Raw genomic sequence first — 72,089 nt, 5'->3', positions numbered from 1 at the left:
TAAAAAAGTATGCCATTTGAATGCTTTCTTCTCTCTTTTGCGATGCTGAACGATATAAAGGAAAAGATATGAAGTCTCCTCGTCAATATAAACTACATTTCTTATGAAAACCTCTATGCATTTGTCCAATTAAAAGCACATTGGTCTCCAAATATGTTCATTTGTTATTCTTCTAGATTGCATTGACATATATGCTTCTACATTTTTCTAAATTATATATCTGCATCGTTGTTTGGTACTGGATCTATATCATTATGTGTAGTTTGCCCTTCAAACCTTATATTATTCTTGTAACAACCTTTCCTTGAAGATATTTTCCATGGAATTGTTTCACTATCACATTCATAAAGCCGATTCATATTTATTTGCTTCTTCCTACTCGTAACAACTTGATAATCTTGCGGCTTGTATAGAGCCTTCAATAATTCATATAAAAGTATATTGAGATGAAAAATCGGGCATTTATGTTCTAGAATATATTCTCGTTTTGTGGCATTTCTTTATTATCACCAGGTTTGTTTGATCTTTTCTGAGGTCATGAAGCACGTGTGGAATTATATTTATATGTGCCTGCAAGGCTGCAACATTAGCCCCCTCACATTCATCAAAAGAGAAGATTTTCCAAGGGTTAGAGGACAGAAGTGTTTTAATTCTAATTGAGATCAGAAACATCTGTAACCCTTTTGGCAAAAAAAAAAAAAAGGGGGGGGGGGGGGGGGGACTTGAAATGATTTTTTTAAAAAAATTCTTGAATGTGAATTGCCCGTAGAATGATGTGGACTGAGAGTAAAACTGACAAAAGCAAAACAGTTATTGAGCCCTCCTACGCGTGATGTATAAGGAAAAGGTTGCTTATTGAGTTTCATGGATTGCAACACTCCACTGACAAATTCATTCTGACTCAACCATCTCATACTGTTGGTACTCATATTCTTTTTTTCTTGTATGGCAAATATATACCAGTGCAGCTGTGCTAACTTGTTATGTACCTATCTGCTGGATTTGTATTTTGTCTTTGTTCATCTCATCATGTGTGTGGCGTGGCAATGTGGATATGTAATCAGGGTTGGTCGCCTTTCGGCATTAGAAAAGGATGGCATCAATGTTCAGAAAACTGATTGCCTTTTTTTTACTAACTTAGTTGTTATTATTTCTACTCCCTTTGGTCCCTTTTGTTGATACAAACTTGACACCAAAGTAGTTCTTTTTCTGTTAAAACAAAAAGGAAGTGTGCTTCTTAATCCATTTTGTTATTCTATCCATTTTTTTTCTTAAACTAACCCTTGTCTTCTTCGTTGATGGAACCTGAAAAGGGTTTTCAAATGAGTATACTAGCACACATTTACATCATGTACTATTGACAGATGGAGCCGTGAGAACATTACACTTGTTGAAGCAAGTGTTGTAGAAAGGTCAGATGCAGGAAGCTACACGGGAATGTGACATTTGATCTTCTTACATCGGTGTCTGATGGAGTAGATCCAGCAAGTTACTCCAAACAGAAAAATATAAATGAACACATGTGTAGAAGTCTAGAAAGATTATGCAAAATGTGTGTGCCAACAGCTTCATTAAATTGTAATGAATTTGGGCAAGATCGTTAGTAGAGAAGAAGATATATATGGTGTGCATTACTTCCCGTTATCAATGGTTGGAAGCAAGTATGGCCAGTTTGGTGAATTTGTACCTCCAACCAACAATTCAGATTCTGTGGTCTCTTACATACCAACCAGACAAAACAACATATATGGGGACATGGGGTTATGGACTGACAATGCTTACTGTGCAACTGCCCATAGTCTGGTCCTAGTGTAGGAGTATTAGTTTCTGACAAATTGATCCAAAGAACTAATTTGTTGATATGTTTGTTGGGCCTCTCATGTTTAAACATGTTCCTTTTTCCAGGTTACATGTAGGACAGATAAGCGCGCGCACCACACTTGCATATTCACGAGTGTGTCTCCTAACACAAGCTCTGTTTAGAGTTAGCTCTGTTTAGACTAGAGGCACATCCCTGGCACCCACACCCATTATTTATGGGTAGCTCTCATGTTTAAACTTGTATTATGGCTTGCTCTTACGAGGATCTGTGTGTAGCTCTCTCTTTCATCTGTACTGTTAACCATCTTCAAAAAGCCAAATTGTTAACTTGCAACATGAGTCCTTGCAAGAGAAGGATCACCATCCATTAATTAGATCATGTGATGGAGCTAGCTAATTAAGCTTGATTTTTCTTCTTGAATTACTGATATGCATCACAAAAGTCAAGTTCAGAGTACAACAAAGGGAAGAACTTGGCAGAGCAAGTACAGAGAAGCAGTAGCTCACAAGTTGCCCAAGGAGAAAAGAGTACCTTACTAAACATCCAGACCTCTAGTCTCTAGAAAAGTGATACACTGTTGGTACGAGATAGGAAGAGCACAAACTCAGCTTCTAATTGGATGAGCTATAATATTAGAGGGGTTCATGAAATGGTGGCTCCAAGCAGCATGCATGGGCAGTCACATTCATCAACAAAAGTGGTATTCCTCTGAAAAAAGAGAAGTGCCATTAAGTGTGGTCATATATCTATTGAAGCTTTTCAGTAGAGTAGGATAGTAATGTGATCTAAAGTGATTACAAAGATGATAGTGCACTTTGGGGGTGGCATTTGTGTTACTTGGCTTCTTAACTGTAGGAGGGCAATTAGCAAATAATGGCCTAATTGTGCAGACCTGAAACTCTCAAAATTAGTTGAACAAAAAGGTGAAGACAAAATGAAAAGATGCTCTTATATTCTGCTTTGCTCTGTATAATAAGTCATTCCTCTAAATCAGCTGATGTTCTGTACCTAAAAAATGAAACAGGTTCAGACAAACATTAATGCCGTGAGCTTTCAGAATTCTCCACAAGAAAAGGTTGCAAAAAAAATAAGCATATGGGCAGCTTTCTTGAGTACAACCTGGAGTTTGGCAACTAGTAATCAGCTACTAATGGCATGAGCATACTGTCTCAAAATTTAGTCTCTGCAGATTGTTCACACTAACAAGTCAACATAATGACAATCTGTTCTGATTTTGATGTGTCACTACCTTCTGGTGTGAGTACTTAGAAGCAAAATAATTGGTTTTGTCATATAGTTAAGCTACCAAATTGTGCATATAAGAATAATTCGATTACTCGTAGCAGTATATGTAGCATGGTGTGATGGGCCGGTCTGGTGTGCACATGGAGATTCATATTTTCAGATAGCACGTCAGACTATTCATGAATTGAATAGACAAAGGAAAAGAATATCCGTTCAAATACTGTAATGTATTCATATGGGAAGTGTCTAACTGCAATACTGTAACTGAAACCTGTTGTCATGTCAGTTTTGGGCTCTCCATCCTGATCCAATATGAACACTTGTCTTGTTTATATTTTAGAGCAAAGTATTGAAAGAAAATCCTTTCCATCCTGCAGAAAAATAAACTTCACGCCAGACTATTCTGAAAAGGTAAAATATTGTAAATTGTAAAATACATATATCTACTTAAATCAGATAATACAAAAGAATTAAGGTCTATCAATTTAAACAAGCAAATCAGAGCATCAAGATTATAACATAGACTCAGTCCAAGATCATTGCTGGAAAGAGCAACAGGTATCAGACTGATATTTAAAAAATGGAGTAGGGATTAACTCTAGACATGTAGATAGTATTTTTTTTTCCAAAAAAGATAAAAGTAGTAAACTTGGTAGAGTCTATAATAGCAAGAGCCAATGCAGAACCGGTGGCATAACGATGATTAGATGACTTGTATCACATCCAGTCTTATCGTTATTTCCTCTCTAATGGATAATTTTTCCACGACAGCATTGACATGCTGATATCAGATTCAGATCTTAGCTTGGTGAGAATTGATATTCTCTCGTACATGAAAGAAACAAAGTCGAATCAGACACCCCAACAGTTGAAAACACTATAGGCATATAGCCAATTTGACCCGTCACACACAACAAACTAGTACCAAAACATGTAGAACAAAGCTTTCGCTCTCTTGATGCAGTCATGGAAGTAGTAGAACCACCAAAATTTTTTGGAGGGTGAAATTTTTTTTGAAACGAAGAACACGACCGAGACTGTGTATAGTGTTTGAATAATTCTTCGCGAATTTGCAGGAATTGAAATGTACTACTTGAGGGTCTCGTTTAAACTCCTGTGTTCCAAACACGTGCCAATTAGATTGCTCCGATTGTTAATTTGTACTTTACACTAAAGAACAAAATTCAAAAATTTCATGTACTTGCACTACATATAGACAAAATTCTCGATTCTGCAACGATGATATCGCATTGCTCATAGGTCTATCTAGCAACAAGTCCATGGTCAATGTCACTGCGTTGGTAGCAAGTTGTTCTTGATGCAGTGTTAGTACTGTACTGTATTTGTTTCGGTTGGGTTATATTGGATCATTGCATGATTAGGAGATGGTACAACTAATACACTACTCCATGTTACACATATAATAATCCAGCCATGTTCTTTCCTCAGTGCTCAACATCCATTAATTTTATAACTAATACTAGTTAATTAAAAACCCAGGGGTGGCTTGGCTTGGATTCCATCTCCTCATTGCCGAATTTTTTTTAATACAATAGAAATGTTTTACATCCCCGGCCTCTTCCATAAGGTACACATGTCGTTGTTGGATTAATTAGGGTTTTTAAACTCTATTCTAACAAAGTAATTTTCTCCATTTTTTGCAGTTACTAACAAGGGGAGGTTGTTCGACCTGTCGTTGGTCGTTGCCCAGGACGAAGGAGGAGAGCGATTGAGCTGGCCTGAAATGTACGTTTCTTGCAAGAGTCCCCAACAACTGAACATGTCCAAGTCCAGCTCTGAACCTGTCACCAACACAAAAACCGAGTCCTGTGTGTGATCTCTCTAATTTGTATTTAGACTCCACATGTACCTAGTATCTAATTATAAGTGATCTTCAGTTAAGCTGCAGTATGATTGAGTGGTCCATGACCACCATGCTTCGCTGTTTCCAGTATATCATTGATTTCAAAACTAGTATTTGCAGGTTCAGACTTGGGTTGCAGAAAACACAATAACTAATTAATTGAACAGTAGGACACTGTTTCAAGCAAGGAGAAATAATTTATCAAAGGGCTCATTAATTTTATAAGAATTCCTTCAAAATTATTCCAATCTAAAGGAGGCTCCTAAGTGGTGGTGTGCACTATATGTTTTCACTCCTGTCACTGGGAAAACAGGACATGGTCACCCTCCATCTATTGCCGTTTTTCTCAATCATTTATCTCTTTCTAATTTTCACTATCAGAGTAAGCAGAAAAGTGAGGTTCAAGAAAATGAGTTTTACCATGACTAAAAAAAACAAACTTTTTGGTAATCATTAATTCACCTTTCTCATTGACATATGTCATATGGTGCGCTTGAGCTGTTTTCCAATCTAGTTATCCAAAATCATAACCCTAAAATAATTTTAAAAAAATGAAGGATAAAAAATGGGTGAAGATTCTTTAGCAAAGACCTATCCTAAGTGAGTGGGCATGGGCTAATCAGTTTCAGCTCATCACTCACCCTCAGTAGTACTACCTTCTCTCTCCCCCTTTTCTTCTTTCATTGTATTTTATTTTTTTGAGAAACTCTCTTTTTTCTTCTCTTCTAATCCGGTTAGTAAGAAGTAACTTTCACCTATCCATAATTGATGTCCTCCTACATGTAGAGAGATCAAAAGGCTAACTGAACTTTTTTTTTTCTTTTGCACTGTATAATCAACCCATTATTAATTAGATGGTGGTAAGTAGTTTTCCAAAGAGGAGACATCCTCCAAGAAGCAATCAACAATTCATAATCCTCACATGCTCTAACAGTGAGATCAGTGTAGTCCTGTCCTGGCAGAAAGGCAGGACAGCAACATTTGGTTGATGTTTATGTAGTAATATTCTCATTTTGACACCATTGGTTGTCAATTAGCCACACTAATCACTGGCTAATTAGTGGGGGTTGTCAAGTGGTTAATTAGGCTAATTAAGCTCAGTTGAGTAGTAGTAGTAGTAGATGAGTGTGGAGTGGATGCAAAATGCAATGAGCAGCTGCAGATGCAGTGGTGGTAGTAGAAGAAGTGAGGTGAAGGAGCTGGGTAGGAGACCAAATCCATCATCACCACCACCTGACCTCACCAAATTCCTCACACTAGCTTGTGTGGTGGTGCCTTGCCATGTCCATGTCCACCCACCTGCCCCCTTGCTTCTTCTCCCACCTCGCCTCCTCCCGCTGCGCTCTCCGATGCCGCCGCCTCGCCGCCATGGCCATGGTGGTGCCCGCCTCCTCGTGTTCTTGCTGCCGGTGCTGCTCCACCTGCGGACGGCGGCGTCGAACACCTTGTCCACCTTCGCCATGGCCAAGGCGGAGTCCACGACGATAGTGTGCGCGCTGCTGCCGTCGGCGGCGTCGCCGCTGCTCGTGGACCTCAATTGCACGGAGGCCGGCGGCGACCACGAGCGGCAGGAGACGTACCCGTCGTCGCACCCCTTCTCCGCGCTTGCCGGCGGCGACCACTTCCTCTGCGCCGTCGGCCCGTCGGCGCTCCGCGCCGGCGACGTCGCGATGCGGTGGTGGGATCTGTCCAAGAACCGGACGAACACGCCGGAGACGAACGGGACGAAGGATGGTGGCGGGAGGTCGAAGAGGGTGTATCTCGGCCCGCCGATCCAGGCGCTGTCCTCCGGTGGGTACCGTGTCTGCGGCGTGCTCTCCAGCGGCGAGCTCCACTGCTGGCGGTGGCGCGGGCTGAAGATCCCCGACGGGCTCCGGTTCGTCTCCGTCGCCGTCGGCGACTGGTTCGTGTGCGCCATCCAGGCGGCGCGGCCGGCGTCCATCCGGTGCTTCGGCAACGACACGGAGGCGGTAAGCTCGGCGCCGGAGGGCGGGAGCTTCGACGTGGTCGCCGCGCACGGCCGCCGCGCGTGCGCGCTGTCCACGTCCGGCGCGCTCTCGTGCTGGGGCCACGGCGCGCCGCTGGTGGGCGGCGGCGAGGACGAGGCCACCACCGGGTACGCGGCGCTGGCATTGGGCGCCGACGGCGTCTGCGGGCTGCGCACCAACGGCACCATCCGCTGCTTCGGCGACGGCGTGGCGCCGCCGCCGGACAGCCTCGCGGGGTTCCAGTACGTCGACGTCCAGGCGCACGGGAGCGTCTTCTGTGGCGTCCTCATGGCGAACTACTCCCTCGTCTGCTGGGGCGGGCACGAGTTCAACGCCACCAACCGCCTGGTGTTCGACCGCGTCCTCCCGGGCCCGTGCGTGACCATGTCGTCGTGCAGGTGCGGCGTCCTGCCGGGCTCGGCCAACCTCTGCGCCTCCGGCCGCTGCATCTGCGTGGACTGCGCGTTCGAGCTCAACGTCGCCACGCCCAACGCGTCGTCGCTCGGCCCTGGCCCCGGCAAGAGCAGCAGCAAGCGGAGCAGGATCATCTGGGTCGCCGTCGCCGCGGGCGCGTTCCTCGTGCTGCTCGTGGCATTGCAGTTCGCGCTGCTCATGTGGTGTCGCCGGCGGCGGCGGCGCGGCAGGGGCGGGCAGGCGGACCAAGCGGCGGCGATGTCGCTGATGCTGCCGCGGCATGGGTCGAGCAAGGGGCCGGGCAGCGTGGTGGAGCATTTCGCCCTGGAGGCGCTCCAGGCGGCGACGGACGGGTTCTCCGACGAGCGGCGGATCGGGTCGGGGAGCTTCGGGTCGGTGTACCGCGGCACGCTGACCGACGGGCGGGAGGTGGCGATCAAGCGCGCCGAGGACCAGGCGAAGTCGTCGAGCTCGGCGGCGAGGCCGGCGCGGCGGCGCGACAGGGAGACGGCGTTCAACTCGGAGCTCACCGCGCTGGCGCGCGCCAACCACAAGAACATCGTGTGCCTCCTCGGCTGCTGCGCCGACGCCGGCGAGCGCGTGCTGGTGTACGAGTACATGGCGAACGGCACCCTCCACGACCAGCTCCACGGCCGGAGCCCCATGGCGCCGCCGGTGTCGGCGTGGCGCGGCCGCCTCACCATCGCGCTCGACGCGGCGCGCGGCATCGAATACATGCACGTCTACGCCGTGCCCAACATCATCCACCGCGACATCAAGTCGGCCAACATCCTGCTCGACGACTCGTGGACGGCCAAGATCGCCGACTTCGGCCTCTCCTCCATCCTAGATCCGGCCACCGCCGCCGCCGCCGCCGGCGGCGGCGGCGGCGGCGGCGAGGGGAGCAGCTCGAGGCCGCTGTACACGGGCGGCACGGTGGGGTACATGGACCCGGAGTACTACCGGATGCAGCACCTGACGGACAAGAGCGACGTGTACAGCTTCGGGGTGGTGCTCCTGGAGCTCATGTCCGGGTGCCGCGTCGTGCAGCGCTACGCCGAGAGCGTGACGCCCAAGAACGTGGTGGAGTTCGCCGTGCCGCACATCCTCGCCGACGAGGTGCCGCGGGTGCTCGACCCGCGCCTCCCGCCGCCGACGCCGCACGAGGCCGACGCGCTCGCCTACGTCGGCTACCTCGCCGCCGACTGCGTCGGCCCCGTCGGCTGCGACCGCCCGTCCATGACCGAGGTCGTCGACGCCCTGGAGCGCGCCCTCGCCGCCTGCGCCGCCGCGTCGCTCTCCCGCTCCGGCACCGTCACCGGCGCCGGCCGCCGCGCCCTCTCCCGCTCCGGGACAGACCAGTTTGACCTCACTGACACTGACTAGCCACCCAATCCCGCGCCATTGACGCCATTGTCGCCGCCATGCCATCGCTGACGCGATGTCCCTATCGGCATTGCGTCGTCGCCATTGGAGTCGCGTGCTGCAGCTAGCTGGTCCTCGCGAAAGCAACGCCATGGGGAATCCATGGAATGGAGGAGAAGAAGAAGAAGAAACCAAAAGCGACATCGACATCTCCGATGCTTCTGCTGCTCCTGCTGCTGCTGCTGCTGCGAATTAATGGCGGGATTTCTTGGTGAGATCAATCTTCTCCATCTCCATGATCACGATGGGATTGCAGACTCGTTAACAACTTCACAGCGACATGGCACCGAATCATCCGAATGAATCGGTTGAATGGAAACGAAAAAGGCCTGGCACGATTGGGGGCAAAAAAAAAAAAAAAAAACCCATTCTTTCCTGAAAATTTCTCTTCTTTTTTGTTCTTTCTTTTTTTTTCCCTGGCAGTGTGCACGAATTGGTGCTGTGTTTGTTCTATCTTTTCGCAAAAAAAGTTTTTCTTTTTCTCTTTGGTCATAAGGATTCTTTATTGGTGTGTATAGATTAGTCACAATTTTAGTGTTAGTAGGTGAGGATTAGGGACGACAGTGTATTTATTGATGTTTTCTTCATGTGTTCAGACACTGCAAAGATGAGATTTTTAAGGCGTAAGTTGCCGGCACAAATGCAAAGTTAATGTGAAACACTCGAGTGCATCCTCGAAACTTTTTTTTCCCTCTTGCAGCTAAATTATGACGACGATTGGTATTGTTTTTTGTACACATTTGTGAGGTCAAAAAGGAGAAGGAAAAAAGAGATGAACTTTTTTTGTGTAGTGCTCATCTTTCTTGCTCACTTCCCAATGCTTCTCCATTTCATTCTGGCAGTCTAGCTACTTTGACATGTAAAGGTAGGTTGTTAAGCTTCTCGTCAGCTAACTTTCCATTGATCACATGAACTGCTGTTCCTTTCTGATGCATGCATGCCATCAAAGGCATCCTTTTATGCTTACCAAGCTAAGTAGGATTCTTTGTTTAATTAGCTACAGGATTCTGTTAACTGAATAGGTTCCTTCCCTTGTTGATTTCCTCCACCTAATTACTACTCTGGAAAAGAACAGAGAGAGCAGGTGTTCATGTAGACTGTTGTAGAAGAGAATCATTGGACTGACTTGTGTTGTAGGGGGATTATGTAAGCCTAATCATTTTAGGTTAAATGAAATTGGACTGAAGTTGCTGTGTTAGCTGAAAGGATCAGCATCTCTTTCCAACAAGGCATGTGGCTTGACCTTGAAGTGGTAGGTAGGACGATTAGCAGAGCAGATGGAATGTAGTGGCGCGTGCCTTCCAGGGGTACATTCATGTTGTCTTTGCACTTGTTTTATTGGCTACCACAGCTACAGCGGTTTCCACCTTTTTTTTTATTTTACAGCAATGCCATCACTGCAATTAGTGGCGGAGCCAGCAACATCTTAAACCCGGACAACTAATAGTATTTTTCAATGATCAACTAATTTTTATAAGTGACGATGATTATGGATAGAGAAGATTGCAGCGGCGGAGCCTGAGCGACCGTCCGATCTATCCGAGAGGTGGCTCCGTCACTGTCTGCAAAAGAACAGTGTAGCCTTCTTTTCGGAACTTTGGTTCTAGGAGGTATCCATTGTCACTTGCTTTTGTGTACGGTGTTTTTGCCTGCCCAACTTGACAGCCAATTGTGAGCCAAGGTAGAACAATTTCCCATACCAAAATTTCCATCATTTGATAAATCGGACACCAACCTGGCGCATGTGAATTACTCTCTCCATTTCAAAATATAAGTATGCTTAATATTTAAATTTTGTACTTAATATAAATATTTCTGTAGTGATTTCCATCATTTAAATGATTCTAGAGCCAACCAGATACTTGCAAAAGGAATCCAAGCGGTTCAAAATTAAAAAAAAAAATCATCACTAAAAACAAATCTTTTGATCAAACCTCAGTATTACCTTTCTCCTAAAATAAAAGTAGTTTTAGACTACAACATGCATATTAAGAAAGTTAATTAAATTAAATGGGAGAAGGTTGTGATTAGTTGTGAATAGAAAGTAGATGGAGAATTTGAATAGTGTAAGATTGTGATTGGTTGAAAAATGAATGTATAGTTATACTTTGAGATAAATTTTAAATGCTATAAGTTGTCATATTTTAAGATGGAGAAGTATCTGCTAAACAACCTACAAACTTTTCTATTTTAGAACGAAGGGAATAACAATGTATGTAATATCTCTTTCTCAAAATGTTGCTACTTAGTATATGATTAAGACACTGCCTAATACAATGAATCTGAATTATGCTCATGTCCATATTCATTGTAGTCCAATTGTGTAATACTTGGTAGCAACATTTTACAATTGATTTCTTCCACCTAATTACTCTTGAAAAAAAAAACAGAGAGACAAAGCAGGTGTTCCTGTAGACTATTGTAGAAGAGAATCATTGGACTGACTTGTGTTTTATAGATAATGGATAAAATCCGGCCTTTACTTTAACTGAAGCTATAGGCACTTATTATATAGTTCTAGGCTGAAAACCAAGTATAATGGAGGCTAATCAGTTTAGACCAGCAATGAAATTGACCTGAAATCTCTATGTATTAGCTGACAGGATTAGAGCCCCATTGGTTGGCCTAAAAAGCCAAAGTAAAAGCCAAAATTTAAATTTAAAGTTGATTTTAAGATATTTTTAACGTAATTTCTTTGAGCATTCGCTTTGAAGTTGTTAGGAACAAGTATATATAAAAGTTTTACATATAAATTAATTTTTGTTCCATAATAAACCGGTTTATTAGGGAATATGGCTGCAAAAAGAACAGTCAGAAGCTCTCTTTTTATAAGCTTGGTTCTAGAAGGTGCCAAATCTATTGTTACTTGCTCAGGTGTGTGTCACCGACTTGGACAGCCAAATTTGAGCCAGGCAGAAAAAAAAATTCTCCTTATCAAACTCTTCCTCTTCAGCCAAGAGTCTCATCGGTTGCTCATATTCCTAATAAGACAAAATGGTTGATTAGGAGATAAAAATTAATTTATAGGTAAAATTTTTATATGTTTGTTCGCAGCGATTTAAAAATCAATATAGAAAAAGTTAAGTTAAAAATACCTTACAATTAACTTCAAAATCAAGTTAAAAATTCAAATTTTAACTTTTGCTTTAGCTTATTAGACCAACCGATGTGACTCCAAATCGGATACCCCAAAAGATTCGGATCAGACTTCGGCCCTGTTTTTCTTTTCATATTCTTGTTACATGCTTTTTTGGCCATGATTTTGAAACCACTCCATTGTGTGATTTTTGAGAAAATTTTCTATCTAAAGGTTTGTTAAATATCAAATAAATTTATTTTTAAGTATGCAATAGTTAACATTTAGTTAATTATTAGCTAATTATAAAGTTTCTCCTATAAACCTTTTTTATGTTATTAAGTGGAATAAATTTTTATTTATAAAAACAAGCTTAAAAAGTACCTTAAAATCAGTGGTCCAAGAAATGCAGTAGAAAAATGTATGTTTCATAGCATAAACCAAATAATCTATTTCAATAAGGTGAATAATGAATAATCTGAAGAGGGGGGGGGGGGGGGGGGGTTGATAAACCTCATTGTATAATGCGGCCTTGGAGGCTTGGACAGATGTGGTGAGCTTCCCACTTTCCCAGGTGAATTAACGTGTGTACGTACTGCGTTGGTCGGGTCACACAGGCTCCCAGCCAAATACGACAGCATTCCAGAATCCAGATGGGAACAAACCACCCGTTGTGGTTAAAGTAACAAGAAGTATGGATAAACGCAGTTCCCAAACCTGTGCAGTGCAGTGCAGGTGTGTACAAACGCAGGGAGAGGCAGACTGGATCACGGATGGGCAACAAACCCGGGAGGCCTGCCTGTCAACGAGGGAGACGCGGACGCTGACGCGCACGGGGGCGCACGCGTCGCCGTCGCTGTAAACCAACCACACGGGCCATACGCAGCCACAGCCCACAGGAGGGCGGCGCCCACGCGGGGGCAACTTGTGTTTGGACGACACGACGCGCGCGATGGAGGCGGGGATGGATGGATCATGGATGGGTCCTCCATCCGTCCCTTGTCGCGGCCTCGCGGGGTGTTTGTTTTGTTTAATAATAATCGCCATGCTCTTTGACCGTGTTTAGTTCACCCCCAACTACTATAAGCTTTTAACTTTCTATCACATCCAAAACTTTCATACACACACAAACTTTTAACTTTTCCCAAACTTTCAACTTTTTTCAGGAACTAAACACAACCTTTGTCTAGGGGGTGGAATGGAACGGCTCATCCTCCGTGTGAAGTGCCGATACGTGTCACGCTCACACCCAGTCATTGAATATAAGACATATCTAATAGGCTGTTCTGATGGTAGCAAAATAAATAATTATCAAAATTTTAGTAAGTTGACAATATTAACAAAATTTTAGTACGATCTCTATTTTTTAAAGTTTGACAAAAACATAAATATATGTATAATTTTGATAACTTTAACAAAATAACATCAATATGAACAAGCCGCCATCGATCAACGCAGGTAGTACAAAGTACCGATTGCTATAGCTAGCTAGATTGGCAACGTGACAACCCTGCAGACGCACGCGCGAAGGCTGGGGCGTACGTCGCCGTCGCTCCTCCTGTACTGTAACAGTGTAACCAACCGAAATGGCCAGCGCAGCCGGGGCAGGTACGTAGCGCTGCGTCTGCCGAATCGCGATCTTGCGGCCTCGTTTTTGCGGGTGTTTTGTGCGGTGCACTTTTTTGGCTGGCTCGACTGCATGCATTTGCCGAGATCGATGGAATGGAGAACGTACGGCCGGAGCGTCCTCCGTGTAAAGTGCGGGCGAGTAGGGGTGGGTAGAATTAGACCGAAGCGAAGAACCGAACCGAAAAAATTGGGTAGCTGTTCGGTTCCAGTCATCGAAAGATCGAATTTATTTCAGGTATTTCGGTTATTGGGCTCGATTAACCTAATTAACCGAGATGACCGAACTATCCCAATAGACATAGGAGGCCCAAAAAACCCAGTAAAAAAAAATCCTAAGATCCAACCAACCAACCCTAGCTCCCTACTCCTACTCGGCCACTCCCTCACCACAGCGCTGCGCCGCACTTCTCACCATCGCGCTCGACGCCTCCGCCGGTCTGCCCTCCGCCTCCTGCCTCCACCGCGCCGGCACCGCCTCCAGCACCGTGCCAGCGCCGCCTCCAGCACCGTGCCAGCGCCGCCACTGCCCGCCCTCCGCCTCATGTCTCCACCGCGCCGGCGTCGCCACCGCCCGCCATCCGCCGGTCCACCAGCACCGCCTCCAGCCTCCACCGCGCCGACATCGCCCAGGCATCCACCGCGCGCGCCATGGCTGTCGCCTCTGCCTCGGCGCTGCCACCTTCAGTATGCTGCCGGAGCCCGGAGGCCTCAAGCCCCCAACTGCCAAGCCCGAGCTGATGGTGCCTCCTCCACCCTGACGGTGATGAGCAGCGCCAAAGCCAATCTGCGATGAGTATATGACAGTAAAGAAAGCTGATCTGGGATTTTTATGAATTTTCTTTATGCGTATGATTTGTTTATCTAAAATTTTATTGAGGAACTGTGCAGTTCTTCATAATATTTCTAAAATTTCGGTCTAACCGACACCGAGACCGAATTGATTGGTCTTCAATATTTTTCAAGACCGATCGGTCTTGCGTTTTAGATAACCGGACTTAAAAAAAAAAAGACCGAAAATCGAGACCGAATTTTCGGTCTGACCAAATGCCCACCCCTACTGGCGAGCGTGTCCCATTCATCCACAGTCCATGCTGGCATGCTGCCATATTCCAAACGAACAGAGATGTGCGTCTGTGCGATGCGTCGGTGCGTGTACGTTTCACCGTTTCGTATTGCAAGTACTTTTAACTCTTTTGAACGTTAAATTTCCTATAAATTTGATCTACTTTATATAAAAACATCACAATATTTTTTAACACCAAAGAAACACACTATTAAAGTATATTTAATCTTGTGTTAACGGGTATAATAGTTCTACATTGCTCATTAACTTCAGCTAAACTAAAAAAACATTTGATTTAGAAAAAGTCAAATCGTCAAACGAAGGGAGTAGTAATATCTCCGTGCATTGTAACTCATAACATACTATTTTAAATAAATACTATTCTACTCCCTCCGTCCTAAATTAGTGCGCCCATTTTTTAAGAAAAATCAAACTTGGTAACTTTTGACTAATAATCATACTAACTATATCTATACTAAATATTATGCATGTTATATCACTAGATTCATATTTTGAACTGCTTCCAAGTGATGCTAATTTTATACTCCCTCCGTATTTTAATGTATGATGCCGTTGATTTTTTGACTAACGTTTGACCATTCGCCTTATTTAAAATTTTTATGCAAATATAAAAATTTTTATGTCGTGCATAAAGAATATTTGATGATGAATCAAGTCACAATAAAATAAATGATAATTACATAATTTTTTTTGAATAAGATGAATGGTCAAACGTCGATGAAAAAGTCAACGGTGTCATACATTAAAATATGGAGGTAGTATTTGTTGGGATCATAGAATGGAATAAAATACCGGTCAAAGTATGTTTTTAATACCATGTAAAAAAATATAGGATTTATAATTTAGGACAAAGGGAGTATTTGCTTATTTGTAACTATGCCATTGTAATACCACTAAAAATGGATACATGCCATTTTGTACACATCAGACATGTTTTTGAATAATTTTCTTTTACGGTATTCTCGTATGGTCCAAAGTAACCCATGTACATACGTGACTCACCCGTTCGCTCTCGTATTCTTCCTTTCTCGACTGTCTCCACCTCTCTCCTTCTCTCCTCCGTTCTTACGGGCGGGAGCGGGGCCGACGAGGTTCGGGCTCCCGAGATAGTCATGCCTCGACCACCCGCCGCGCGCCCCACAAGAATGGGAGGGGGGAGGCGTTCTAGAGGACATGGACGTGATTATGCGGCCGTTGTTTGCAGTATGGCAGGGTAACGTGGCCGGGATGGAAGAGGTACTGAGGAACGGGGCAGACATGACATCGACAACGTTGATCTGGAAGGGTGCCGCACATCTCCACCTGCAAGGGGAATGGGATGTGGTGCGCGGTGCGCTTACCACCACTTGAAGTGGAAGTGGTGGGAGAAACACTACGTCGCTGGTCGAGGACCAGGTAGTTGTCGTAACTCGACCACTTGAAGTGAGGCGAGAGAGATCACTCTCTTAACCACCTATAAGGGCGCTAAAGTTGGTTTATTACATGTGCATATCATGTGGCCAGCATGACTCATATACCGAACTTATAGCATATCCGGATGTCCATTCGCAATCATGTCGGGTGATTAAGCCGATGGCGTTTGCGAGGAATTATCCGTTAACAACCTTTTCTTGAGTAGTCTAGCGATAGCCGGTGCTATGAGATAGGTCGTCGGTCTCTGTTGGCAGGTTGGGTGCGATAACACCGCATTTGTCGAGAATGTTCTCGATAATGGAGTGTACTCGACCATAACCTACCCGAGTGCTCAATTGTTCCTGAAAAATATTTTCTAGAAGGCAAGATATATAGCAGATAATATCGATTATGTGCTCAAAAACTGCGTGGATCTTCTAGTATTATCAGGATATAACGAGCAGATTAAATATCATGCATTATGTAAACCGTAAACAAGCATGATTTATACAGAAGAGAATGGAGCGAGCCCCCAGCGTTAGACCGTAGTTGGCCTGACATCGGAAGCACTCACACAATAGATATTGTATAAAAAACATGCTCTAGGTAAACATAATAAATTATTGATCTGACAATGCTGTATGATCTGAATAGGTACGATAAATTGCATATAAAATATTACGTACCTTTGTAGATATATGCCGGATATATCTACGGAATTAGTAGATTAATTTAAAAAATTAATCTCACTAATTACCTTTTTTTTTTACTTGTATGTGCCGAACAGGTATCGCACGTGGTTCCCGGGACGAACACATATATTTGTACTGTATGGAGTTCACCAATCCGATCCATGCATGGTCCTGTGTGATGATGTCATGCATGGTTCTTGTGCTTATGACACATCGGTAAGATGAGCTCCTGATATTGTGCGGTCACGTCGATGCTCCCGTGCTCGGCTTGGACTCGACCAACCGACGCCTCACACCAATTTAATGCCGTATAGATATTGGGCTGATTCTCCACGGCAACGATTTCTTGAAGCTTGGTCGATCTCGCCGAATCGATTAGTTGATGACGATGATTCCAATCTCGTCAGGAGACGTACTCCGGTCGGGTTGGATCTCCCCACAGCGAAGTCGACGAGTAGCTTGTTATTGGAGAATCCATCTCTTAAACCCATATCGTCGAAACCTTGAAGCACCAAAATCCCCCTACCTGGCGCGCCACTGTCGACGTTTGATGTCGCAATTCTGGTATTTGCATAGTATGGGGATCGTCGGTGCTAGGATATACGCGAGACTGAGGTAAAAGAGATGGAGATAGGGATTTTTATACAGGTTCGGGCCCCTAAGTGGTTAGGTAATAACCCTACATCCTGTTGGCCGGAGCCGACGTTGCTTTTTATTCACCATAATCACACCAGTATAATGTTTGGGGTAGCCTATCTAACTGTTGTCGACATGGCGGTCTGAAGGTCTGACTCGTAGCCGACAATAGGGTAGCCTCCTTCCTTGAACCGTCTCCGGCGAGATCAGAGACAACGCTTTCGTATCTCCTGACGGTATCCGGAGACACCGTAGGGGAATAGCCATGCCTATCCCTGAAGTCAATATCCGGCGACATGTCTTGGCGTATGTAGGCTTCTATGTTGATTGTGTTGGGAGTTGATTGTCTCGTGGTGGGTGTCCCCCTGTCCTCCTAGGGGGCTTGTATTTATACCCATAGATGTCCCCTTGTCCAAGTAGAACTAGGGAAACCAATATGGATACAATCCGAGTAGTCCTTGTCGTTTCCATGTAGAACTCTGGTTGTCTTTCCTTATCCGGAACTCACTCAAGGTCAGTTTCCGTATAAGACATGGTATGTGGTGGATCCTGCCGAGATTTAGTCAACTACTATTAGGTATGTGGTATCCATAACCATGACATAAGTATTTTTAAATTTCGACACAGTTCTTCGAGATATTTCTTTGACTAACAATATCTATAAAAATAAAATATTTTAAGTAAAAAAGTTGCATAATATAATAGCTTGTTTAATGATAAATCTTGTAACATCAATTTTACATTATTGTTCTTGTTTATTTTTTTTACTAATAGTTAAAGTTAAAAATGTTTGACTTTGCACTATGCTAAAAGTGTTTATATTTTAAAATGGAGAGAGTACACTACTACATGTGGAATCTGAATGGAGGCTGGCCAACGACCCTGCCTAGGAGGGGGCATTGAGAAAATACATTGTGAAAAAGAGTGGAGAGATGAAATCCTATTTCTTTTTTTCGTCGAAGAAATACCGAGGATATTTTCGTCAATGTAGGGGCATTGAGAAAATACCGGTGGAGAGAGAAAAAGAAAGATGATAGATAGGGGCAATTTTTGATAGTACAAAAATACATTGGGAAGAAAACGGTCAAAACGGGCTTGCAATGTATGGCATGGTATGGATCTATTTTTTTTTTCGTATTCGGGTGACATAGTTACGAATGGAAGAATAGTAACAACATTTATTTAAAATGGCACGCTCATAATGGCATGGGATCAAATTTACCCGATTATGTTTTATTAACTAATTTCATTTTTAGTCATGCAATTTGAAAATGAGTTATAACTATTACCCCCACCCCCGGTGGGACAATATGCAAAGCTATTTTTATCCGGTAACAGATTGTTGTTTGTTTATTTATTTATCATAATTAGTTTGGATTTGGATTGGACGCTGCGGAGGAGAGAAGGATAAGCTGCTCCATATGGGCTGGCCGGCCATCTCTGTTTCGAAGAATGCAATCCTAGTTAGTACAATAAACAAAGACCGGGAAAAAAACACTGCTACGAAAACCATCTTTCATGGTGGCTATGTTGGGTCTTCGCTGACTGCATTTAGCGCCGCCACAAAACAAAGGCAAGTGAAGATATCTTCGCTGATGGTAATCTTACACCGCCCACTAACGATAATTCATTTTCACTGGCGGCTGTGTTAAATCGGCTGCCAGCGAAAATCTATTTTGGACAAAAAAAAAAATCCCATGCAGCTACCCTAGCTGCCAGTTTAGACAAAATTTGAAAAGCAAAAATGAATATGCCTACAAGCTGCTGCCCTGCATTCCAAATCCATATCACCAAATCCCAAATCCACAAATACAAGCAAAAATTTGATAAAAATGGTTTGATCATCATCACATAGCACAAAAATATTCCACATTCACATCACAGAGCACAAATTCCACATCACACACATCGAGCACAAAAATTTAACATCACACATCACACAGTAAGAGCTGAGGATGGAGGGAGGGCGTGGATGGCCGTCAGCGGATCTGCTCCCCGCCACTCCTCCCACGCGCTGCTGCTGCTGAGTGCCGCCGGATCTGCCTCTGTCCTCCCAAGCACCGCCACCACCTCACTGCCACCATCCACTCCTTTGCCGACGCCGCCGACAGTGGGGCGGGAGGAGGTGCCGGATCCGCTTCTCGCCGCCTCCTCTCCCGTGCTGTTGCCTCCGAGAGCTGCCGCCGCCCCCTTCGTAGTTGTTGCCCGCCGGCCTCCCACGTTGTCGAGGAGGCGGATCCGGCCTCCCCCGTCGTCGCGACGGTTGGATCCGGCCCCGAGCTCGCGGCAGCCCATGGCGGAGAGGAGGAGGCCGCGCTCTGCTGCTGCTCCCGAGGCCCTCCCCATTGGTCGATGCGGCGGCAGTGGAGGCGACGGCAGCCGGCGGTGGTGGGGTGGCGACCGAAGCTGGCAGCGGTGGAGAAGGGAGAGAGGAGAGACGCAAGAAGGGAGAGAGGTGGAGAGACCGAGAAGGGATAAGGGCAGTGGGTTGTGCGTGGTGGATTTTATTCACCCCAAATTTTTTCTAATATTACCTACCTCCAGCGAAAATGTGGCGGACACTTCAGAGGTCCGCCTCGAAAAATACATTTTTTTATGGCGGACCTTTTAGCGTGGCCGCCAGGTCCATGTCCTCCCACCCCTGGGTATGTTTTGCTGGCGGTTTTCGCATATGGCCGCAAACGAAAATTACAGAGTAACACCATGAAAAATCATTTTCGTAGTAGTGAAATCTTCCAACAGAAGTTATTAGAAGTTTTTTTCTCTTAGCATAGAACACCACACGTAGATGAAAAAGAGTGTTGTTTTTTTTTCCTCGGGGACGTGGGCACATTTGTGCTCATCATAGGGGAGGAGGAAGGAGCGGACAAACTGCTACTTCTAAAGTTGTAAAGAAATAGAATGAGAGGTTTTACAATGTAGACGAAATTACTAGGTCCTCCCTCCGTTAAAAAAAGACAACCTAACTTATCCAGATTTATTGTACTATAAGGGGTGACCCCTCCTAAATTGCCTTTTTTTATGACGGAGGGAGTACGCACATAATCTCTCTCTTCTCCGGTATCTTCTCCGTTCTTTCTTTCTCAAGATGACTTTGGAAGAAGAGAGTAGAGACTTGTGCCCATACCTTATACCTAAGTACCGCTGGTGGAGAAACCTTCTTTACTCCCGGTTGGTAACCACTTTTAGTCCCGGGTTTTCAACCGGGAGTAGCAATCTGGGACTAAAGATGGATATCTTTAGTCCCAGTTGAAATAACCGGGAATAAAGATCCATCTTTAGTCCCGGTTGATAACAACAATAGGGAGTAAAAGTCCCGGTTGTTGTTATCAACCGGGACTAAAGAGAGGGTAGCGGGCAGTCCAGATAGTACCCTTTTCTTTTTTTTTTTGCTTTTTATTTTCTCCCGAATCGAGTGGCATGCACATCACCAAATCAAACCCCAAATCCCCAAATCAAATAACATCCCAACTCCACATCACAAATCTTAAAGTTACTCATAGACACAAATCAAATACATCATAAATCCTAAAAAATACAAAACAAATCAAATACATCACAAATCCATACAAATGTCCAATGAATCACAAAATTATACATCTCAATAATCACAGATTATATAAAAAAGACCGGCCGCTCGCAGCCGCCAAGCGCGGCCCAGCCGGCCGCCTGCCCGCGGCCGCGGGGCGTGGCGCTGCCGGCCGCCGCCGGGCCTGCTCGGCGCCGCCCGGCACGGCCGCTGCCGGCCTGCCCGCTGCCGCTCGCCTGCTGTCCGCCGGATGGGAGGGGAGGAGGGGAGTAGAGGGGAGGAGGAGGAAGGGGAGAATGGGGAGGAGAGGGGAGGGGAGGAAGAGGCTTGGATCTGAGGGGAGTTGGAGAGGGATGATCTTATCTCTAAATATTTAGTCTGGGACTTAACCGATCAGAGATGGGTAAAAAATATTTGCTCCCGGTTAGTAACTTCAATCGGGACTAAAGATCTAATCTTTAGTCCCGATTGTTACTACCAACCAGGACTAAAGTGATAATCTTTAGTCCCGGTTGGTAGTATCAACCGGGACTAAAGATCCTCGGTCCCCTGACATGGCTTTGACAGGTTATAAATCGGGACTAAAGATGATCTTTAGTCCTGGTTGGTAACACCAACCGGGACTAAAGATCAAAATTTTTATAACTGGGACTAAAAACAATTTTTAGTCCCGGTTTTTTGTAGTCCGGAACTATTATGGAAATCAGCCGATCGAGCAAAGATTGTTTCTCCCGTAGTGTACCGATCCTTGCAAAAAGAACTAGAACATTGTTCGATATAAGCAGATAAACTTTCAGATAAAGAGGAACTGTCAGGCTCCTCCCCCCGAGCTGCTGTTTTCCTTTCGGGCTTGTAACCAGATTCCTATCTTTTTCTCCTTCTAAGAGCAAGTTTAATAGTATAGCCCACTTCTAGCTTCAATTAATTTATAGCCAATCTAATAGCCAATTTATACAATAGTTGCTTATTATATTATTAATATATGGTCCCACCTGTCATACATGCATTGCGTCTTGAAGTTCACACTGCAGCTAGCTATAGATTTGTAGCCCGCTGCTCTTCTCTCTTATCTTTTATCTCATTAAAATATATTTACAGCTGGTTAATAGTCTGCTATTGTACTGCTCTAATAAATCCAACGAGTATTTTACTGTCCGTGATTTAAAAAACATATCAAATGATGTGTTTTATGTAAAAATTTTTCATATAGAAATATGTTTAACTTTTTAAAATTTGTAATAATTAATACTCAATTAATTACTCCCTTCGTTTTATATTATAATTCATTTCCCTTTTTTCCTTGTCAAAATTTGTTAAGTTTGACCAAACTTATATAGAAAAATTTAGAAACATATAAAATATTAAATTAGTTTTATTAAATCTAATATTAAATATATTTCAATAATATGCTTGTTTTGTGTTGAAAATACTACTATATTTTTTTATAAACTTGTTTGAACTTGAGAATGTTTAGCTAGAAAAAAAATTAAACGACTTATAATATGAAATGGAGAGAGTATATGCTAATGGTTTATCTCATCTCTCGCGTGCCACCAAATATACCAGCCGAACTGGTTGATCGAACTAACTAGGCAAAATTTGCTACAGGACACACAAAAAACGTGTAATTGGCTGAGGGACACCGCAAAAACGTGGAGCTGCCCCAGGACACTACAAAAACTGTGTAATTTGCTGTAGGACACTAGCGCCATTATTTTATCATTTCCCGGTTGAAAGTGGTCTCTTTTTTTTCGAAATGCCCAGATTACCCCTGTCGCCATCTATAGCTGACTCGGTCGAGTCGAAACGGGGTCGGTCTCCTTCGTCGCCACACACCACCGAGGAAAAAATCCCCAATCCCTAACCCTAGCTTGTGGCGGCGGCGGCGGTGCCATCAATGTCACTTCTGCATCGCCCGCCGTCGCCGCTGCTGTCGCCGCCGTCGTTGCCGCCGTCTTCGTCGCCGCCGTCGCTGAAGCCTCCCCCGCCACCTCCGCCGCCACCGCCGCAAGCTAGGGTTAGGGATTGGGGATATTTTCCTCGGTGGTGTGTGGCGACGAAAGAGACCGACCCCGTTTCGACTCGACCGAGTCAGCTATAGATGGCGACAGGGGTAATCTGGGCATTTCGAAAAAAAAGAGACCACTTTTAACCGGGAAATGATAAAATAATGGCGCTAGTGTCCTACAGCAAATTACACAGTTTTTTAAGTGTCCTGGGGCAGCTCCACGTTTTCGCGGTGTCCCTCAGCCAATTAAACGTTTTTTGTGTGTCCTGTAGTAAATTTTGCCAACTAACTACTAACTAGATTGCACTAACTAGCAATTTTAACTGTCGCTCTAGCGTCTCTGTAAGCTAGCTGTCACATTGACTTCTTTTTCTATACTTTTCAACATCTCAGGGAGCTGCACACAATTTCGCTAGGATTTGATTTGAGCCCGTACGTGCTATCGTCGATTTGCGACCAAACAAAACGCAGGTCCAACCCCGGGCTGGTACAGGCACAGCCAGGATTGGCAACAACCAACCCTGTCAACGACGGACGGAGACGCGCGTGAAAGCGTCGCCGTTGCTCCAACCAACCGAACCAAAGCCAACGCAGCTGGCCATGTGGGGCAGGGTTTGTAACTTTGAGCTTGATCTCGGCTGCAGGGTTGTGCACTTGTACTCCATCTGTTCCACGCTGTCCTGTTTAAATATGACGAAGATGGAGATTAATGATGGAGCATGTAAAACGAGAAAATCATTAGCATATAATTAATTATATTTTAATTATTATAAACTTGAAAAACTAGATTTATATAATATTTTAACTCCTATATAGAAAGGTTTCGCATAAAATATACCATTTAGTAGTTTAAAAAGTATGCTAATTATCGAAAATCGATGTAGGATTTGTACCTTAACCAAGTCAAGTTAGAACAGGGTAAAATGTTAGATCAAAAGATTCCATTCTATTTGTTTTAGTTGTTATCTTCTGAATTTTGAATTGCTGGAATTTCTTTTCCAAACATTTGATTGGGTCTAGAATTACTGAAGTGATAGGAATCATGCATCAGAATCAATGTAGAAATACTTATATTTTAAAGTGGACTTCATCTCTCCTCAAAACTAGAGGAGAAATAGGTATGAAATTTGATTACCATGCTGACTCTTGTTTTTGATTTGTACCAACGTTTCTATTTTGTACTAACAGTTTTGTTCCGATTTCATATTGTCGATCTAGAAATAGACGGAAATGATATATGAAATTTTAAGACCTTTTAACGGTATTGCTATAGTACCGTTATGAAGTATTTAAATTAATTGCTTGTTACTTTATATCTTCACTGATAGTTACATAACAAAATAAATAATAATTTTACATAATCTTTTTAGTAAGACAAATGATCAAACATATTAAAAAATCGGTAGCATCATATATTAAAATCAGAGAAAATGACAAAATGAGAGTGTAGCTCAACTGGTTAGATTCGTTGTTGTGGAATTAGTCCATCTGAATTCAAGGTTTAGATTTAACACGTGTGTTCGTTTTTACGATTATATTTTTTTTCAATAGTAGACAGCATGCCCTAAATATTGGGCATGTTGCTACCTAAGCAACAAGAAACCAGAACCGTTGTTGGATAACCAGGTGATTGATTTTATATATAGAAGCTAGCTCTTTTTTTTTTCTTAATTTAGATAGTGGATTAAAACTTGGTCTCTATGTTGACATGAACGTACCCAGCCAAGACTGAGTTAGAGCCAATTGTCGGATGGACTTTATACTTTTCAACCTCTAGAGGAACACACAACTAGCTAGGATTTGATCACCGGCCGTGCTATATATCTTCGTTTTGTGGCCAAATGTCGTCAAAACATTGCTACCATGCTTGCCTGCATCGTTCCTGTCCATTTCATTCTTTTCTCTTTTTGGGAGGATTTCGTTTTATTTCAACTGCAAGTTAGTATATGAAATTTCATTTCGTCAGAAACGGGACCAGATAGTAGTAGATGTCTTTAATAAAGTTCGAATTTATCAGACATAGACATGTTATCCTACTTTGGATGTTTGTGATTGGACGCATGTAATTAAGTGTGGACGTTTACTTACATATATAGTTACCAGTTGATACATCGCTTTTTCTGTAGTATATGCGGATGAATGCATGTTACATTATAGAAAAAGTAGATGCAGATGTTTAAATAATGTGAAAATGATGTGGCACAAGATGGAATGATGGAATGTATGTTTGCATACTGAGTTCTAAAAATGCAACAAAATTGTTATGATATATCATGTTGGTATGATATTTAAAATACTCTAGATAATAATTTCTAGTAGTAATGATGTGGCACAAACTACTAGAGAAATGATCTTTGCTGGGTCGACCCAAAACCACAATAGTCCCTGTTAAAAAAGAACCGGGACTAAAAATGATATTTAGCCTTGGTTGAAAACCCCACAGCCATTCTATGATCTTTAGTCCCGGTTCATCCCCTGTCAGAGGCATGTCAGGGGATCGAGTATCACCACTTTAGTCCCGATTAGTATGATCATCTAGATCTTTACTCTCGGTTGGTATTACCAACCGGAACTAAAATTCAACGCGTAGTATATAATCCCTAGCACTTATCATCTCCTCCACAATCACAACCACTTCCTCACACATATTGATCCGCTCCTCCGCTCCCCCTCCTCCCCCTCCTCCTCCCCTCCCCTCTCTTGCACAGATCTTACACATCCTCCTCCCCTCTCCTCCCCCTCCTCCCTTCCCATCCGGCAGCCAGCGGCGGCGGGCAGGCGGCTGGCGGCCAGCGGGGCTGCGCGCAGCGGCGGCCGGCAGGGCCACAGGGGGCGGCAGGCGACAGACAGTGTTGTTTTCTCTTTTTTTTTTTGATAATTTGTGATTCATTGAGATGTATAATTTTGTGATTCATTGTATGGATCTGAGATGTATAATTTGTGATGTATTTGATTTGTGTGTAATTTTTTTAGGATTTCTGATGTATTTGATTTGTGTGTATAAGTAACTTTAAGATTTGTGATGTGGATTTGGGATGTTACTTTGATTTGGGGATTTGGGGTTTGATTTGAGGATATGCATACCACTCGAGGATTTGGGGTTTGATTTGAAGATATGCATACCACTCGATTCGGGAGAAAATAAAAAAGAAAAAAAAAAGAAAAGGGGACCGTCTGCCGATATCCTCTATTTAGTCCCGGTTGGTAACAACAACCAGGACTAAAGACCTCTCTTTAGTCCCGGTTATTTCAACCGGGACTAAAAATGGAAGTCCTGGACTCCTACTCCTGGTTGGAAACCCGGGACTAAAGGGGTTTACCAACCGGGAGTAAAAAAGTTTCTCTACCGGTGACACTTACATACAATTTAAATTACTTTAGATAATAATTACTAGCGGATGATGATATGGTACACTTGCATATTGAGCTTTAGAAGTTAAAGAACATTAACTAGTTAATAGTAAGATATGATTTGTATGTTGTCCCAGAGACAAAATTATTTTCATACATTCCATCATGTGTTGTCACTTTGGTACTATTTTATCCTTATTGTAAGGAATTCAGTAAGTACTCTTATATAACGTTGCATTTAATCTTGTCATATAGGAGTATACTATTGTCTACTCCCTCTATCTAAAAAAAGCTAATTTAGTTGGAGATGTGACTCCACCTAGGACAACGAATTTGAACAACCTTTTATGCATATTCGTTGTTCTAGGTGGAGTCACGTCCCAACCTAGATTAGATTTTTTTTTTGAACGGAGGAAGTACTTCATACTAAATATATATGCCAACACCAATACGAATGTAAGCCTCCCAAGTAAGCAAGTATGATCCAGTTAAACCATCTCTACCTTAGGAAAAGAATGTTTGCATTGTGACATGCACGCCTATACAAGTCCAAACTTAGCTTGTTCTCATGCTCCACCTTTTCTTGAAAACACATTTTTATGTTCTTATACTATTCCACTTGTATCAGCACACGTTGCCTATATATTTAAGTTAGTTGTGTAATTTGATGGCTACGCAGAAAAGAAATTAATAAAAAATCAGCGCAAGGGGAAAAAGGGGATTTGTGAAGGTATCATCTCAGACAGATGCCACTTCTACATGCATGATGTGCACTTTGCCAAGAAAACAAAATCTATTACCAGCTATCACACAGCATACAAGTCTTCACAAATAAAGAAAACTTAAAGGAGCAATTGACCAATGATTGGTACAATTTGAGGATGACACTCTAGATAAGTACTAGTACAATTAAGTGCTGAATCACATATTATGATGAGTAGAGAGGTTTATACGACTTGTCCAAGTCCATGGCGGCTAATTAATGTGGCAGCGATGGATCATTTTCTTGGCGGTATATTTCGCTATTTATCACGAACACCATCAATTTTTAACCGGCTCAAAATTTCACATATGTTCAAATCTCTTAAGTTCAGTTGAATTTTTCCTAGAGTGCTTCAAATTCAATTTAATTTGTTCTGGATTTGAATTTTTCCTAGGCAGCATTTTGAAGCCTCTCAGCGCAACCAAGAAGTGCATATGTGATATGCCTACAGCCAACTGTTGAATGCATATATGACGATCCCTAGATCCCGGCTCCGCCACTACTACTATCTCTTTTATAGTTAACCATCGATACTTATAAAAATAAATCAATCACGGAAAATCATTATTAGTCGTTCAGACTTAGGACGCCGCTCACTTAACCACTGCATGATCATTGAATAGTGCAAATTAATTAAAGAACGTTTCATGCACGCGTGCATGTCATGTACTTCTATAGTATTAATCGGCGTTTAAAGAGAGAAGACAATTTCGCACAGTGTGTGATCGCTATCGATCGATCACAATTCACAACCGCACGAGATCATTCCATACCCGAGCTGCTTGCAAACGTGCGGATCTCTCGATACATATGTGATCTCGGCCGACACTAAAAACTACAAAAACCACCCCAAAGGTATGAAGTTTGACATTTCAACCCATAAAACATTTTGTTGAAAATACTCAACCCTATTTGTTTTTTTTTTCAAAAGCCATCCCAGTGCGCACGTGCTTAATCGAATCTATATGCTTTCATAAATTGTGAGGCGTCTATGTGATCTTTACCAAAACCAAATATTTCTAGGAGTATAGTCTTAATATGTTTTGAAGTTTGCATAAATTGAATTGTTGATGAGAGCTTGAACGTTGTTGTACCAATTTTGCTATATGTAGAAAAAAATCAATGAAACATAAAGCTTAGCATGTGATGGCTCTACATCAATATTAACAGGTTGACTCGGTTAATCCGTGTACGCAGGGGTGGTTTTTGCAAAAATAAAAGAAATAAAAGAGAGAAGAGATGGTCATTTGTAACAAAATAACTTATGGGGTGAAATATTCAAGTGACTTCTCATATGGTTTTTGCAAGTTTTCCAAGTCTTATAGACGTTTTTCAGCTGCATACATGATCTAGATCGATCCATGCACGCTTATTTTCTAAGAAGAAAAAAAAGGTGTGTTCTGCCTCAAGTTTTAATTAATTTGCTATCTGCTGGAGACTTTCTTGTTTGTGATTACATAGAATATGCCATCGTATGCACGTGCAGCATATGCATATATATAATGTGCTAGGCCCTCTTTTACACGTCTTTAGGAGATGGACGCAACTTGTAAAATGTAGTCTCTCAACTCGCAAAACACAAAAGGGAATTGAACCAGCTTGAGCTAGGCCCCAGACGCCCGATTTTCCCTTGCTAACTACGCCGCCAATGAGTAAGTAGGAGGGCGCCTGATCATTTGGGGCTGGATCGATTGGGAGCTTCAAGGCTATCATTTTCCAAGGGAACCTGTAATGTATTGTGAAAGTTTTCCTTGGTCAAATGCACATCAGATGCACATCAGTTCCTCAGTAAAATATATAAGGGAAAAAATCATTTGTAATCTTAAACTCTTAAATAAGTCTGGTCTGAAAAACCAACTTTTAAATTCTAAACCCACACTGTTTAATCCACACTGTTCATATTTCAAGCCAACCTGTATCTAGAGTGATTTAGAATGGGAATAAGTCTATTTTGCCTCAATCATCTTTTGCTCCTAGTTGAATCGCATCGTTCAACGGTAAAACTGGGTATAATGTCCCCCCCTATCTTCGAAAACCAGTGCAAATAGACTCCTCAGTGATTTGGGAAGTGGTTTTTTTTTGCTGATGTGGCAGGTTGACTGCGGTTGACTTGATGAGTCAGTAGGTGGGACCAACATGTCATCCTTCGCTCTTCTCTCCCTCATATGTCTCTCTCCCCTTCCAGCATGGTGATGGTGCCCGGATCGGCCACTCCCAATCTTGTCTCACACTCGCAACTCTGGCAATGGTGTCCGGATTGGTGGCATACGGCAAGAAGCCCTCGACGGACCTCGGCCGGCCTCTCCTCCCGCCATACACAGCCTAGCGCCTACGCGCCACCAATGCTCATTTTCACCCCAGTCCTCGTCCGCCTCCACCCGTGTTGTGCCCTTACCTCCACGCGTTCTACCCTCTTCATGTTCCAGCTCCTCTTCCTCGCGCTCCACACCAGCCTCGCCTTCCTCTTCAACACTTCCGCGCCCATCACCTCTGTGGCCAAGCTCCGCATCGCCTACTTCCACGTCAACAACTCCCTGTTCCCAGCTGTGGACCTCACGCTCTGCTTCAGTGTCCGCAACCTCGGCCTCGTCCTCCTGCTTCGGTACTGCGCGGTATCCGCCGCTGTCTCCTACCACAGCCACCTCGTTGTCTTCACCAACATGAGCCCTGGATCTGCGCACCCTGGATGCAAGCTTGATGCTGGAGGTGATCTCATCACGTGAGGAAGAGGAAGACTGGAAGACTCAAGCGAAAGCAATTAGTTTACAAGGAAGAGGAAGACCTAGGTAGAGATGAAAACGGAGCGGGGATAATGCTCATATCATATTTGTTTTCATATTCTTTTGCTGGATATGAAAACAAATACGAATAGCTCGGATACGGAAATAAATACGAATTATCTCGAATACGAATAAGGATCGAATATAATTGGACATAAATATGGAAACATTTTTTTCTCGAACACGAAAACCACCTCAACTTCTAATATAAACAAATATCATCATATATAATTAGTTCATTTTATATAAAATATAGTATAATTTATAAAAATATTTAAAAGTTTCAATAATATTAATGGTGTGGACTAGTGTTAAGAGATGGACTAGTACTAAAATTTAGAAAGGTAGATTGGAGGTTGTAGCGATATAAAGAAATGGGGTATGACTCATGACTTCAGTGGATATCCGAATAGCACTGTTCACTGGATATCCATATCCGTCGAAAACCCTGATACCATATCCAGGAGAAAATATATGTATTTGTATCCGAATGTTAACAGTGAAATTTGGTAAGCCCCTAAGAGAATTATCACATCGCCAATAGTCGAATTCCTGCTATATTCGGTTAAGGAAATTAATCAATTAAACGAAGCTTATCCAGAAGTGACCGAGTTCAAGGAGGATGTGGCGCGGCAAGTTATCTATTAATTAGGAATAGTTTGTTAGTTTTCTTTTATCTTTAGGAAAGTGAGTTTAGCATCCTATAAGGACTTTATGCTTTCCTTTTGTCTTTAGAAAAGTTTCTTTCTTGTCCTACAAGGATTAGTATCTCCCCATGGGTATTAATATGTACACCCGGGGTCATTGTAAACTATCTTCACGATCAATACAATTCGGCGCATCGTCACTTTTTACCTTTTCTACTTTATTTTATCGTCCAGCGGGAATTGGCACTTGACGCGGGGCTGCATCAGCATTCGATCTCCAGTGAAGGGGTAAGCCAATGTTCCGCCGGCCCAAGCAATTGTCTCATCTACGTCAGCGTTGTTCAAGGCTGCACTAGTACATTTGACCTGTTGGATTGCTCCGATTTGGATGATATATTTGTCTACCTATTTATCATATGTCTTAGTTAATCTAGTCTTAGTATCTCAATTTAGCTCTATCGGTTGTCTCTCGCTTTAGGGTTTCTACCGATATCGGCTAAATCGTCTAACTAGATTAGATTAGCTAAGGCATCTACCACCCTAAATATCAGTCAACGGCTTGATTGTCTAGATATTGTATTTCTTTTCATACTTAGTGTTGCATCAATTAAGTTTGATCTACTAAGTCGTGTTTAGAACCATAATCCCTAGCCTGCTTTTTTACTGCCAATAAGGGTTTCATATCGGGGTTTCAGCTGATGAGTTATCTGGATGTTGCGTCGGTTGATAAGGATTACATATAAGTTGGATTTAGCCGATGGCAACAAAGATTTCACCGTTTAATCTAATCTGTGGATTTTATGACATCGGACTCTAGCTGATGTATGCTTTAACCTTTGGATCATTGATTATTCTCTCAGCTCATTATTAGCCGATTGGTTTCTACTTTATTATATTATTATTTTATTACATCATCATCAGCCGATTGCCTTTATATTGGTATTTACATCAAGTGTCAGAATATACATTGGACATATGGCCGACAGCTCGAAACCCTATTGCTGTCGGCTAGTATCGGCTATCGGCTGGAATTACTCTATCGGCTTGTCAGCCGATCGGCTATTTGATCTGCTGTTTACATATCTTGTCAGATGCAGGATCAAACTGACTGGCACGCCCACATCTCATCAACCTTTGGTCCAACACTGGAGCTAAGTAGATCTCCCAGGCAAGTGTGTGTTTTTCGCATAAACATCGAACTATCCCAGAATTATCCGCTCCAAAAGGTATCTATATTCGTTTTTCTTCGGAGCGGACGGAAACTATTCGCTCTGTTTTCATCCCTAGACCTAGACCTAGGGGGCTTATGTCCTCATTTCACTCTTTTTTATCGTACGAGATGCCCTTCGTGGACAGCGTGACGATGGTCGAGATCGAGCTTGGTCCTGTGGGCGTGCACGGACAGCGTGGCGTCACCATGCTTCCCTCTTCCCTCGTACGCACCAGCGGCCTCGCCTGGAGGGGTCAAATGATGGGGTTTTGGGTACGTTCTAGCCGCGCGGGAGGTGTTCCTGCTCAAATCCTTGCCTCCAGGGTGAGGGCCATAGATGTGTCCCTCACCTTGGAGTCTCTGATGGTCTCCGGTGATCTGTACTTCGTCGTTGGTAAGGATGGAGAAAAAGTATGTGTGGATTAATTTAAATTTGCTCGAAAATTTGTTTCAACATTTTGAAAATCTATTGAATTTTGTTTGGAATCAATTGTCAGGTTCCGGTGGCGTGGCTCGTCGGCAGGACTGGCCTGCTCTACTTCTCAGCGCACTGGTGCAGTCCATGCCGGAAATTCCTCCCTAAGCTCATCGAGGAGTACATCAAGATGAGGGAGGAGACAAGCAGTGACGTTGAGGTCGTCTTCGTCTCCAACACCGACGGGCAGGAGAAAAGGAATTGTCATGTGAGGCCCACCGCATATATTTTGTCATTTTTCTCTGACATGTGAGCCTATCAACAAAAACCTTCTAAACGGAGTTTAATTACACCGCTTTGTAAGACGGGAGAGATGTTATACCCGGATTCGGGGTTGAGCCCATCAACAAAAACCGCTTCCTAAACCGTCGAAGAAGTTTAGCTTTGATTTTACGACTCAACTATGAGCCAGAGATGAGAGAGTGAAAATATACCTATTTCCTTTTGGATGACAGCTCACATGGCAAGGTGGCCCAAGACCGAGAGGCCCTATTGAAGGTTTATGGATTGAAATGGGCTGAAAATTCCCAACATTAAGTTTACGATTTAAATGGGTTGAAAAACAATTTTCTAAACAGCCATTATGTAGGGTTAATACTAAAAGCAATCCCTGCACATTGAGGCTAGTGGTTTCCCCACTTTCTTTTCTCTAGTTTTATTATTCTTAGACGTTTTAGATAAGGTCGTGATAAAAAAAAGAACTTCGACTACCTATATCTTTTAATATATTTAGTTTGAACACACTATAACTATTTACTCTTCAGCCTTCCTATCAACTTGTGTTTTCAGACGTCTTGGTAGATGGTTTTCGCAATTTACAAAAATAACTCATTGGAAAAACTTTTAAGTTTTAATGAAACAAATCTGACTTATTATGGAATTAATTATGCTTATCTTGGTAATGATAATTCTCAAGGAGAAGGGAGTTTCCACTTTTTCCGGGGTGAAAGAAGCATTCTGACGACAAAGTTGGGGAAGAAAACAGAAAACTAAGGCCCTCTTTGTTTAGGCTTATAAGCCAACTTATAAGTCGAAAAGTCTAAGCCTAAACAAACAAACAGCTTTTCCGTTTGGCTTTTTTGAAGCCATAAGCCACTCTAACACTATTAAGCCAAAAGCTAGGTTGGAGAAATTTTTTTGGCTTATGTGAGGTAGATATATGACTCAACTACTAAACTTAGGACATTAAATCCACCGGCTTATAAATCATATAAGCCAATAAGCTGACTTAAAAGTCTAGACCAATAAGCCTAAGCCTAAACAAAGAGGGCCTAAAACTCATTTGATAAGTGAATAAGAAGATATATATATATATATATATATATATATATATATATATATATGTATATATATATATATATATGTATATATATATATATGTATGTATATATATATGTATGTATATATATGTATATATATATAGTCTTTGCAATTGGACACTGATGAATACGATAATAATCATATGTTATTCATGGAGATCGATATAAGAACACTGAGATGGCACAAGGACAATATTATTCTACCCCTGGTCAGGAGTAACAACTGCAACGCTTAGTTTTCTTAACCGATGCCATTTCAGCACTTAGAAGCTAATTAAAACATTATTAGTCTCTTACAAGGGTAGCAACAACGGATGATGGTAGCAGCATATATATGGAGCTAATTAAAAGCGGCAGAGAATTAATTATTGGAGATAGATAGATTGGACGAGATGACGCGGTTGCAGCTATGCTTGCGATAGCCATGTAGCTATATCAGTCGAAGCTTGGGTCATCGTTGCTCGTGTATCCAGCAACATCGTCAACGTCGTCAGCTGCAGCAGCAACGCCATCGTCAGCAGCAGCTCCATCTCCATCTTCGTCAGCAGTAGCAGCAGCAGCCGCGTTGTCCTCTTCCTCCGCCTGATAATCATTTTCTGCAACCAACTAATTGGCATTAATTTTGGATTGAAAAAGCAGTAATTAATTAACACATCCTCCAAAAGAGTGAAAAATAAAATGCAATCCATATTTGCAAGAATCATATAATTGATAATAAGCTAATTTGAGATCTTGCTTGATATGGAAGTAGTATATAGGAACGAGAAATGCTTGTGATTAATTAAGTTAATATACATATTGTTTCACGCACCATTCTGTTGTTCTGCAGGGACAATGTAGATCTTTTTCACTGTAGTGGTGAAAACCCTGTAACAATAATGTTAAATTGTTTTTAGATATAGTGTGTAATAATATTAAATTGATACTATTTTCGTCACGATGAATATGGTTATCAACTATCAGGTTCAAGGTAAGAAACTATAGAAGATCATCTACGGATAAAGATGAAATTAAAGGACTTACTCCCATGGGACATCACCAAGGAAGTAACGAACACCATCCATATCATCATACAAGAGGTCAAAGTCGCTGTCTATTGCACCATCTTCTTCCTTGTTCACCAAGCCTTCAAGTTCAAATGGTGACACTAAGAAATTGAGGTGTAGTTAATTAACAACCAAATATTACAAGGCTATATTCTAGTGTCGGAGATTGCTTATATTGCTGTGATATAATCAATAAATACAAGGTTGTTTACTATTCCACAAGTGTTTATACTTGTTTATAACTTGTAAATAATATTTTGTTCCAATTCAAGCAACCTTATTAATTTGTCAACCACCCTAGAAACACAAATTGGAACAATCTAGCTAGGTGAATAAAAACAATTGGAATTTGATGTACATATATTTAGACTGTAATAACTGATAATTAATTATTCATTCCCCATATATTTGCTATAGTCATGTTAAGACATGCTTCTTTCAAACAAGTGTAATAAGTCTATTAATTAGATCCAAAATGCATCATTATTTCTCCTATATGATAGGCACTTACAGCACAAATAACTTTATGAACAGATCACTTTTTATGTATGGATGCAATATATTGAAACAGACTTACTGGAATAGTTGTTGCCCAATTTTTTTAAAGTGAAGGACAAAGAGTCATAGTTGTTATGGAGAGCCAAATTGATCTTCCTCCCAAAGGGTTCCCCATGCATGAAAACCTTCACAAATCTTGATGGTGATAATCCTGGCTTCACCACAGGCTCAGCAGAAGCATTCCTATCCTTCATCCTACTCCTTATCAATCTGATTTGGTCTCTGAAAAAGGAGACAAGCATAAAACGTGGTTGTTAGATTGAACAACTTGTATCAAAGATATTAGAGATAGAAACATGATGGAAGTAAGCGGGGAAACAAAATTGAAGAGGAATAAAACTGCAAGATCTTAAGAGTTCTGCCTACATTATAATACAGAAACTCTATGAAAGCTGACCACAATAGGCTTACCTATTGGTATGCCAACAGGGGGTATTTATACTACACTGAAGAGATATTGGAGTTAAGGAATTAATAAGTGCATCTATTATCATCTAAAAAAATAGGTGCACTTATAATTGTTGCACTTCCATCCTTGGAAAGTATAGTATTTAAGAAAATGTATGTAAAGCTCATTCTACACTTGCTACCCTAAAGTGAAAAATTAGAGTCTAATACACACTATTCCACAATCATCATATTCTTGAAGTTAATTCTTCGCATAATGTTTAATGAGTAAAAAAAATTCTTGAGGTCCAAAGTGAAACTTTGACATAAAAATGTGGCCTAAATTACAATTCACTCACTTTAGTTTGTATCCTGGTGGTTCATATACCATCCTAGTGTTGGAAATATGAGCCAAAATTAGTAAAAAAAAAATCCAAGCAACTTCACATCATCGAAAGGATGGGGTGGTTATAAGATAAGTTTCCATTATCCCAAACTCTTAACAAGTATTTGAACCAAAAGGCAAAACAAACAAAATTGAGGGTTTGATTGGTTTTTTTATAATCCATTCAATGAGGGAGATACATATGTGTGTGACTAAAAATATAATATCCATTGATATATAGAGGGATGCAAATCTATCACCAAAATTAAATGTGTTTTTCAAACAATACAAGTATGTATTTTGTTTTGCAATTTTTTCTGTATGTTGCATTTATAGTACATATATCAATTGCTGACTTTCATGAATATAAAAATAGTTGCATGTTCTATCCTTTTGATAAAACAATATCTTTTGGATTTTCACAAGTCATTTCCCTTGAATTCTTTCTAGATATGCTAACACACTAAGATTTGTGTAGTAGTCCATAAATTGTGTTTGGAGGGGTAACGCACTGTTCTAGAGAAATATTACTTATGCTTTCTTTTGGTAGTAATAAATGCGTAAAAATTATCATGGTATCCTTACCTAGTTTGGAATTTTTCCCTTTTTATCCTAGTGATTAAATTCAACAGTTCCTACATGTAGCATGGCACAATCCCCACTTAAGCAAAAATCAACGCATTCAAAATATATATTGTACTTGTTTTGTTGGGTAGGGCACAACCTCACATCTCAACGAAACAATATAGCATAACAATATTTCTTAAAAGTAAATAGCATTGAATGAAAATGTAGATAGATATGATTATGTTGCCATCATAATTTAAAAAGCGTACGATGTGTTGGTCATATGTTTTTGTCAAAAAATGTATGGATCATATGAATTTTTGAGAGATATATGAAACAAGTATAGCAATAGTTTGTTAATATACTTTAATAATGCTCTCCAAGTTATTGCATACATTAAGTACAATGCCTACAATTGATCATAGTTAATCTACATGATTATGGCAGTCAACGTTTTTGACAAAGTCAACTTTGTTGGTTTGAAGGTAAAATAATATAAGCAACTATATGAAGAGAAACCAACTCAAGTAGATCTATCTGATAACAAAATAATAGCATAAAACAGATGTAATTATATAATATTATTGATATTAAAGGGAACACTACTACACAACTACAAAGCAAAACTATATAATGATGAACGACTATCCTCAACTGTAAGAGTATTCTAAAGAACTATGGTATGGGACATATATGCTAGTAATTAAGAGAGTAAATTTCACAAAACCCTAGGTTTTGAGACAACTACAACATAAAACCTCAGATTTGTTTCGAGGAACCCGAGATTTTGGGGCAAAATGTTTCAAGAAACCCCATGTTTAAATCAAATACTCATAATTTCATTATTATATATGATATATTTAGTATATACATTAGCAAACTCAAAATACATATACCTCTTGTGCACTTTATTGTCTTCCTCACTCTTGCATTACACCATTTAAAAAGTGCAACACAACCCCTTAATAGTTACACATTAACCAGTTCCTTAGACACATAAACAGCCATACTACCAATAACCAATGCTCGTTAAAATAAGTCCAACATGTATATTAGGAATGTCTCTTATTATTTTTTTAAAATTACTATGCATACATATATTAGTCAAAAAACCGATTTAAGCTTAAGCATGGGGTTTGTTGAAACATTTTGCCCCAAAACCTAGGATTATTCAAAACAAATCTTAATACCTGGGGTTTTGCATTACGGGTGCCTCAAAACCTGGGGTTTTGTGAAATTTACTCTAATTAAGAAGAATAACACATAGATCAAAGAGGATGCATAGAAAATATATGAACCTTTGCATCGGTGAAGTCCTTCTGAAGTAGGCTTTATATAGTTTGCCATCTATAATATGAAATAGCAACATTTGTTATCATACCTTGACACAACTTATTTTGATACAAACTAATTCAGAGATTATCTTGCCACCAAAAGTACCCACCCCACCCCTACCATGCCTCATCCCCAGCCTCCTGGTTGGCTCCTTCCCCAACTACGGTCAGACTATGCATGTACCATATTGCAATATCTCAAGAAATTAGAGGAAAATATAACTAGAACTGGTGTGTGTAAAAATATATCATACCTTGATGACGTTTCTCCTGATTCAATGTGGAAAAGATAACCTTTTCACAAAGAACATCCAAATTGTCCGATGGGCTTCTTCCCCACAACGATCAGACAAAGCGCACAAATAGATTGATGTGTAGGTTGCCAGCATTTTTTTTTAAGAATAGATAGAAATCCGACCTCTATATCCATATATGGCCAAACGTGATTGTGGGCCTCATAACTTAGGGACACAAAAAAAGCTAAAAGACTAAGAAAGAAAGGTAAAAGACTTACTTCAAATCTTCTTCTATGTCCTTGCTTTAACCTTACTCTATCCTTCTGTAGCAACAATTATGTTTTCTACTAGAAACTTTGGTATGAGAATGACCCTATTAGAAATGGATCATATGTTGCTTGCCAAGCTATATTGCACAGAAATCTCACAAAGACATAATCGCCACCAACACAATCACTCTCCGACCTCTTCCAACGCAACGAACAACCATTAATCATCACTTATTGCCCCTCATAGAGCTCCTTGTCGCATGTGGTCAAACAAACGAGGGATGAAAAGGATGGATCTAGCCCCCCTGCAACCACCATGCCCTCCCGCTGCCACCACTGCCTCCTTTCGATGGATCCAACTATGGACGCAGGGAAGGAAGGAACAAAATTATCCCTCTGCACCGCCATGCCGCCTAGATGCCATAGGCTTAATCAGCAATGGAGAGCACCCAACCTTCCAACCATGCCAGCACCCTACGTGCCATCCAATGGCTGGCTGACCAAGCATTGTCCACTTTGCTGCCACAGACGCCCTTTGGTTGGCAGCTCCACAAGCCACCTCGCTCCATCCACCGACCGACTTCCAACATTAGTAGGTGCCGCCGCCATCCTCACACGAACCAGCCAGCCTCTGCCACATGTGGACTAGCCTGCCTCCACCACCACAGTCCTCACAAGCGCTGGCCCTCCGCTAGGCAGCCACTATCGGTCATCCCTACTCTCACCATGAGCCAACTAGCAGTCGTAGTAGATCTGGATCTGGATCTAGAGAGAGAGAGAGAGAGAGCGAGCAAAAAAGGAGGAAGAAGAGAGGAGATGAAAAGGAGGATAGAGGGAGGAAGGGGATGGCACCGCCGCCAACACCATGCACTGCTGGTAGTAGCGTCGCCGCCAGGGACGAGATGGGATGGTGCGGTGGTGGTCTGGTGGTGTTTGGCGTCGCCTCCTTGGTCGCCCCTACGAGCAACATAGAAATAGGGGATGAGCCAGATAGATAATATTGATGAAACGTTAACAACAGACATATATAGGCATAGTTATCAATGCTCGGTAATTCCACCTCATGGGAATCATATCCAACTATATTGTGGAGGTAGTTAGGGGTGGCCAGGTTGACAAAATGAAGAACCATAACCTTATATTCTTCATCTTCACCACAAAACAAAATAAAGTAGTTATGTTTTTTTGCTGTAATTTTAACAAGGTTTGTGTATCCGCAAGCTAGGATGGTAATATATTTAAAAGACTCTAGGGCATAATAGCATATATATGTTTATTTTAAAACAAAAGATCAATGAAATTTTAGGATGTACCTCAAATGTATTGTATAGTTGATATTTGCTTGAGAAGTTATTATGTTTTGATATGTGACGATTTGTGGTAGAGAACACATTCTTCTATATATAGTAAAAGTGGAAACACACATAAGGTTTTCTCTTTTTTATAAGACAATTTGCCTCGCAATATAGAAATACTGTTAATAAAAAGTTGTTATGTTCTAGTCAAGTTGGATAAACTTGGTGTACTGTAATGGTAGTTGAAAAGAGTGGCCACAATATGTATAAAACCTGCAATCACCCATGTGAACTGAATATACAAAGTATTGAAGATTTATTTATGGCATGAATTAACGAACCATCTTACAACCTAGAACTTTTACATAAGTATGCATCCCCAAATTATTTAAACCCTTCGTATTTCAACATTGGTCCAGATTTATGATAGTTTTTAAAATTTTAAATTAACAAGCGACTTGGAAAATATATAAACATTGTGATAATTTCTTTGAATTATTTGTAACATATAAAGATCTGGTAATTAAGTTCAAAATAACTAATAATTGGAGTGCAAAATTAAATTGATATGAAAGAAAAGTCATTTTTGTAAGGTAAATAAATTTTAATTTATTATAAGTTAGGTTGTATGCTCACATGTCCAAAAGTGTTTCTTTTCAACAATTGTTTGAAGTCGTGTAGTAATTTCAGAAAATAAATGGCATTTCAGCTTGGTCTAAAGTTTCTGAATTTTGATAAACTACAAAGCCAAAGTTTTTTTCCATGAAATTGTGGGCCTGTGCACACAAATGTGCTTGTGTTACAAATAACTATTAGTAAAAACTATAATTATTCCCAAACTTTTATGCCACTTACTAATTTCAAAGATGCAAAAATCATTTTTGTCTCAAAATGCATGGGCGCATCAAAGCTTGCACCTCGCACAAAATCCCCTCTAAATTTAGGCGCAGGTTGAAAAGCCAATGGTTTTAATATTAATTGAAAGTTGTGGAGTGAATGTTATAGAAGTTGATTTTAATGTTAGTTTATGATTGTAAAATATACTTTTATGATAATAATCAGTTGGTATTCACTAAATTAAATCGATATAAGAGGACTGAGACTTTTTTTAAGAAGGGTTTTTTTTACCCGACCTCTATATCCAACTGGATATATGCATCCATTTTAAATTAGGAACTTAGCCACTTAAACAATCTAATCTGAAATTCGCTTCTATGGAGATTTAAACTTAGGACCTTGGGATGCTACTCAGGTTATTGCCCTTTCGCAAGAGGACTAAGATGGCACAAGGAACGATATTAAGCTAAGGCACTGGTGATCTGATTACCTACTGCATGCAATGCTTAATTTCCTTAACCGATGCCTTTTCAGCACTTAGATGTTATAATTAAATCGTACAATCTTAGCTTAGTTCATTTCTTACAAAGGGTAATGGAGGATGGTAGCAACATATATATCTATATGGGACTAAAAAAAGGACTAAGAATTGATTATTGGAGATAGATTGGATGACACTGTTGCAGGTATGCTTGCGATATATGGCCTTTAGCCTTAGTCGAAGCTTGGGTCATCGTTGCTTGTGTAGCCATGGTCATCTCCATTGTCAACTGCAGCAGCAGCGCCATCGTCAGCAGCAGCTCCATTTCCATCTACATCTTCGTCAGCAGTAGCAGCAGCAGCCGCGTTGTCCTCTTCCTCCTCCTGATATTCATTTTCTGCAACCACTAATTGGCATTAATTTTAAATAGAAGGCAGTAATTAAGACATCCTCCAAAATAGTGAGATAAAATACATTCTATATTTCCAAGAATCATAATTACTACTATGCTGTTTTGAGATTTTGCTGGTATGGACGGGGTAGTATAGGAACAAATGGATGAAATTAAGTAGTAATATGTTTTTCACACACCATTCTGTTGTTCTGCAGGAACAATGTAGATCCTTTTGACTGTAATGGTGAAAACCCTGTAATATAGTTTAAATTGTTACTATTTTAGTCACAATTAATATGATTATCAAGTTCAAGATAAGAAACAAATAAAAAATTCATGGATTAAGATGAAAGAACTTACTCCCATGGGACTTCACCAAGTAAGTAACGAACACCATCCATGTCATCGTACAGGAGATCAAAGTCATTATCTATGGCACCATCTTCTTCATTGTTCACAAAGCCTTCAAGTTCAAATGGTGACACTAAGAAATTGATGAAGAGTTAACAACAAAATAATTCAAGGTTGTTTTGTTGTGTCTGAGATTGCTTGTATTATTGTGTCATAATCAATTCATGGTTGATTGATACTGTATTCCATAATTTTATACTTGTTTATAACTTGTAAATAAGATGTAATTTGTTCCTCTATCTTCAAGAAGTATTAATTTGCCGACCACCCCAACAAATCAAATTGGAACACAATCTAGCTAGCTTGGTGAATTAAAAAAAAGGAATTTGAGATGCATATATTTTGATTGTAAAACTGATAAATTAATTTCCCAAGCTATATTCATGCTAAGATCTGCTTCATGAAAACAAGTATAATCAATCTATTAGATCCAACATGCATCATTTCTCCAATGTGATTCGCACTTACATATCCATTTATGTTTTATGCACAAACAACTTTATGAACAGACCATTTATTATGTATATGGATGCAATTTAAGGAAATGAGCTTATGGATGGCCAAATTGATCTTCCTCCCAAAGGGTTCCCCATGCATGAAGACCTTCACAAACCTTGATGGTGACAATCCTGCAAGCTTCACCTCTGGCCCAGCAGAAGCATTCCTATCCTTCATCCTACCCATCAGAGATCAATCCTGATATGTTCTCTGGAAGGAGACCAATATAAAATGTAGTTGTTAGATCGAATAACTTGTATTATATTAGAGACAGAAACATAATATGGAATTTAGTGGGAGAAACAAAATTGAAGAGGAACAAAAATGAAAGATCTTGTGCGTGTTGCCTACGTTATAATACTTAAACTTTATGAAAACTGACCACAATAGGTATACCTATTGGTCTGCCAACATGGGTATTTATACTACAGTGCAGGGATAACAGAGTTAAGGATTTAAAAAGTTCATCTATTATTATCTTAAAAGGAGGTGCACCTATACTTGTTGCACTTCCATCCTTGGAAACTATAGTATTTCAGGAATTATCTATAAAGCTCATTTTACACTTGCAACTCTACACTTTGAATTTCTAAAGTGGAAACTAGAGTCAAATACATGCTATTCCATGATCATCATCTTCCTAAAGTTAATGCTTCACATAATTTTTAATTTGTATTCTGGAGGTGCATATATCCTCCTAGTGTCAGAAATATGGAACCAAAAAAAATCCAAACAACTTCACATCATATGAAGGATGAGGTGGTCATCATAGAAGTTTCCATAATCCCCAAACTGAACAAGTATTGGAACCAAAGGTAAAATCAAAACATTTATGGGTTTGATTGGATTTTTTTGTGTAAACTATTAATTGGGGGAGATGTGTATGCGTGTGACTAACAATATAGTATTCATTGATTTATAGAGGGATGCAAATCTATCCCCAACAATAAATGTGTTTTTGAAATAATACAACAACATATCTTGGTTTGCAAATTTGTGTGTATATTGCATTTATGGTATATATATCAATTATTGACTTTCATGAATACAGTATTGGTTACATGTGTTCTATCCTTTTGATAAAACAATATCTTTTGGATTTTTCACAAGTCCTTTCCCTTGAATTCTTTCTAGATATGTTGACACACTATGATTTGTCTAGTAGTCTAGAAATTTGTGTTTATAGGGGTAATGCACTGTTCTGGAGCAATATTACTTATGCCTTCTTTCGGTAGTGATTAAATGCGAAGAAATTATCATGTATTCTTATGTAGTTTTTAAATTTCCCTTTTATTATAGTGATTAAATTCAACACTTCCTACATGTAGCATGAGACAATCCCACCTTGGCTAAATCAACGCTTTCAAAGTATGGTACTTATTTTTTTTGGAGAGGGCACAACCTCACATCTCAATGAAACAAAATAGAACAATAAAATTGATTATATGTAAATAGCATTGAATGCAAATGTAGATATATATGATTATGTTGCGTCATAATTTATAAAGAGTATGATGTATGAGCCATATGTTTTGTCAAAAAATGTATGAGTCATATGACTTATTAAGAGAAATATGAAACAAGTATAGAAATAGTGTGGTAATATACATCTTAAAAAATGATGTTCAAGTTATTCCATACATTAAGTACAATATCTAGAAATGATCATAGCTAATCTACATGATTATAACAATCAATTAATTTGATAAAGTCAACCTAGTGGGTTTCAAGGTAAATAACATATGCAACTATATGAAGAAAAACCAAATCAAGTAGATGTGTCAGATAGCAACAACAATAGCATCAAAATATGTAATTATATCATATCATTGGGATCCACGATTTACTATGTCTATCCTCAAATTTATGAGTATTCTAAAGAGAGCTATGATATGGTACTATGCTAGTAAACAAGAAGAAGATGTAGAGAGAAGAAGCATGGAAAATATAAGAACCTTTGCATCACTGAAGTCCTTCTTGAAGAGGCTCGATATAGTTTGCCATCTGTAATATGTAATTGCAACATTTGCTGTCATACTTTGACATAACTTATATTGAATCAAATTAATCCGGAGATTATCTTACCACCAAAAGTACACCACCTCCAACCTTCTCCCGTCCCCACCCTTCTGGTTGGCTTTCTACCTCACAATGGTAAGACTATGCATGTACCATATTGCATTATCTCAGGAAATTAAAAGAAGATATAACTAGAATTGGTGTGTCATATGTCATACCTTGATGACATTTCTGCTGATTCAATCTGGAAATTACAGCTTTGCCACAAAGAACACCCAAATTGTCTAGTGTGCTTCTTCCCAACAAAAATCAAACTATGTGTACCATACTCCACTATCTTAGAAAACACTACTAGATTGAGGTGTAGGTTATCTAGTGTTAAAAGCATGTTTTTTGGGGATAATAAATAGAAATCTGACTTTTATATCCTCAAATGGATATACACAGCCAAATGTGACAGGCAAGAGTACTTAGACTAAGTCTCATGACTGAGGAACATAACGAAAAAAGAAAGAAAGAACGATAAAAGACTAAGAAAGAAAGCTAAAAAACTACAAATCTTATTCTATGTCATTGTTGAATCCTTGTGTAGTAACAACCTGCCACATCGCTTGTCTACTTAGAAACTTTGATGTTTGAATCGTCCAGCCAGAAATCGGTCATATGTTGCTCTATAAACTCTATCACAAAAACCACACTCAGACATCATCAGCACCAATACCACCACTCTCTGGCCTTCCTCCAAAGCACTGAGCAACTCAGCCCTCCTCGTGGGGCTCCCCATCACACATGGCCAAGCAAAAGAGGGAGGGAAGGGGCGGATCTAGCTCTATCTTGCAACCGCTGCTGCCTCTGCTTTTTGTTGACCAAGTGTGATGCTATAGCCATCCATCGGGGTCAGTCGACCCCAACAATTTCCTGTGTACCTCTCGTACCACTCTTAATTTCTAGTGACAATGTTTTGTTAAAGCATAATTAACAATTAGGAAAGATACTATAGCAAGCAATAGATAGAAAATAGCTAGCGGTAATGATTCTTCAAAATATAGAGCAATTCGTCGAAAGAAAAATACCCCATCTGATGGAGAAAATTCTAGCAGAGCTAATGGTGCATCAAAAACACCAGTTAGTAGTGACCCCATCGACCATTTATCCTGGCTTCACCCCTACAGCTGATGGATCTGGCTGTGGATGTAGGGAAGGAAGAAGCGGAATTATCTCGCACTGCCACCATGTACCACCATACCGCCAAGATGCCGCAGGCCTAGTCAGCAACGGAGAGCAGTTCAACCTTCCAAAAGGCGGGCACCATACGTGCCATCCGATAGCTGTCCTACTGGTCATTATCCCCTTTGTTGCTATCATGGTTCTTTGCCTAGGCGGCTCCATGGGCCAAGCCAACAATTGGATATCCACCGGCCGGCTTCCTGCATGAGCTGGTGCCGTCGCTATCCTAATAATATGCATGAGCCAGCCTCCACCACCACCAATGTCATGAAAAGCGTTGGCTCTCTGTTAGGTAGCCACTACAGGCCATCCCTATTGATCCAACCATCGGCCGACCAGTCTCCCCATAGGGCGCTCCTCTCTCTGATCACCGGTGGATCTAGATCTGGAGAAGAAAGAGAGAGAGAGAAAGGAAAAAAAAAGGAGGAAGAAGAGGGAAGAAAAATAAGAAGAGGACAGAAGGAGAAAAGGGTGCAGTGCCGGCGGCGGTGTTGCTGCCGCCGATGAGGTGGACTGGTGCGGTGGTGTTTCGTGGTGTCAAGCATCACCTCCTGGGTCGCACCTGGGCGACATGGGAATGGGGGATGCAGCCAGATAGATAATATAGATGAAATGTTAATAAGAGACATATATAGGCATAGCTATCAATGCTTGTTATAATGGATCTCACCTCATGGGAATCATATCCAAAGTATCATATGGATGTAGCTAGGGATGACCGGGTGGACAAACTAAAAACCATAATCTTATAACCTTTATCTGCACCACACAACTAAAGAAAGTACTTACATTTTTAAGGTTAAGCTATGATGGTAATATATTTTCATGACTCTAGAGCATTAATTAGCATGTATATGTTTATTTTAAAACAAAATGGGTGTACCTCAAATAAATTGTATAGTAGATATTTGCTTGAGAAATTATTATATTTTGATTTGTGGTAAAAAAAACACATCTATACCTACTTAAAAAATACATAAGTATTCTGGAATTTATTGTTTGTCTGTCCGTCATCCCACGTCACCGTGCATCTAATCCCATTCACAGCGCGCCTCCAGCCCTGCATGGGACGAACCCTAGTGTCGCCACCATGTCAATTTGCCTCACCGTACGTTTCCTCCTCCAATTGATTAAAAAATCAATTCCCCCCTCCTCCTCATTATTTCCACCATGATTTCCCCTTTTAATTCGGCATTAATTTACAAGATTTAATTGATTTTCAATGATGGCCGGCCAGCGAGCTTCCCTTGCCTTTTTCCCTGAAGTTTGCGGATTTGTTCCGATTTTGGGGAAAACGGAAAAAGAAGATTGTGTGGATCAAAAGCCCTCAACCAATTTTGGGAGATCGAGAGTATTCGGCCAGATTTGATGGGAAGAATCGGCTCCGACATCGTACGGGCACGTGATGGGACCGTATTCGGAGGTTGAAGATGCCAGCTGTGCTAGCTAGGCCTGCGGTTCCACTCTTGGGCTGCGTGTAGAGAGGCAGGCCGAGTGGAGGGAGGTAGCGGACTGGATTGGAGCTAAAAAGGAACGAATGAATGGGATATCGGTCCAAAACCAAGGAAGGATTTTCATTAACTTTTTTAGTTATAATTAATAGCGATCTTAATATTTCAATTTGTTTTTCAGCTCCTAATAGTTGTTGTACCACTAAAAAACGCTTTTACCCGTTGTAATGCACGGGCATTTTTTTTCTAGTTCTATAAATATAGGTAAAAGCGGAAACGCACAAAGGATTTTTTTATAAGATATTTGCCTTACAAAATAGAAATTAAATAACAAGTGATTACATTTAACCGAGTTGGATAAACTTGGTGTAAATAACAAGTAATTGGAAGAGTTGTCACAATATTTATATAACCTACAATCACCGAAATCAAGTGAATATTTGAAGTATTGAATATTTATTTGTAGCATGAATTAACGAGGCATCTTACAACCTTTAACTTTTACATAAGTATGAAAAACAACCCAAAACTTCTTAATTGTAAACTGTGTCCCCAAATTATTAAAGCCATTCATTTTTCAACATTGGTCCATATTTAGAGTAAATTTCAAAAAACTACATATACTTTGGCCAAACTATCAGAAAACTATAGATTTAAATATGTATGTCACATAACTACAAATTTAACACTAAATTTAAGGCAAAACTACAGATTTAACATCGTATCACACACTATAGATTTAGTGGTGAAGTTATCAAAGAAGTACAGATTTAGAGTTTATATTCATATCACTATCGAGGTTACAAAAGTTGCAGTTTTGTGATAAAGCTAATGTTATATACGTAGTGCTATGATACGATACCTTAAATATATAGTTTTGTGAAAAATATGGTGTTAAATCTGTAGTATTATGACATATTGATAAAAGTACATGTAGTTTTCTGAAATTCGGTGCTAACAGGGTGATTTAGCTAAAGGCTAATACTTCCTCCGTTTCATAATGTAAGTCATTCTATCATTTTCCATATACATATTGATGTTAATGAATCTAGATATATATATATATATATATATATATATATATATATATATATATATATATATATATTATTACCATTAATATGAATGTGGGAAATGCTAGAATGACTTACATTGTGAAACGGAGAGAGTACAGTTTTTAAAATTTTAAATTAATAAGCGACTTAGAAAAAATATATAAACGTTATGATAAGCTTTTTGAATTATTTGTAACATGTAAAAGTTTGTAATTAAGTCCAAAATAATGAATAACTAGCTTGCAAAAAATAGAAATTGACCTAAAAGAAAAACCATTTTTCGTGAGGTAAATAAATTTTAATTTACTATAACTAGTTTCCATGATCCAATGTGCAATAATGTTTTTCTTCAACAGTTATTGTCATTTAGTAATTTTAGAAATTAAAATATCACAGCCACCTTGCACCAAAACCTCTCTAAATTCAGGTGAAGTTTGAAACGCTAATGGTTTTAATATTTAATTATAGTTGTATGATGCACATTGTAGACGATGATTTTGATTGATGGTTTATTGTAAAATATATACTTTTACGTACACACTGTACAGTCAATCGAGATTTTATTTGTGTCTTGGTATAAATCAGAGGTACACACTGTACAGTCAATGCAACTATTTGAACGTACAAACATATAACATAACAGAGCTGCAACTTAAAAGGATGGAAAATATAGCAAGCAAGAACGTAGTTAATTATTAGACGAGTCTTATCCACTTTGTGTAGACATACTGAATCCGTGTCTAGTACATTTTTCAGAGTACTTACCTAATATGCCCGCAAAATTGTATGCACAGTGATCAAGAAGCATTTTAACATGCATCCGTACATTATAAACCTACTCTTCGAAGATAGCTTATTATAATACAAGATGAACAGCACAAGTCGAGAGCTATATATGTCAGATCATGAGAAGTGCATATTGTAGTATATGCAGAGATCAACTTGCTTTTCAGGTGCCTTCAGTTATCTATTGCATCTTCAGTTTCTTTCCTTTTGGCGATTTCAGCATGTTCTGCAAAGTAATTGCACAGCAAACACATAAAAGAAGCATTTCAATATGGAGCTTTTGGAAGCAGCATGCATATCCAGACAAGAGGTCTGTAGGTACCTTTGTTTCTGGGTGCTGGGTTTTTGGCGATGTATAACCTTTTTGCTGATGCAAGGAACAACCTACAAAATTGCACAGTTACTTGGGCATTTTAAAGTTGTTGTATATTCGAAAACTAATTGTGTAGTAAGGTTTTCTCCTTTTACATCTTATTAATTATGAATGTGCAAACAATATTAATGAACTAGTGAGTCAGACATAGTAACATATTTCCCTCATGAGCCCCAAGAATGTTATTGCACCCTTATACGAGAAACATTTTATTACACTTTCGATATTATTATGGTTGGCATTTGTGAAGTAACAAATTAACATGAAACAATAACTTGTACATGAGACAACAACTTAAGTGAGATGGATTACTTTGTAACAACAATAGTGCATAAAAAAGTTATCAATTATTTTAACAAAAATACTTACTCCCATGGGACATCGCCAACAAGCATTCGGTCGCCCTCAAAATCTTCATATAGAAATATGAACTCGTCACTTTTAGCACAATCTTCTTCTCCCTTATTTGTGCTTGAATAATCTGCGGCTGAATTTTGTGAAATGAAAAAGAACTTAGTGTTTTGAACAATCATTATAATACCTTATATTAGTAGTACAATAAAAAAAATCCAAAAGCAATATAGCATTCACTTCATTACTTGGAACATTTTTTACTTAGATATTATTTCTAGCCAAGTCATTATAGGTTGGATGTTCCGTGTACGCATAACCTTCGAAAAGGGTAGGGAGCTTATGCAAATTACTATAGAAGAATAGATTTGATTTAATTTATAAAAAAACCTAGACTAGAAAAACTTACAATGGCATAGTTAATTAAAGGTAAATGAATTAAAACCTAGCACAATCATGGGGTAATCACGAGGGCCGAGATGGTTGATTCTTCTAAAAACATGCAAGATATAAATTAACTATTGAGTTGCAAGATATTATTGTGACATGTTCATTCAAACAAATGGAGAAAAATGAGCAAATAACTCTTGAGAGGCTAGTTGGACTAGCACAAATTACTACAGAGTTTGAAGAACTTGTTTGACTGCTCAAGGGGTGACCTGTAAATTCAATTGGACCTAAACAATTAGCATGCTCTAACCTTCCTTAAAAAGACAAAACCTATGACTCTATGAGGTGGGACCAAACTATGTTTAGTTTGCTCATGTCACATAATACGATTCATGGGCCATGTCTGCATTTTAATTAATTCTATCTTGGTCACGGGACCAGAATCATTTTAATGTGTTTGGTATCTACCCTAAATCATACACATAACTAACTCTTCCTATTTCCCTTGGAGTATATATTATATATCTATGGGGTTAAAGAACAGATAGATATGATACCAAGGCACTATGTAGATAGAGTTGAAATATGGGGTACTCAGAATTTAATGAGATCATGATATATCACTGGTTTTCAACTCTTAATTAGAGCGTTTATTAGGGAGTGTATTTGTGGAGGTGTGAGTGTGGTGTTGCGAGTCTAGTGATACGTGTGCGTGTGTGTCTATCCAGTAATTAAAAAAAAAGTAAAAAGAAATATAGGGTACTCACGGCAGAAGAAATTATGAGTCATCTTGGTGAGGACCCGACAGAGGGAGTCGTAGTTGCGGTGTGCCCTGAGGTTGATCTTCCTGCCCACCTTGTACCCATCCATGTGCACCTTGGCAAACATGTTCAATGTCCTGCTGGCCTCGGTCGCCGCCGCCGCCGCCGCCGTGGTTTCGTCGGCGGCGAACATCGCCGTTGCTTGTGTCGGTCTGTCCGGCTTGACGGCGGCAGTAGTGTCGGGTTTCAGGACATTATTTATGGTGGCAACGAGGTTACGCCTGGATGTGTGCACCGGTGGCCAGCCAACTGCCGCCGGCAGTGAAATCACGGTCGCGGCAGCTCTAAATGTTGCAGAAAAAATATATATTCAGTGTCAAAGAAAACAACTTTGTGCAGTAATTTAGCACAACGTACTATGAGCAAATGTATTTATGGAAGCCTTTAATTTAAAAGAGATGTTTTAGGATGAAATTATTTTTTTCCTTTCAAATATATTTGTACAACTCAAGGACAAGTAGACATGAGTAAAATTGGTCCAGAGATTAACAGCACAACATCAAATAATCATCTTGAAATGGGCATTGCTAGGGGCAACAAGTGATTTTTAAAACCTTGCATTCAAATTCTCTGTCTTAAATTTAATTTTTGCATGAACTAATTTTTTTTCCTGAATTAATTAAATGGAAAAAAATATGTTCACATCAACCACACAGATGTCCAATTATTAGAGCACACATCCATATAGAGACAGAAAAGTCGTTTTACCAAAAAGACTGCACTACACTGCCTACAATCAAGCAATCCATGCTACCCTCATCATTGCTGCTCCCCTGCAGTGAAAATTCCCCTCTTGTAGGCCCAACCATTTTGTGCATGCACCTTTTCTTTTTCCCTTTAATTTGGAGAGGAACTATTAGTATTCTTCTCGTCCCTCTAATCTCAAATAAATATAGGTTGTTTTACAGTAGTGCACATGAATTAAGAAATGTTCAAATGATTTTATTGTGCTACGATTTTGCTAGTATTATACTTTGGAAGTGATACCTTATTTATACAGAGTGTGACATTATTTAGCAAGGGCATAAAAGGAAAAAAAAGATATGCATGGCAGAAGAGTGGATAACTCGATCTAAACCAACTTACAATTAGAATCATATGGAGTACTCCCTCTGTTTTAAAATATAAGATATTTTAGGTGGATGTGATATATTTTAGTATAATAAATCTGGCTAGAGAGTATGTCCGGATTTGTTGTACTATAATATGTTACATCCACTCAAAATCTCTTATATTTTTGTTTATTTACAAATTTAATTACAATATATCTTGGTAGTACCCTTCTAGTATCGAGGTACCTACAGCTACAGGAAATTAATACTACAAAGCATGGCAGGACTGTAAGAAATCTCTTTACACATTCATTTTGCAGGGGTGGAGAGCTACAGTACATCAGCCAGAGTGAGCCGACCCCGACGACCTCCAGCGAAATCCATGATTATATTGTTTTCTAGCTCTGCCCAGCTCATTAGCATTCCGAAAGCATACTTTTCGTGTGTGTGTGTGTGTGTGTATACACTAATATATTTATTCTATTCACTCTGGATATATAAGGTTTTCAGTTGTGTTACCTTGTTTTAATTCCTAATAAGGAGATACTTCAAACATGGAGAAATTACATACTTTTTCTTGTAAAAAATCAATGCCAGAATCAAGATTAGCCCTGACGGCTGCTAATTTTACAGACGTGCACGCAGTTACCTGTTGGGGAAATTCGAATTTAATTTCTTGACAAGACTATTACACATTTCCTTGTTTCTATTACTTACACAACAGTTTTTTCAATCAGAATAGATATTTATCTTTGTTTGAAAAAAGAGTGAAAATGCAAAACCAAAGAGCTAACGTGGTGTGTTTCTTTTCAAATTTATTTTGACTAGGTATAGAGGATAAAGTTGTTTGAAGTATAGCATTAGTGTAAACCTTAGCTAACATTCTTCATTTCCATTTATGAACATAAAAGGCACCATGAGCTAAACATAATAATACAACAACAAAAATGTCTTATATAGAGATATTTTTCTAATACTGCATAGGCATATTTTTCCAAATGCCCCATAAGTGACTTTTGTTGAATTCTCTCTACATACGAAAATGTAGTTTATAAAATGTTTTTGTGGGGTATTTTTTATGTCTATAAGACAGTAGAGATATTTTATAGAGTCACTAAATTGTACCGCAACCATAGCAAACTACTGTAAAATAAAAGAAAAAAATATATATTTACATGCTATTGCCAATCCTTAAACTTGAAACCTCATGAGAAAATTATTTTTATCTTCATTGCACTAACCGTTTCAATCTCATCTTATTACTTGAACATATAAATATATATATACAAGTAGTTTTATAATGGAAGTAAAACTTATATAAGTTTCCTTTTGCTTAAAATGCTGTACTATATGTGATGCACCGGCCGGTGTGTTAATTGGCTGAATACATCTAGATGTAGAGGCTAGATTAAATTTTAGTATGAAAAAAAAAAGATTCACCGTGCTACCAAGTAGAGTGATCTTGTCATATGGACGTTACATGCATGCCATGAACTAGTCCTCCGTGCACACAAAAGAGAATCTATTCGCAATCATTTCTAAATGTGTAGTTCTAACCCCACGAGGATCTGCAAAATACTTAACTATGAGTGGTGCAAAATGTTCATGATTGCAATCATTCGTTGTACGTGTAGGTCAATTAGAATCTGCTCTCCCCTTCAAGTATGTAGAACTAGATTATATCTTGGTTACACAAATATACTCTAATCAAGTAGCAATATATTACTGAAGAGAAAACATAATACTCCCTCCATTTTCAGAATGTAAGATGGGTTGGTTTTGTCATAAATTAAATTTCTTCAAGTACATACCAAGTTTATGAAAAACTGTACTCTCTCCGTCTCAAAATATAACATTTTTTCGGTGGATATATGGTATCCAGATTCATAGTACTAGAATATGTCCCATCTACCTAAAAGTTGTTATATTTTGGGAGAGAGGTAGTTGCAATATTTTGAATGCAAAAAAATATATATTTATAGAAACATAACAAAAATTTAATGAAATAAATTTGGTGTTATAAATATTGTTACACTTTTCAATATGCTTGATTAAACTTAAAGAAGTTAAATTTTGACTTAGGAAAAAACCAAAACTAATTATACTCTGAAAAGGATGAAGTATATATATTCTTAGGTGATTAGCAAATGTCCATAGAAGATCAACACGGGCCACAAGAAAAATATCTATTTAATTTGTGTAGTTTCCAGCAAGATCACTCTTTTGAAATATGTTACATGCATGCCCATCTCTAGAACATTTTAGATCGATGTGTTTAATTAGCACTTCAGCTAGGTTTGCAGTGCCGAACAAAAAAAAACTACATTTTGGCTCAATCTCAAGTCTCAACCATGCAGATGCATCATGTGTACATTCATGCACGTATATATTAATGTACTTTATTTGCTGCTACAATTAAACTGAATCTTACTGTAACTCTACACTCAGCTCTGTCCAACGTACATATAATTTTAACTAACACTTTAGTTAATCAGTAAAATATAGTGAAGTATATCTCAGTCTCACCTTGGCATGTACGTCGTCGCCGGCGGCAGCCTCGCGACGCCGCTCCGCTCCTGCTCGGCGGCGGCCTTCTGCTGCCGGGCGGCGAGGCTCCACGGGTGCATGAATCCCGTCGGGCTCGGCATGAACGCCGCCGTCCAGCTGCCGCCGCCGCCGCCGCTCGCCGTAGTATTGTCATGGCTACTCCCCCCATGCCCAACGCCAAGAACTCCTGCAGTGAGCATGCCACTGCCCATGCAGCCGCCGCCGTCGCCGCCGCCGCCGCCGCCGCCGCCGTAGCAGCAGCTGCTGGCCTTGGTGCCAGCGTCGCCGCCGTGTGACAAGGAGATGCCGAGGCTGAGGTCAAGATGGCTTGCTGCTTCCTTTGCCTTGTTGATAGTGGTTGTAGCAGCAGTGATGCTGCTGCCGCCGCCATCTTGACTCCTCCCAAGAGGAGGTGTTTCAAATGATATAAGATTCATCATAATGATGGATTAATTCCTCAGATTGATAAGACTAGTTTCAAGATCAAGATGAAGAAGAAGTAGAAGCAAGCTAGCTAGCTAGAGAGAGAAAAAAAAAGCAATGAAGAGTGAGTAGTGTTAGTTGTTGTTGTGGGGAGAATGAATATGTAGGAAGAATATAAGATGGTGCACTAGTGGTTGATGAGAGATCAATGGAGATGTGTGCATATATATATGTAGCTATATAGATACATAGATGTGAAAAGAGTGTGGGCAAAAGAGAGAGAGATGGGAGGAGCTAGCTAGCTAGCAATGATTTCATACAAGATTTTGTGTAAAAGGATGGGAGTATGATGATCGATGTGTGCAAGGTTGGGAGATGTAGATGCCATATGTGTGTGACCATGCTAGGGTTGTGGTTCCATCATGTTGTTTTATATGTACCTAGATAGCCATCAATCACGCTTTGTTGTTTCTTATACGGGGACGGCTACAATACAACTAAAAGCTCAGGGACAAAAAAATGCCAGCAACACGACGATATTGGTGACATGAATACAAATGGAACTGGAAGTAGGCGACAAATTGAGAGAATTATTATAATATAATTAATTAACACCATAATGCGAGCTATACTATTTTTTAGAAAAAAAATAAATCCAACCTCTACATCGAAAATATATTCCACACGCTAGCAAGCTTAATTTAATGTTAAATACATAAAAAAAAATAGGCTCATGCAATTAAAAATATAACGATACAAGAATTTAAATGTTCCATGATTAAAATTAATACTAATTTTCCTCACGATTGTTTTTGTCAATTTGTCTTTAAAAATAATTTATCTGCACTAAACATAAATAATTTCTCTCTAATATTGTGTACAGAATTAACACAATTAATTAAGGTTATTTGTATCTTCTTGAAATACACTGTACTGGAAATCTCAGCATATGTATATGTACCAGGAACAAGCTCCTTTAATTTGCATCTAATTTTTGGGAGTGATTGTGTTTTCTTGGCTGCCATGGATGTGCATGGAGCTAGCTGGCTCGTGGTGGGGATGAAGCCATCATCTCCTCCACCAAGGTGCAGTACTTGTTGTCCATTCCCCTTTAATTATTGCTTGCAACCCCAACTTTGCACCGGGAATTTCCAAATGGGAGAGCTCCAATACATATGCACAGATATGATATGATCATACTACACATATACCTGCATATATATGTGCATGCATGCACTCACTACTAGCTATATATAGTCTACTGTAGATGTTCAATTTTCCAACAAGATTTCATATATCTTTTACAAAAAGAGATGATCTGGAAAATAGTATTTTAATGGTTTGGTTCTTGATTCCTGAACTTTGTTTATGGCCATATATATATATATAATCGTGTGATGGACGTTGCATGCTAATCTGATCTTGTAATTCTATATGTATGGAAAATATATATTGTTCTAGGTTCTTGAAGACCTTTGTTGTCCTTTGTGATCCTTTAGTTAGGATACGGTGTGGTGATTATTGCACGTGTTTGTAATGAGTGTGTGTAGCTACAAATTAATTAACATATATAAGCCGGCAATTGTTAATGATTAGTCCCCTAGATGAGAGTCTAGAGATGGGATGAGAATGGGATATATATGGCCGGCGCATATATATATCAATTAACCAATCTCATGGAGGAATAAGTTTTCTGTATATGTGGAAAAATGCACTTAATTAATTGCCGATGGTGATAGTTCTTTGCGCTGGCCTTTTCTTTTGATAATGGAAGCATATTCCCAGCCTACTCACCAACTTTTTTTAATGAGATATTGATGTTCTCACTGTACATCATGAGATCTACTACATTTGTTCCATAAAAAAACAAGCATATATAGAACGGGATGTGACACACTTTTCAAATTTGCAGTACTAGAAATATATATTACGTCCCACACTAGATTTGGTTTTTATGGAATAGAGGGGATTTGTATGTTGATCTACTATCTAGTTATATATTCGGTGTTCTACTCTTCTCTTGTAATTAAAGCAAGTGACAATGTTTCTCTCTAAAACCCAAATTTTGGATTTTTCCCCTGTCGATCGTCCCTTCTAATTCAGTTGTCTCTTACATCGTGAATAAATAATGTTGTAAGGTTTCATAAAATAAATGTTACAACTTACAAGTTTCCAAGATCTAGAAGGAACATATTTGAAATTGTACTGTTATAGATATTTATTATTACTAGCTAGCTAAATGCCCTTCTTTGCTACATATGAAATGAAAAGTATTACAATATTACCTAAACAACTTAAAGCATATTTTTAATGAAATATGTTGCCCACCTTTTGGCTATAGAGAATACTATAAACTCACCTTAATTTAATTTTATATGTGGCTACCATTTAGATTTATTTGTTTTACAATATTAAGAATTTCAAGAGGTAATATTTAAAAAATGACAATTAGAGTAAGTGAAGTGACATATTCACTACAACCACCATTGAGGTCTTTTTAAAGGAGTATAGATATCTACTATGAAAAATAATGGCATTTATGTTGTATAAAAATAGGAAAAATATAAATGGTCTAGACATACAAAAACAATGAAGCTGGTTACCATTATATAATATGGCATTATACACATATCCAATGGCAACAAGAAATCTTATATGATGTTGTTTGTCTGACTAGATAGATGTAGATAAATGCAGCGGCAGAGCCAACTCCGAGCATGTTCAATGGCAGGCCAGGCTACACAACTATATCTACACTATCAAGTGCTATGCCGAATGCTGCCAATATCAAGAAAAAAAATGGTTTCATGCCTCTTATAACACTAGTAGGAAAACGATTTTTATTGGCCCTAGCCTTAATTTCATAGGTGGACTAAAATGCAAACTATCTACTTTAAGTTTATCATTCTAGAGGGATCAAGAACTGTCTGTGTAAACAAAATAACACGTGAGGCTGGCTAAGACGGCTGCCTGCATAGATAGAAAAATTTTCACGGTCGGCTATCTTAAACGGACGCCCGTGTTAATGCAATTTTTGTTGGCAGTAGTCCTAAGACTCTGCCTACAAAATCGGTTTATTCACATGTGCGGCGCAGTTAAGATGCCCACCCATATCTATGAGAGTTTCTAGGCAGTGTTCTTAAAAGCCCGCTTATGCCTTATATTTTTGTCTTTCTCACGCCACTGCTTCAACTACATCCTCTACCATCGGTTATCGCGTGAACTCCTCAAAAGATGAACTACCGGACCTCGGTCACGTCCTCCACTACCACGCTGCATCTCCTTACCTCCTACTCTGCTTCCATTTTCCAATAAATAGAGGGGAATAGGGGTTTTCTGGACTTGCTCTCACTCTCCACAATCTCCATGTTTCTCCATTCTCTCTAACAATAGCGGACTCGTCATGCTAGCCCTAGTATATCACCACCAACAAGGAGGATGAGGAGGAGGAGAACAATGGCGGGACACCACCAATGATTTCTTGTCATCGTTATCACTGCCAGCATTGCTAGGCGAAATGCGTAAAGATGAATGGAATAGTGACCTCTATCCCTAGTACAATAGGTCCTCACAAAAGGACTCCGACAAGGAACCGTCGTCTGAGGAGGAGGACGATGACGAGACCCATGATGAGGAGGGCAGCGGAGGAGGTTGTGGAGGCAGAGGTAACTAAGGTGGGTGCAGAAGCGAAGGCCGAGGAGAGGGCCTCGGTTGCCATGGTCATGGCGGCTACGGCGGCTAGCACGAGCGACACTGTTGAGGAGGAAGGTATGGCTGGAGCCAGAGCAGGTGCCAAAGGAGGCCCATGTGCAGTCGAGGTGTCGGAGAGGGCCCGATGCGCCGTGGTGCCAAAGTCAGCCACAAGCACGCAGCCGAGACACATGAGGGCGGCGCTAATGCAGCCGTCTTGCTGATGGACAAGGCGAAGGCCGAGCCTAGTGATAACAAACCATGTAACTATAAACCAAGTTAAACAGACCTAGTGATGACATACAGTCTAGCTAGAGTTAGCTCAATGTATATCGATGCGACGAAACAACTAAAGAGGAATATAGGGATCAAAGCATGCAATCACTTCGATCGATTCGAAACGATGATCCACTATGCTCGCCACTCGAGTGAGAGTCCATATTTGTGAATTTGGTCAGCTTAGATCGTGTGGAAATGATGCGGCGTTGCACACTTGGGTCATGATATGTCGGATCATCACCCAACGGAATGATCAAGAGAGGGCATCATATATAGAACAATTGCACTAGCTACTTAGCTAGGGCATCAACGTACATTTGCATGTGTATTACACCTGCTCTCTATGATGAGCCTTACATATTGAGTAGAACAATTAATATTCCTTTCAGAAGAACTTATGTGTGCTAGCTTCTAAATTATGTAGAGTAGTAAATTTCGTAAAACTACAAATTTAATCATAAATGAAAACTTCTATATTTCTTTGCAACCAAAAAGGAATAAAAAGAACGAAGCAACAAAAATACTTTATGAGTAGAGTTTTTTTTTATATATAGATGTTCTTAGTGATTTAAAAGCCAATGCTAAAAACAAAACTATGATGAAAAACCTTAAAATCAACTTCAAAAGTAAGCTTCAAAATCTACATTTTTGTTACAGCTGATAAGCTAATTAGCTATGGGGCTATCATAACACACCAAACTACGTATGTTTGAGGTAATTCTGGCAAGCATAAAAAGAATCTCGAGGTACAACTGGATTTATGGTAAAATTATGCACAAGCTACAAAGTTTCAATCAACTGCATCGTTTTTGCCTTTTCTAACTCGTTTGATCATTTGTCTTTTCTAGAGATATTTGTGCAAATAGAAAACATACAAGGCACGCTGAAAGGAATTTTTATAATATATCTAGTGGTACTTTTTCACTCTACTTAACTAATTATGTAATTGAATAAAAATTGTTGGTCCAAGTTTGAGAAAAAAATCAATGATGCCATATAGTATTTGAAACCAAAGGAAGAACTATTGAACAACTCACACATATTATGTACTCCCTCCGTATTTTAATGTATGACGCCATTGACTTTTTAACCAACGTTTGACTATTCGTCTTATTCAAATTTTTTATGCAAATACAAAAATACTTATGTCATGCTTAAAGAATATTTGATGATAAATCAAGTCACAATAAAATAAATGATAATTACATAAATTTTTTGAATAAGACGAAAGGTCAAACGTTTGTTAAAAAGTCAACGGCGTCATACATTAAAATACGGAGGGAGAAGAGATATGCAAATTCGAAGACAACGTTTCTGAAGAAGCTGAATTGGATTTTATCTGGACATGTCCACCTTACTTGTGAAGGTTGTCTCCGGATGTCTCTCTGTATCAACTTTATGATATATTCCTCCATGCGTATTTGATCATCAAACGTGAATAGAGTCTATTCAATAGACAGAACAATCCAAGCATTCTCTTTGTGTAGCATCATGAAAAAAAATTAATTGAATTATTGTCATTCTCATATCATGTATGTTTATCCAATCCAGCCGTGCATGTGCTCCAAAACTTAAGGAGCTCTGATTATTTTATATATAGCATGCATGCTTGCACCCTTTGTACTTGTCAAAAATAAAATAAATGAATCGCCCACCAAAGATTTAGTGAAACATAAGTTGGATTAATTATATATATATTGACCACAAGTAATTTCATAATTCAGTCCCCAAATATCACTTCCCTATTTCACTGGGTTTTTTAAAAAAATTTGTGAAACCCCTAATTCTGATCAAGAAACTCAATATTTTATATATCTTGAGGCACATGGAAAGAGGTGCAGTCTATACTTACATACACATATAATTATTGTCATGAGCATGCACTAATTGCAACTGGGAACCCCTAATCAGCTGCTGATAACGATGATTATACGATATCTTTTAGCTATCATGAAAGACATCACATAAGAACTCGTTAAAGCTTGTGAGACAAGCTCTACAATATAATGAGATACCCAGAACCAATTTCCAAGTGAAAAACAAATAATTCAGCTTAGCTAGAAAAGGGCCACACTAAAAATAAGATAGTACATATTAAGCATGTACCAGCTGGCTGTCTGGCCACTTTTAAGCTAAGCTGGAGGCAGTCAAGAGAGAGATTAGTGAGAGGCTATATTCACGAGGCGACATGCGTACAAGAACAAGATGATGGCGATGATCCACTTTGTTTTCTTTTCTGGCCATCTTTTGCAAACTTTTTTTCCCCTACTTTTTCTTCCTTTTCTTTTATCCGGGCCGGCCCTCTTTCTTGCCTGCATTACCTTTCGTAATGTGTTACAGATCCTAAGGACAAAAGCTGAGCAATTGAGCCGTGCATTAGGGTAAGAAAAAAAGGCTTAAAGCAGGGAAATTATGCCAGCCGAGGTTAGCTTTTGTGTGTAAATCTGTGTTTATATGTAGTAATTGCACATGCATGCTAACTCTGCTCTGCATGTTTGGTTATACTCCACGTACATAGGAATATGGGATTGACTGGGTTAGGTCAATTCTATATGTGTGCTCCTATGTAACAAATTATTACTAGATGACATTGTTGATTTTTTGTCACAAGTGTGATCATTCGTCTTATATATTCAAAAAATTTACGCAAGTTGTGAGTTGTTTTATCAATCAAAATACTTTAAACATGATTTATATCTTATACATTTGCACAATTTTTTTTAATAAGACGAGTAGTTAAACATGTATTTAAAGGTCAACGTCATCCTCTATTAAAAAACGAAGGGAGTATAAGCACTTCATGGTTTTTTATTGGTATTAAGAAGAGGTGAAACTAAATAGAGGATAATTGCATGATTGGTTGAAATAATAAAGTGGGTGGAGGAATTAAATGAGAGATGGTTATAATTAGTTGAGATGAGACACAGATAGAAAAATTGTATATTTTTGGATAAATTTTGAACGTCGGTAACTATATTATAATATTGAGGGGTACCACTAAAGTACTCTAGTAGTACTTAAAACGCATTTTTTACACTGAATAAAAAAATAAAGAAAAATGCTCAATTGAGAAAACACAAGATTGTCGTGCGGCTCACAAACACACCATGTTTGACAAACGCCAAGTTTATGTAACACATTTCTTTGCACCTTAAAATAAAGTGAATGACTCACTTAAACAATTTACTACAAAAACAAGTGACTAAATTATACTCATCTTACAAGTTACGGTACAATGGTACATTCACTATGGAGAAACCATCTTTACTGGATTGGCCAAAAACCACAATAGTCTTAGTTTGAATAGAAACCGGGACTAAAGATGGTTTTTGTCCCGGTTTAAAACTCTATCAGCACTGGATAATCTTTAGTCCCGATTCATTTACTATCAGAGGCTGTCAAGGGGGCGGCGATCTTTAGTCCCGGTTGGTGTTACCAATCGGGACTAAAGATTTTAGTCCCACCAACCGGTACTAAAAATCAATGTACCGTATATAATCCCTTGGACTTATCCTCCCAAACTCCTCATCTTCCTATTCCTGCTCTCTCTCTCTCTCTCTTATCCTTTTCTTTATTTTTTCTCTTCTCTCTCTTGTGCCAATCTTATCCTCTCCTTCTTCCTTTTGCTGCAGATCAAGGAGCAAGTGAGGCCGGCGGAGGGCCACGGTGGCCTGCGCACACCGGAGCCGGGAAGGCAGGCAGCCGGGCTAGGAAGGCAGCGGCCTCGCCCTCCCCTCCGCCAGATTCGGCGGGAGGGGCGGCGGCAGAGGAGCAACGGTGGCCAGACAGGAGGAAGTTTTTTTTTTTAAGGATTTGTGATGTATTTGATCTGTGTGTGATGTGAATATGTGATTTTTTTTTTAGAATTTGTGATGTAATTTTTTTAAGAATTTGTGATGTATTTGGATATGGTCGATTTGGAGATTTGGAGATGATCCCTTTTGTTCTGTGATGATCAATTTGGGGATTTCACGATTTGGAGATAATTTGGGGATGTAGTGAAATCAATATTCAAAGTTCAAAACAATGAAAAAAAGAAAAAAAAACTACCAATTGGACCTACCCTGGCTTCATTTGTAGTCCCGGTTTGTAACACCAACCGGGACTTAAAAATAGATTTTTAATCCCAGTTATTTCACTAGGGGTTATGAACCGGCATTAAAGATGGGTTGTGCAGTAGTGATTTTACTCTTACTTTAATTATTTGAACAATATATGGATCAATTGGTAGCTAATGATCCATTTCATCCCTGGTTGTACCATATATGCCGAGGACTATGCTCTGCCTCTTCTTTTGAATCGAGCACATGTTTGGCGTCCTAATTCACTAATTTAGGCACAAGACAGGTACTCATAAACATGCTCAATAAGAACTCAGAGTAATGAAAATACTCCTTGTGCAATTTCGTTGTGCATTGAACATTTGAACATATGCAGTGTACGTAGATCTCCATCAATCTTGAATCCTATTTATCATGGAGTGGTACTGGTGCATTTCTTCTTAATTAAGAGAAAAAAATACTTAATTTCTTGTGGCTATTACAAAATGAAGCTCAAAGTTTTATCAAGAACAATTGCTATATACAATATAGCCAAAAAGATGGCATCAAAAACTCAAATAGGAGCAACACACATGCAGCCAAGAAGTTATAAATCCAGCTACAAATTCTAAGGTTGATACACCCATACACAGGAGGACCTGCAAGGCTGCACCTCAGCAACAGTGCATATAATAAACTTCTGAATTTCTAACTGAACGATTCAATTCCATCAGAATCCACTGCAGCTTAGCAGCTAGCTCCGGCATGTGAGAGCTAAGCAGAATTGAACCTGTGATGTGTCTTGAGGCATCAAGGTATGGAACAGCCAAGGGGGACCCACCAGACATACAGGGGAAAAGAGAAAGATTAAAGGCAATGTTGGCATCATGAGGTTGTTTAAATCCAGTGTAGAGGGTGGCCCAGGGGCAGCCCCATGCAGACAGAAAAGGCATTCTAGGGCCAGCACCATCCACACAAGGTTTTCTATTGCACAGTCAAATAGTTTCACCGAACATTGCGAGTATTTATTTTCATGGCTTGAGAAGGCTCGAGTTATTTAAATTCCATACTATCTCCGTTCCAAGGTATAATAACTTATGGATCTAAATAAATATGTTCAGACTTATAGCCAAAATATTATAGGAGGGAGGTAGTACAATGCAAGGTTAGCTTAGAAAAAAAAAATCATAAGCATGAAAAATCAGGCTAGTACTTATGAGCACGTATCAGTTATAAAATCATCGACGTTTTGTTCGTTAATCCATTCATAATAGAATTACATCATATTAAACCATAATCATATTTCACAACTCGGACGCACCATATATTCTATTCTAGACAACAACCTTACGGTGGCCGATATTGTAGCCATTACCAATTTACCACCACCACCACCACGATCACGACCGCCCGCGACCATCATCGCCTTCGCAACCCCACCCATGGCTGCCAAAGAACCCCGAGGGAGGGGGGGGGGGGGGAGCTTTTGCCCCGTGCAAATCTACTGTCCCTCTTTCCCCAAAGGCGCACCTCTGCTCCCTCTCGTTTGCCCGGGGATGGAAGAAGAGAAAAATGAAGGTCACCTCACCTCACCAAGCTAACCGATCATGGCCGGCTTGACTCACTGACCCCATCCATGGCAATTCTTTCCCTGTTTCATGGCAGCCTTGCACTGCAGTCTGCACACTCTTGCCCCCACAAACCTATCCTCTCCCCTTTTCTTTCTCTAGATCAGATCAGATTTCAAGATCCGTGTTGGTGATGGCATTATGCCATTATGCATGGGCACAAATCAAGGCTGCAATGATAGCCGGGAAAACATGGGATGGGGAATTTAAAGCAGGCAGCAGCCAGCAGGGGATTGAATTCAGTAGAGCGAAAATTGCAGGCTTGCAGAGAGCATCAGTGCAGGAATTCGGAAGTGAAGTGAAGTTCAGTAAAGAGTTGAAGGAATGAATGAATGGATGGACAGACAGGCTGGATGTATGTATATTGTATGCATGCTTACTGCAAACCTGAATGATGATGATGATGGCATTGCAAGAACGCTTGGAGAACGGTCAGGTTTGCTTCGATTATCCCATCACATTGCTTCAAAAGAAAAATCAGGAGTGTAGCAAAACAGAGTAAGCTTCAGCCTCCAGAGAGAGCAAGAAAGCTGGGTCACCAGGAATTTTTCAGAGATGTGTAATGTGATTCAGATTCAGAGATTGTTGTAACATCTCAAATTATTTATGCAATTCAGGGAAAATAGAAGAGGAAGTAGAGTAAATAAATACTGTAGTTCTTTCAAACAGATTTGAATATGTCTTGAAATGAGAGTGGCTGGCAACATTTCAGAAGGAACTTTGCCTGGACTTGTGAACCTGAGGAGGTGAAATGCAAGTCCTGGTTCCAATGAAAGCACTCATGGACCCCCTCACACATCGGGTCTATTCACTTTAATGCTATTTTCAACCTTATCAAATTTTGTTAAAGTTGCCAAAAAAAAAGTGGCTACATTTAGTTTGCTACCAAATTTTAGTAATTATATAAGAAATCCTGCCAAAATTTTGTCAAGTTGCCAAAATTTTGACATTGCCTAAATTTGGTAAGGTTTTTTTTTGCCATCGAAGTGAACAGGTCCATCAATGATTGGAAATCGAGGCCATATGTCTAGACTGATGGTTCTGGTATACTCCCTCTGGTAAAAAAGCAGAGGGAGTATATGACTATATGAGCAGGGTAAAACTGAATGAAAAAAAAAAACGAACATTTCCATTTTCTCTACAGGGAAAGAGCTGATAATTTATCTTATATGGAGCTAAATTGAAGCAACCAACAAACTAATTTAAGAAGTATAATCATGAGCATAACTAAGGGCAGGCAGACAATTTGTTTCTGTAAGGAAGACATCAGGGGAAAAAACTAGGGAAAATTGGAACCATGACATTATAATTTTGCAAAATTTTAGATATGTCATCCTGACCCACATGTCATTGACTCATGTGAGTCCTACATGTCATTGAGATACCGATGGCATATCTCAAACTTTGCAAAATTATAATGGCATGTTTCCAAATTACCCAAAAAACAAAGGTCACATTAACGACCGGTGAGTGGTGACAGTTCTTGGCTTCTTGGCATATGCAAATATAGCAGTAAAATGTTTTTTTTTTCTAAAGAGAACACCTCAACACATGCCTAACAGGACCTTGGTATGCAATACATGCCTACAATCGGAACTAGCATTACTAGTCATGAACTCATGACAGTCTGTATAAAGAAACATCACGAAATATATTAGTCATATCAAGGTGCCATTTCTCTGAGTTAAGAAAACATCTGGATAAAAATTTTAACTAAGGATAGACAATTTGTTTGTGTAAAGGAAACATCAACAATGCACATGCCTAATTTTACTTCCAAGCAGCAAATTAACGTATCCATAATGGCTAATTTTACTTTCAGGCAGCAAATTAATGTATCCATAATATGGCTAATTTTACTGCAGCAAATTAATGATGGCATGCACACGACGGCAACTCGCGACTAAGTTTGCAATGGCATGCACGACGGCAACTCGCGCGACTAAGTTTGCAAACCATTTAACAGGCAGGTTACAGGCAAGTTAAAATGGCATTTGCTCTGTTAAAATGGCATTTGCTCATCTCGCCGTACAAATTGCAATACTCACTCAGACTCAGGTAGTAGTTTTGTGGTACTACTAATCGACTAGACAAAGGATGAATGGAATTAAGAATCAGTATTCAAGCAACGGTATATCCAATAAGTTCTACGAGTATGTACGTATGTGAAAATGCAAACCAACTTGAATGTAAGACATAAAATAATCAATAGAAAATGCACAATTAATAAACGAGACAAACGAACCAAAATGGGCATATCACTACATTATGAGATGTAAAGACGCAGGCGAGTTTATGAATTAATAAAGCTTCACAATCCAACTGAGATATAGCTTTGGGATAACGATATGTAGCAATAATTCAAACAAGGTACTGATAATATGCAAAACCTCCATATCAAGCTGGCCTACAGAAGGAACTATTACAGAAAAATAGATCATCCTGAAGACAACCAATTCTTAAAATATGAGTTCTAGCATGCAAAATTAGACTAGCTAAAGCAAAATCTCTCAAGTTCCATTCAGCAAGAGGCATCTAGGCGGAAGCTTGAATGGTCTCAGCCAGAAACGCCTTCCCAGGGGCACGCTTCGCAAGACGACCATGAGAACCAAGCAGCTGGACAAAAGCCGAAAGAAACAATATTAGGACGTGCTATCTATTGACATTATCAACTGACAATAAGATATAAAAAAACAATTGAATCATTGACCATCATAGGAAGGTAGTCCAAATTCTACTGTATATTGTGGCTGGCACAGAATGGTACAAAACTAATGAGGGAACTGATATAAACAGCAGTAACATGTAACTAAACCAACAACCAAAGTACAAATGAATCCACTCATAAATATTTTTTTACCTTAGCATTGACACCATCAGACATAATTCTGCCCTCAGCCTTCAACTTGACGTACTCCTCACGGGTGAACTTGGTGAAGCCCCTGCAAAGAGTCCAAAAAAAATGCCTCAACAAAAGTCTTAATCCAGAATTTCAAAAAGGCAATTAACATCAGGTTCAACAGCTGCACATACCACTTCCTGCTGTGGATGATCTTTTGCCGGCCAGGGAACTTGAACTTGGCACGGCGGAGTGCCTCTTCAGCATGTTTAGCATTGCTCTCCTTGCAACGAACAGAAAGAAGAACCTGACCAATGTCCACGCGAGCACAGGTACCCTGAGGCTTCCCAAAAGCACCCCTCATTCCAGTTTGGAGCCTATCAGCCCCAGCACACGAGAGCATCTTGTTGATACGAAGGACATGGAACGGGTGGACCCTGACCCTTAGGTGGAAGGCATCCTTTCCTGCATTCTTGGTCATGTACTTGTTGCAAGCAATGCGGGCAGCCTCAAGAGCTTCACTGGATACATTCTCCTTCTCCCAACTCACCAAGTGCACACAGTAGGGGAACTCATCCACGCCCTTCTTCTTCATGCCAACATCATAGATCCTGATCTTGGGGTCAGGGACACCACGGCAGTACCTTGACTTGGGGTACGGCTTGTTCTTGATCTGGCGGTAGCACCTAGCAGGCCCTGGTAAGAGAACAGCAGTGCACAAGTTAGAATAACACAACTCACATGTGGTTCATTCAAGTATACAAACTCTAATTAACAAGATAATAGGTCTAAACTAGTGACCAGCATCCAAAGATGAAAATGAAAGATATTAAGTATCTCAGTATAATCTGAGCAGGGCAATGCTTCTAGCTAAGGAAATCATGAGTACAGAATCAAAAAGAAAAGTGAAATTCAACAAATTGGCCAAAAAAGCTCAAGTAAAATGTGTATCTGCATCATACATCATAACCAGGCATATATGCATACATGACAAGTGACAACACATACATTACAAGGCATCATATAAAAATGATTGCATTATAATTTGAAATACATACAAAGGTAGCAAAGACAACAAAACAATCTTGACAATAGCAAAAACAAGAAAGAAACATGTGATGTTCGAGACAGATTCTCAGCAGATTACATTAATTATGGAGTCAATGATGCAAATTAAGCTTCAAAGATAGTCCCAAAAAGATTAAACCCTAAATAGCACATATGTGTATCACTAATAGATAATAAAAATCCTAGTTAGTCCATATCTCATCATAATTTTGAGATTGAGGGTGGTTCACAACATGAAACATTCTTAGGAATGGGAATACACCGTAAATGAAAAGTATACACATGATGTACCGTAATATAAGCCACAGAATGACAATCAAACTACATGAACGTATGCCATACACAAAATTCAACAGAAACCATTTATATCTAGTTTGTCAGATGTAAATCTACAATACTAGGACATGTAGCACCACAACAGATTGCCAAAATTACAAGATACTGTGGCATCCCAACAACGACCAATACTAACCTAACAAGTTTATACATTACATGGCGCAACAAATCACACGCCACCAAACATATCTTCTAAGAAAGCAATCCTATACATGTATATTGCTGATCCTGCAGCTCTTACACGCCCTACATAACCGATTATAGACCAAATTTAACATGTTAAACTGAACAAACCCGGAGATTTCCCGATTACTCGCCTTATAACATTCACGAAAACAAGAAAAGTCAAACCGCACACCGAGTCAACACCACCACGAGAAACAAATCCTACAATCCGCTCGATTACCCCCACCGAATTTCGCAAATCTCGCACCGAGGAGGCGCGCGCGCCACGGGATCTAAGACACGGAACTAGTTCACCGGAGCGAAACCCTAGCGCAGAGCCGAGCCAAGACACCGCGCAGCCGATCGAAGAGAGAGCAACCGTACGAGCGAGCGAGCGAGAGAGGGAGAGGGAGAGATGATGAAGGGATGTGAGAGATCGAGCGAGCGAGCGAGCTTACTTCTCCCCATGGTGGCGGCGGCGGCGGCGGCGGCGGCGGAGCCCGGAGGGCGATGGAGGCGGCGGCGAGGGGAAACCTGAGGAATGGGGGCGCTAGGGTTGGAGGGGGTGTAGCTTATATACTGCGGAGGGGGAGCAATAGGTGTGGCTGCCTGCGAAATGGGCCTGGGCTTCGGGCCGTATGGCCGCGTGGATATTGGGCCCAGTTCATAAGGCCCATAACCATAATAACGGTTCCTCAAAAAGGGCAATTCCGTAAAAGAGTGAGCTGGTAGTCCTCTTTCGCTTTCGCGAATGTCTAAAACTTGTTTTTTCGATGGTTTCTATCATGACGCAAGAGACGGTGAAATAAATTTTCTTGTATTGTGTAGCAGTTAGTCAAATTTTCGTTGAAATGATTTTTATTATTTTAAAAAAGGGGGGCATTCCTACTTTCAATATTTTCAGGGTGTTGCGCATTTGCATCAGGAATTTTGCTATGCTCCTTGCCTCCTTTCCCACCACCCTTACCCGTTGGATTCAGGACACATACGGTGAAAAAGATAAGCAGTAATAACACATTTTTTTAAGAGAATGGTCTTTTTTTAACCCAGAGACATACGGGGAAAAAGATAAGCAGCAATAACACATTTTTACCTTGTTTTAGAGAAGGTTTTTTTTAACCTAAAGACATACGGTGAAAAAGATAAGCAGCAATATCACTTTTTTTAAGAGAAGGGTTTTTTTATTTATTTTACCCGGCCTCTACGTCCAACCGAATTTTTTTAGAGAAGGATTTTTTTACCCAGAGACATACGGTGAAAAAGATAAGCAGCAATAACACTTTTTTAAGAGAAGGTTTTTTTTACCCAGAGACATATGGTGAAAAAGATAAGCAGCAATAACATTTTTTTTACCCGGCATCTACATCCAACCGGATATATGTTTGCTCTCCAGCCTCCACTTCAAAAAATACATTTTCTTAACAGAATTTTTACTGCTTGCTTAGGTCATTTGTTGTAAGCTATTTGTTAAGATTATTTCTTAAAAATACTTAATATATCCCAATATTCAAGTAAATGGTCCGTTCAATAATATAAATCAAATGGGATCTCGACTAGAGGTGGGAGTGAGATGGACATATGGGTGCGTACCAATTAACCCAATAATTTTTTTTTGAGAGGAAAACTTCATGTTTCCATTAACCCATGGACGCGGCAGAATCGCCGGTGACCAAACCCTCAACACCCGGAGGTGTACCATCCAAAGGAGATCGGTGTTTTGGGGACTGTTACATCCGATCGATGCTATAGCATCTGCTAGCTTATTACAATCACGCGGGCAAAAACTAAAGTTGCAAGTAAGAAAAGATGAGGCGATGATGTTCTTCGCTTCAAACAGCAGAGTCCCCAACGGCGCCAACTGAAGATCTACTCCCTTCAGGGCCTGAATAAGCATCATAGAATCATACTCCAAATGAATGTGAGCCATGCCCAAACTAGCAGCAGCTTTTAGCCCCTTAACTCCCGCTAGCACTTCCGTGTGAAAGGCATCCTGGAGCCATGACGAAAAACCTGCTCCCGCCTGTATTACTTGTGCTTCAGAATCCCTGATCACAAAACCCCAACCTCCCTTTTGTTCCTGTGGCTTGAAGGCTCCATCCACATTAATTTTCAGGACATTTCCTGTAGGTCTAGCCCATTTTCTATTTGATCTATCTGCTTGACCACTCCCCCGTTGAGATGCCAAATCCTTGAATTCATCTGCTTGTTTCTGTACGGAGAAAGCCAGGATACTAGCTCCCCTTCTTCCTTCACCCTCCCCGCGTCTGTTTCTCTCATTCCACCATGAGTACAACAGAACAATGGCCTGTATCCTTTGTTTTTCTTCCAGCTCCAGTATAGCCTGTAAAACTGCCAAAGCTGACTGCACCACTGCTAACTTGCATCTTACTTCTTCAAGGTTAAGGTCTCCCCATATGTGTTTGACCTCTTTGCATTTAAAAAAGAAATGGCTCCCGTCTTCATCCATCCGGTTACTGATCAAACATTTGGTATCAATATCCATTCCCTTCTCTTGAGAGTCATCCGTAGGGCAATTGCGTCATGCCCCAATCGCCACAGATGGATAGTACTTGGCCTTCGGAATCTGAGCACACAGAGAATCAGGCTCCTGAAGCAGCCGCCAACATTAACTACACCACGACATAGGTACAAGAAACACTTGATTTGTTGGGATAAGTAGCTATCAGTGGCAAACCGTCTGTCGGTAAAGACTACTACCGACACACAGTTTGCCATGACTGTCTGCCAGGGGTCCAGCAGTCGAGAAAAACATCTACCGACAGACCTTTTTTTTGGCGGCAAATGTCTGTCGGTAGTTCAGTATTTTTCCTGACAGACAAGATAATTTCCAACAGACAAATACACCTTGACAGAAATTTCACTCCCGGCAGATGTCTGCCCTTATTCTTTGTTTTCCTGGCAAACTCTTTGCTAGATAATTCCTAGGAGATATTCTGCACTTTTTATTCTGTTTGAAGAATTTCAAATATCATGGAAAATATTTCACTTGTGTGATGCTTTTGCTTCCACAAGATGTTTCTGTGCCTTCGGTGTAAAGCGCATCAATGCGATCCCAGTTTTCATTCATAGATATGTAGTAAAGCACATCAATGCCATCAACAGGCTAGAAGGAAATCTTGTGGCATATCCATCAGTAACAACACATTAACCATAACTTCCATAACTAGGTCCATATAGATCCCCACGTCACAAAATAATAAGTATGCTCATATGTCTCCACTGTATGCAGCAAAGCTACAACCATAAATCGATGAGCTTATATATCTTAATCCTAGCAAACTGGAATCTCCAAGATAACAGTATAGTACTCCTAACCAAAATATAGTACTTTAGATTTAGGTCCACTTTAAATGTCACAGTTTTAAAGCGCTCCTAATCAAAATATACCACATGCTACACCTAGATATGTTCAAAAGATTTCACACAGCAATCCATGAGTCTCCACCTTCCAAAGTCTTCAGTCATGCTGTGAGCTCAGCTC

The 72,089-nt window shown here is 40.0% G+C and overlaps 6 protein-coding genes and 1 pseudogene across 6 annotated transcripts in view; 3 read left to right on the top strand and 4 right to left on the bottom strand.

Annotated features, from left to right (window-relative positions):
• Window positions 1–684, top strand: part of LOC127754781 (probable non-inhibitory serpin-Z9) — a 2,622-nt gene extending 1,938 nt beyond the window's left edge. The window contains exon 2 of the mRNA XM_052280360.1: window positions 1–684. This exon is cut by the window's left edge and continues 909 nt beyond it. The gene's annotated coding sequence lies outside the window, so the exon portion shown is untranslated.
• Window positions 685–5,782: 5,098 nt separating this feature from the next.
• Window positions 5,783–9,429, top strand: LOC127754780 (serine/threonine-protein kinase-like protein CCR4). Its single transcript, XM_052280358.1, has one exon. It carries the CDS (start codon window positions 6,053–6,055, stop codon window positions 8,717–8,719), a length of 2,667 nt encoding a protein of 888 aa, XP_052136318.1. The 5' UTR covers window positions 5,783–6,052; the 3' UTR covers window positions 8,720–9,429.
• A 22,489-nt stretch (window positions 9,430–31,918) lies between these two features.
• On the top strand, window positions 31,919–32,310 carry LOC127754065 (probable nucleoredoxin 1-2). The gene is made up of 2 exons (XM_052279528.1): window positions 31,919–31,966; window positions 32,053–32,310. The coding sequence occupies exons 1-2, from the start codon at window positions 31,919–31,921 to the stop codon at window positions 32,281–32,283; spliced, it is 279 nt and encodes a 92-aa protein (XP_052135488.1). The 3' UTR covers window positions 32,284–32,310.
• Window positions 32,311–33,784: 1,474 nt separating this feature from the next.
• On the bottom strand, window positions 33,785–35,147 carry LOC127754240 (putative auxin-responsive protein IAA29). The gene is made up of 4 exons (XM_052279729.1): window positions 34,973–35,147; window positions 34,373–34,496; window positions 34,161–34,216; window positions 33,785–33,945 (listed from the first exon to the last, which is right to left on the bottom strand). Exons 1-4 carry the CDS (start codon window positions 35,145–35,147, stop codon window positions 33,785–33,787), a joined length of 516 nt encoding a protein of 171 aa, XP_052135689.1.
• A 5,830-nt stretch (window positions 35,148–40,977) lies between these two features.
• On the bottom strand, window positions 40,978–42,224 carry LOC127754204 (putative auxin-responsive protein IAA29; annotated as a pseudogene).
• A 6,247-nt stretch (window positions 42,225–48,471) lies between these two features.
• LOC127753802 (auxin-responsive protein IAA27) lies at window positions 48,472–54,933 on the bottom strand. Its single transcript, XM_052279228.1, has 5 exons — window positions 54,099–54,933; window positions 50,467–50,804; window positions 49,328–49,445; window positions 48,908–48,969; window positions 48,472–48,811 (listed from the first exon to the last, which is right to left on the bottom strand). The coding sequence occupies exons 1-5, from the start codon at window positions 54,557–54,559 to the stop codon at window positions 48,759–48,761; spliced, it is 1,032 nt and encodes a 343-aa protein (XP_052135188.1). The 5' UTR covers window positions 54,560–54,933; the 3' UTR covers window positions 48,472–48,758.
• Window positions 54,934–66,471: 11,538 nt separating this feature from the next.
• Window positions 66,472–69,136, bottom strand: LOC127754215 (60S ribosomal protein L10-1). The gene is made up of 4 exons (XM_052279708.1): window positions 69,046–69,136; window positions 67,213–67,714; window positions 67,040–67,121; window positions 66,472–66,795 (listed from the first exon to the last, which is right to left on the bottom strand). Exons 1-4 carry the CDS (start codon window positions 69,053–69,055, stop codon window positions 66,715–66,717), a joined length of 675 nt encoding a protein of 224 aa, XP_052135668.1. The 5' UTR covers window positions 69,056–69,136; the 3' UTR covers window positions 66,472–66,714.
• Between the last annotated feature and the right edge of the window lie 2,953 nt (window positions 69,137–72,089).

This window comes from Oryza glaberrima, chromosome 11, assembly GCF_000147395.1.
Source record: "Oryza glaberrima chromosome 11, OglaRS2, whole genome shotgun sequence".
NCBI lineage: Eukaryota > Viridiplantae > Streptophyta > Magnoliopsida > Poales > Poaceae > Oryza > Oryza glaberrima.
Note: the sequence above shows the minus strand (reverse complement) of the source record. Positions and strands in the feature narration are given on the sequence as shown.

What these genes read in the sequence shown, in the direction of transcription:
- LOC127754780 (XM_052280358.1), top strand. Translation starts at nt 6,053, where the DNA reads ATGAGTGTGGAGTGGATGCAAAATGCAATGAGCAGCTGCAGATGCAGT.
- LOC127754065 (XM_052279528.1), top strand. Translation starts at nt 31,919, where the DNA reads ATGGTCTCCGGTGATCTGTACTTCGTCGTTGGTAAGGATGGAGAAAAA. An exon ending in TTGGTAAGGATGGAGAAAAA is followed by an intron (nt 31,967 to 32,052) that starts GTATGTGTGGAT and finishes ATCAATTGTCAG; the next exon opens with GTTCCGGTGGCGTGGCTCGT.
- LOC127754240 (XM_052279729.1), bottom strand. Translation starts at nt 35,147, where the DNA reads ATGAAGGATAGGAATGCTTCTGCTGAGCCTGTGGTGAAGCCAGGATTA. An exon ending in CTTGGTGATGTCCCATGGGA is followed by an intron (nt 34,217 to 34,372) that starts GTAAGTCCTTTA and finishes TTATTGTTACAG; the next exon opens with GGTTTTCACCACTACAGTGA. An exon ending in CCCTGCAGAACAACAGAATG is followed by an intron (nt 33,946 to 34,160) that starts GTGCGTGAAACA and finishes AGTTGGTTGCAG; the next exon opens with AAAATGATTATCAGGCGGAG.
- LOC127753802 (XM_052279228.1), bottom strand. Translation starts at nt 54,559, where the DNA reads ATGATGAATCTTATATCATTTGAAACACCTCCTCTTGGGAGGAGTCAA. An exon ending in GACTCATAATTTCTTCTGCC is followed by an intron (nt 49,446 to 50,466) that starts GTGAGTACCCTA and finishes CACAAAATTCAG; the next exon opens with CCGCAGATTATTCAAGCACA. An exon ending in CCCAGCACCCAGAAACAAAG is followed by an intron (nt 48,812 to 48,907) that starts GTACCTACAGAC and finishes ATTACTTTGCAG; the next exon opens with AACATGCTGAAATCGCCAAA.
- LOC127754215 (XM_052279708.1), bottom strand. An exon ending in ATCATCCACAGCAGGAAGTG is followed by an intron (nt 67,122 to 67,212) that starts GTATGTGCAGCT and finishes GACTCTTTGCAG; the next exon opens with GGGCTTCACCAAGTTCACCC. An exon ending in CTGATGGTGTCAATGCTAAG is followed by an intron (nt 66,796 to 67,039) that starts GTAAAAAAATAT and finishes GCTTTTGTCCAG; the next exon opens with CTGCTTGGTTCTCATGGTCG.